Below are 72,089 nucleotides of genomic sequence, written 5' to 3'. Positions count from 1 at the left end.
AACAAAAAATGGTAGACTATGTTAAGAGCTAAATGTGCATCCTGTGGTAATATAAAACACAATTTTTTAAAACGTTTGGAGGTGCAATTGATATTCACAAAGCAATGTTACCTTTATTACCTAAAAAGGGTATAACACTTCCAGGTTTTCGCTATTGTGGGCCGGGAAACCCTCTAGATAATGGACCCCCCTGTCAATGAACTGGATGCAGTATGTATGGACCATGACTTTTGCTATGACAGCGGTGTAAAAAAGGGTACATGCGACAAAAAATGCTTTCCGACTTAAATAAAACTAAATCAAAAACATTTGGGGAAAAGATTGCAAAACATTTTAGTTGTAAAACCTATAATTAAAACGAAATACAAACTTGGGCTGGGACAGGAACAACATTTCCCCTATGGGTTTAAAAACCCAGACAAAAGTCAAAAAACGGGAAAAGGGGGTATAATCTGCCCCCGAAATAAATTGGAGTGATGAATTAGCAGAAGAATTACACAAACCAATTAAAAGAAAATTTAGGAAACGAAGAGTGATTGTCAATGATATTGGTCTGCCGATTTAGTTGACATGCAAGCTTTTTCAAAATACAATAAAGGAGTAAAGTACTTGTTAACCGTTATTGTTTATACTCAGTAAAAGCGGGGTTATTCCTTTAAAGGGAATAAAACTGGAGAATTTTGTTACTGAAGCTTTTGAAAAAATAATTTCGGGAGTGGACCTTGGTCCCCTGACGCCTGCGGCAGCTTCAGCTCCTGATAAACTTCACGCTCGGCCTGAAGATAGAATTCAGGGACAAAAGTCCCCGAAGACTGCAAGGATTCCACAAAATTTATGGGTAGATGAAGGAAAAGAATTTTAAAATAAAAAGTTTGAATCATTTTGAATAAATATAAAAATTAAACTGTACCATACATTTAATGAAGGAAATAGGCTGTGTAATCGAAAGATTTAATAGAAGTTTAAAAAGAATAATGTGGAAATATTTACAGCAAATAATACTTATACTTATTTGATAATTTGCAGGAAATTGTTGATAAATATAACAAAACAAAACATTCTAGTATAAAAATGACCCCAAACCCAAAGCCAGTAAAAACTTAAATAAAGGTACTGATTACTTTAACTTATATGGTAATTTAAAGAAAACCAGAGTAAAGCAAAATTTAAAATTGGTGATCGAGTTCGTTTAAGGGCAAACTTAAAAGACATTTTGAAAAAGGATATACACCAAACTGGACAGGGGAAAAATTTTTTATAATTTATAAAATTAATAATACAAATCCAAGAACATACTCTATTAAAGATTTAAATAATGAAATAGTTCAAGGTTCATTTTACGAACAAGAACTTTTACCTACTACACAAGAAGTTTTAGAATAGAAAAAGTTATCAGACGAGACTATAAGAAAAAACAAGCTTTAGTAAAAGGGAAAGGTTACAATGAAAAATTAATAGCTGGGTTCCATTTAGTGAATTGGAAAGAATTTAAATTGAAAAATATATTATATAAATGAGTAATAAAAATTTAATTCCTAAAAATGAGGGACTCGGTAGCCCCCGCGCTGCCGCTGGAATAGAAACAATAGATCAATTAATTATTCACCTAACTTAAAATAGCCGTTTGCTTACAGAAAAAGTTATAAATTTGTGGGAGAGAAAGTACTGGGTTATTATTACAACAAATATCTTTAGTTGTTCAGCTGCATTAGCGCTTGTTCCAGCTATTCCTATATTTGTAGCAGCTATTGGTGTTGTTTCCATCAGAAATTACCATATTTATTAATAGACTAAACTTAACGATAAGAAAGCATTTAAAATTACATCCCCACAAAATAAAACAACTAATAACAAAAGCACGGATTGCGGCTTTTAGCTGTTCATAATCCTAATGATCCTAGAAAAGAAGAAGAGAAAGAAGTTATTCAAGATATTTTTTAAATACTGTTAGAAATGCAGAAAGAAAAAAAATTATTTAATACCCTTTGAAAGATATGTGAAAGAATTTAACTTAACGGATATAAAAGTAAAAAAGAAGAGAGTAGTATTAATTTTACGTGTGTATTTTAAAAAATTTTTTTTCTATAAGTATATTATATATAGATGGTTAATAGAAAAGTAGACAGAATGATTATGCCAAAATTATCTAGCACTTTAGGAGAAATAATGAATCCAGATAAAAAATTCATATAAAAAAGTTCTTAAAAGAAGAAATGTTATTAAATCAAAATTTAAAATCAAATAGTTAGCGATGGATATAAAAATCATGTCATTGATAAATTAAAAAATGTTATAGATCCTTATCTTTTAAAAAATAAATTATTTAAATGGGAATGTGGTTGTCTATTAACTGAAGAAAAAAAAATACTGTACCCTCGGGTACTAAACCTCTAGTTTAAAAAGTTATGTGATTGTCCCATACCAAAAAATTTATCGAAACAATCCTAAAAAGTTATTGAAAACCGATTGTGATACTAATGAAGAAAAAACATTTTAAAAGCAATTATGCAGCGTCTAAAGACTTTGGTATTAATTCTGGGTTAATAACATGGGGTTTTGCAAAGGAAAAACGGAAAGGGTAAAATGTGGATATCAAAAAATAAGGGAAAAAAAGATATAAGTTTAAATATTTTATTTCTTATTAAATTTTATTTCTTATCAAATTTTATTTTTTTTTTTTTTTTATGTAGTTTTTTCTTAGAGAATTTTTTTCTAAATTTTAATATATAGATGGAAATGAGAGATCAAAAAACAATATTATAAAAATTTGAAATTGAAATTAAATATAAACAAGATCCAAAGAATCAATTATATTAACTATAAACGACCCCTTATGAAAAAATAAATCTGGAACTTAAAATTTTAAAAAGGTATAAAAAATAAACGTTGTTTTAAAAATAACTTTTGCCAAAAATGGATAAGGCTGATAAAATATATAAATCAGCCTTTTTCCAATCAAAGCTTCAGAAGTTATTAACAAAACGAAATAAAAAAAACTTTACGTCAAGCCTTTGACGAAATATAATAGAATTGGTAACTGGATTTCAGAAGGAAGCGGCTGGCGAATAGAGTCAGTTTATGCTCCACTATATAAATAGATCAAATATATCCTTTGCAGCTTCTAGTATTTAGAATTACCGAAACCACTACAACATCCAAGAAAGGATTTAATAAATATAAAGAAAAAAAGACAATGAATGTTTCAGGTGGTGCCCTTTAGCATATAAATTTCCTATTAAAAAAATCCTCAAGAAGTTTTCAAAATATGAATAAATATAGACGATGTTGATTACACCGGAATAAAGTTTCCAGTGACATTGAATCAAATACATAAAATAGAAAAATTTTAAAAAGCATTTCATTTAATGTATTGGTTATGAAGAACCTAATGGGGGTATATCCCTTATATATATCAAAGAGTGGTTTTGAAAGACCCCTGTGATTTTTATTTTTTAATAACGATGAGAAAAAATCGTTATGTCTGGATTAAAGATTTAACAGACTAATGTTTAAAAAAACAAAATGTAAAAAATAAAAAAAAATTTTTGCAAATCATGTTTACAGAATTTTACAAATGAAAGATATTAAAAGAACATAAGAAAATTTTGTCTATTAATGGTGTTCAAGGTATTAAAATGCCACCAGAAAGGTAGTAAAGTAGAATTTAAAAAATACCACAAACAATTAGAAGCACCCTTTTTTGATATATGTGATTTGAAGCATTAACTGAAAAGGTATCTAGCAGTAACCAAATCCAGATTCTTCCTTTACAGAAGAATACCCAAAAAAATACAGATTGTGGTTATGGGTATAAAGTCGTCTGTTTGCTATGGGCGATAAATATACCAAACCAACCAGGTTTATAGAGGACCTGATGCTGTATATAAATTTATAGAAAAAAATGCTTGAAGAAGAAAAGCGTTGTAAAAATATTAAAAAATAATTTTAATAAAGATTTAAGAATGTCTATAAAAGACGAAAAAGAATTTAAAAAACAAAAGTTTTGTCATATCTGTGAAAAAGAATATATAGAAGATTCAATCAAAATAAGGAGACCACTTCATATAACAGGAAAATTCAGAGGAAGCGCTCACTCAGAGTGTAATATTAATTTTAGATTAACACATAAAATTCCTGTTGTTTTTCATAATTTAAGAGGTTATGACAGCCATTTTATTATGCAGCAAATAGGGAAATTTAAAAAAGAAGTAAATGTTATTCCCAATAATATAGAAAATATATGGCGTTTTGATTAGCGACTTAGTATTTATTGATTCGTTTCAATTTATGTCGCAATCATTGGATAACTTAGGAAAAAACATTCCAGAATTTAAATATCTTCTGGAAGAATTTTCCAAAAGTAAAATTAATTTATTAAAAACAAAGGGTGTTTATCCCTATGATTATATGGATTCATTCGATAAATTTAATAAAACAAAATTACCTCTTCCAAAGAAAAATTTTATTCTACATTGAATGAAACACATATTTCCAACGAAGAATATGAACACGCTTTGGGGAAAATTTGGAAAAAAATTAAATTAAAAAACTTGGGGAATACCATGATTTATTTTAAAAACTGATTCTTACTTTTGACTGACGTTTTTGAAAATTTTAGGAAAATATGCCTAGAATATTACAAATTAGACCCCTGTCATTATTTTAGTAGTCCTGGATTAGCCCGGATGCTATGTTAAAAATAACAAAAAATTTAAATTAGATTTGATAACAGATATTGAAATGTATCTGTTCATTGAAAAAGGTCTTAGAGGTGGTATTAGTTATATAGCCAATCGCTATAGCAAAGCTAATAATAAATACATTAAAAATTATAATAGCAAAGATGAAAGTAAATATATAACGTACCTTGACGCTAATAATTTATACGGATGTTCTATGTCTCAGTCTTTACCCACAGGTAACTTTAAATGGACAACCGAAAAACAATTTACGAAATTAATAGCAAAGGGTAAAAGTAATTTTATAGTTGAGTGTGATTTGGAATATCCAGAGGAATTATGGGATTTTCATAATGAGACCCATTAGCTCCTGAAAAAATTAAAATACCAGATGAAGGTTGTCTGGTTAATTAAAAATATAAAGAAAAATTTAAAATTGGAAATAGTGGGTGTAAAAAAACTAGTTCCAACTTTAAGAAAAAAAAATAATTACGTGTTACATTACAGAAACCTAGAACTGTTTTACTCATTGGTTTTTAAAAATAAACAAAAATACATAAAATATTAACCTTTGATTCATCTCCTTGGTAAAAAATATTTCAATTTTAATCCCCAAAAAGATCTGAGTCAAAAATTCTTTTGAAAAGGATTTTTTTTAAGGGAAATGAACAACTCTGTATTCGGTAAGACGATGGAGAATTTACGCAAGAGGTTAATATTAAATTAACTCATGATGAAAATATTTTATTGAAGTATATAGCAAAACCTTCATTTTTTAGTTCAACGATGTTAACAAGAATTTATTTGGTATTCATAGAATAAAAGAAGTTTGTTATTAAACAAACCTTCTTATGTGGGAATGTGCATTTTAGACTTATCAAAAATATTTAATGTACGATTTCCACTATAATTATATAAAAGAAAATATAATGAATCAGCGAAGTTATTATTTACTGATACTGATTCATTGTGTTATGAAATAAAACTAAAGATGTCTACAAAGACTTTTATAAAGATAAAGAGCTGTTTGATAACAGTGATATCAAATTAATTCAAAATTTTTTTTTCAATGAAAATAAAAAGTCATTGGAAAATTTAAAGATGAGGTGCCGGGACTCCCATAACCGAATTTGTTGGATTTCGGAGTAAAATGTATTCTTATTTTTAAAGGACTCATGTGAGCATAAGCTCAGATTAATATAAAAAATGTTAAAGGGTATAAAAAAGAGTGTTGTGAAAAACACACTTACCCACAAAAATTATAAAGATACTTGTTTAACTCAACACAAAGTTTTACATAAATTTAAAATTATAAGATCAATAAAAATAATGTTTCTAGTTATGTTATAATAAAACGTCGTTATCATGTTATGACGATAAAAGATTTATTCTTAAGGATGGATTACTACCCAAGCCTACAAATAAAAAAGATTTATACTCATTACGGTGTAATTTTTTAAGCATCTTTATGATGTGATTTTTTATTTTTTAAGCATCTTTATGATTTAATTTTAATTTTAGAAAGAACATAGTTTCTTATTTTTTAAAACATCTTTATGATGTGATTTTAGAAAGAACATAGTTTCTTATTTTTTAAAAAATCTTTATGATATGATTTTTGATTTTTTAAATATCTTTATGATTTAATTTTAATTTTAGAAAGAACATAGTTTCTTATTTTTTAAAACATCTTTATGATATGATTTTTGATTTTTTAAACATCTTTATGATTTAATTTTGATTTTAGAAAGAACATAGTTTCTTATTTTTTAAAACATCTTTATAAATTGATTTTTATAATTGTTTTAGGGGAAACATAAGTTTCTACTTAAATAATAGAACCATAAATTGTTAATTGAATATTTTAACGTTCAAAGATTTTAAAAGAAATAATATCATTCATTTTAAATTTATTAGCTAATTTAATAGAAATAGATTATTTTTTTCTCTTTTTGTTTGCATTGTAACTTTGAAGAATTACATTTTCTTTATTTTTAGTTGTAATTAGCTTCTCCTTTTTCTAATTTAATTGCATCAACAAGAATAATTAAAAATTTAATTCTTACATTATTACCATTTTTAACTAAACCAGGACTAGCATTTACAGTTTTCCATTGAAACAATCCACTATCAGTATCTTCAGTATAACATGTTAAGAACAATGGAGGTTTTCTTATTATTTGTCTTTCTATTTACTTATTTTTATTTATATTATTGAATTATTCCCATTATATTAATTATTCCGGTTAAATAAAAAATACAGTAATTAATTAAAGTTTTTTAATTTAAAAGTTTACTTTCTATATAATCTACATATTCCTCCAATATGTAGAATTTAACAAAACTCTTCGACATAAGATTTTAAAAGATACTTCGTAGATGATGAATGTCATAAGGGTGAAAGTCAAAAAAATTGTCCTTTCTGTTAAATAAATTTTAATTTTTTTTTTTTATATCTACATAAAAATGTTTTGGAAGGCATCACTTACAACTATCTCGGGTGTTATATTTTCACTCCACCGGGAAAATTTTCCCGTAAAACCATCTTGCACACCCTAAAAAAAAAATGTGATATTTGACATTTTTCCACCTGATCAAACGACATTAAATAAAACCTAATATCTATTATATAAGTTCCAGCCTTTTTAACTGAAAACACATTTTTTAATAACACATTGGTACAGCTAGTTTATATTCTTGGTTGTGTTTATAAAATCTTTATAATCTACGACATTACCAGATTTCAAATTAAATGCACCAAATAGCCCGCATATTATTAATTACATTTTCATATAATGAATATATCCAGAACTGTGGCGATCAAAATACTTTTTCATATTTATATATGAATGTGGTGTCCAGGAATCTGGTAGTTCTGCATCATCATAACCGCTGTTATATTCAAAAAGAAACACTTCACGTTTTTTTACTTTTTCCAGTTCAGATTTATATTCTGTAAATTTTTTTCATGTTCGAGAATTACTTCAGCTAAATCATCAAGTCGATTTGTTGTAGCAACTTCAGAAACAGCAAATTGTCAACAACACCTTTTGTTCTAGCTAACTGTGTTTCTTGTTTAAAGAAAACATTTTTTACTTTTGTTTTTTCTGGGTATTAGTAGAAATATGGGTTTAGCAGTAATTGATTTCCTTGTTTAGCTGATTTTTTCAACTACAGAGTTAGATCATTTATTTTTTTTTAATTTTATCATTAAGTTCGTTGATATCTTTTTGGTATATTTCTGTAAGTGTACTTAATTCCGCGTACTTTAAATTATGACGTTGTCAACAGTACTAATCAAGATCCGGAGTTGTTTCTTTAAATTTTCTAGCTGACCATTAATTGTGTTAATTGCTCTCCTTGTTTAACTGATTTTTTAACTACAAGGTCCAGTTCATTTTTTGTTCTTCAACTTTAACATTAAACGCGTTATATCTTCTTGTATTTTTTTGTAATATTACTTAAGTCTGCTACTTTAAAATTATGACGGTTGTCAACAGTACTAATCCAAATTGAATTTGTTTTTTTAAAATCATCTATTTTAGAATTAAGCTCTTCTTTAAGGTTTTCTTTAATGCTGTGTCGTGATCATTTACCTCTTTGTGAAGCTGCCTTTTCCATTCAGATTATATTCTGCAAATTTATTTGAAATTAAATTTTAATAAATCTTTATGCTTATTTTCAGTTTCAGTATTTAGTTTATTTATTTATGTTCTGATTTCTAACTGATACATATTTCGTAACTTTTTTCGGCTTCAAAAATCTTGCTTTTAGTTCTTCATGTTTAATCATACTATCTTTTAAATTTTTGACTTTGAGTGAATAAAATGTTTAAATTTACTCGAAATACTTCTTTTATGTTTTCGTCTGTCAAATCAATTTCTCTTCAAAGTTCTTTAATAGAATCAACCATAGCTTTCATTTCTTCTTCAATTTTCCTTGTAATTCAAAATATTAATAATGAATTCTTTTTAAAATCTTTTGTTAAATCTTCAATATTCTTTACTTCTGCTTCTAGTGTCTGTTTTATACTTTTGATATCTTCAAGATTATAATCATCTATTACACCTTGACTTTTTCTAAACATAAATCGTCTCGAAACTGCATCATTGGGTTTATCTGGATTTCCTAGGTTAATAAGGTTATTACCTCCCATATCTAATGCCCTGTTCATTGTGTTATCAAGTTCCTTATTTCTGTGAAGATATGATTCTGATTCTTTTTTAAGTTTTTTGAATTGTTTTTTATTTAGCATAATCACTTAAATCAATATCAAATTTAACTTTACTTACGCTGTCAGGTTTACTTATTTGTTCTATATTATTAAAAATTTCCCATCTATATATTATTGCTAAATAAATAGAAATTAATTAATTTAATAAAATGTATTTAGCATAGACTCTATGAATATCAGCAGCGACTAATTCTTCTTGTTTCTGTAATTTTTCAGTTATAGAAACCACATCATTTTCTATTTCTTTTTTAAGCCTTTTGTATTGTTTTTTAGTAGCATAATCATTTAAACCAATATAAAATTTAACTTTACTTACATTATCAGATTCATTTACAGTTGAATACCGTTACCTCGATATCGGTTAGCTCGATACTCCGGTTAGCACGATGCGTTTTAGTCGGTCCCGATTTTTCCCTATATATTCTAATGTAATTATTTATCATTACCTCGATATGATTAGCTCGATATTTTGTTTAGCTCGATGAGATTTTTCAGTCCTGTCAACTTACCTGTAATGTTTTTACACCTGGTTTCGTCGATATCACAGCGTGTCAAAAATATTCCATGTTATTTGTAAGGTGTAAAAGCAATCTATTGTTGTCCGGCGATGTATTTATCATAATCAAGTTAGTGTGTTTGTTATTTAATCTTTAATTCAATTCAAATGTTAGGAAGTTTGCATTTAATTCCAAAAATTAGTCTTATAAAACAGCGTGCAAGCGGCAACTTCTTTTGCAATATAACAACAAATTGGATGAAATATTTTTCTGTATCTGCTATTAGAATTGGGTAACAATATGCGTATCGCACAGGCGAATTTTCGTTATCGAAGCGCAGTCAAAATGACTACTCAACTAGGAACATTACATTCAGACTTGTTTTGGAAGAAATAAAATGCTAATGTTTACGCTTATATTTTTAAAAATTTAAAATTTAAATGTATGTATGTACTATTTAATTAAGATGTTTATTTGTCAATAGAATTAAAATCGTATTTACGTTACATTATTTCTTTCCCCTTTCAAACCCACTGAAAAAAAAAATAACATTGGATATAGCGACAATATAGACGTCCGACACAAGTACAAAGTTTTCCCAGATGGTCGATATCGTTACGTCGAACTTCGGATACGTCGATGAAATTTTTATAGTCCCTTGGATATCGAGATAACGGTATTCGACTGTATATCATCTATATTACTAGTAAAGTTTTTTTTTTAAAATTTTCTCGGTTTGTCTATATACAAAAAAAAATCATATTTTTGATTTGTTGCATTGGCGAGTGATTTAGGGTTAATATTTTGTTCATTACAGATCATATTATTTTCTCTTTTACTCGGACTTTCAAATAAAATATAATGTGAACAATTAATTCTAATATCTTTTGGTGTTTTATAGTAAGACTGACTTAAATAAATAGCACAACAGTTTTTGTGACGTCCTTGAATGAAGTATTTTGTTATTTCATTCTGAACCTTTTTATCTTCACATACAAAATCATCAAATATTACTACTTTTTGTTTTTCTGATTCAAGATTCTCACAAGGTTCAATTTGGCTGGGATCAGCTGAATATTCAAGTATTTCATTTGGATCTGTTTTAAATTTTTTTCTGCAATTCCATTTAAAAGTTTAATTAAATCCTGATATTTAGATTGTTCTAGGTTTTTAGCATACAAGTATAATTTGTCATAATATATAAGAGGTTTTCGGAGTATATGCATTAGTGTATTTGTTTTTCCAGATCCAGAAGATCCACATATTAACATTCTAAAACATGAATCCGGCATAAAAGGATAATGTTGTTTAAAGTTATTGGATTTATTACTTTTTGTATCATAATTTGGAATTTCCATTTATATATAATAATACATTATCTTACATTATTTTACATTATCTTACATTATTTTACATTATCTTACATTACTATATAAATGCAATCAAAACTTAATGAAATAAGAATAAGAAAAAACTTAATCGGGCAAAAGATGAGGGCTCTTAGAGAAGAAATAATGAAAGAAAAAATTAGAAAAGCTAATAATCGTGATATGTACACTGAAATTTATAAACCAATTACTGAAAAAATAGAAAGTCAAAAAGAACAATTATCAAGTCAGTTAAAAGCATTACCTGGAATTAAGGAGCAATTAGCGTTACTAGGTGATGAAATGAAAGACATACAAACATATCAAGGTTTACCACAGCTATTCCAAGAACCACCACCATTACTACCATCAAAACCGGCTCCCTATACACCAATAATAGATTGGGGAGATGAATTTCGGGAATTAGAAGATTATGGAAGAAAAAAGATGGGAATAACTGAAACAACTAATGATACAACTGAAGAGTCAGAGAAGAATTGGAGCAAGACCAAAAGAATTTACAGTTGATTTTAATAAAGATATTGATTTAGATCTTTTAGATAAAAAACAATATTATACGCCACAAGAAGTGTTTGATTTTTTTCACACTGAATCTGAAAATCCTGATGAAAAAATGAATAGAAAAGAAGTAGAGGATATCATAAAAAAGGTATCAAAGAAAATAAAAAAATTGGGTAATGAATCTGGTGCAATAACTAGAATGAAAAACCCCACAAGTCTCGAGCTAGAGCAACAGGAAGCAATTATAGCTGAGTCGGAAAATTATAAAAAATATAGAGACGTAATCAATGATATTTTCAAACAAGGAAAATATACGGGAAAAGGAATAAAACATCATAATCCATATAAAGTTTCACCAAATGGACATTATGGTAATTTAATTATTAACTTAAATAAACTTTATGGCCAAAACAAATTAATTGCTAAAGATAGAATAACTGGAAAAGAAGTAATAAACACTAAAGTAGATAATGATTTGATTGATTTGATTAATAAAAGATATAACAATGATAAAAAACATTCAATTCATTCTAGAAAAATATTTAAAGAATTAACAGAAAAATCAGGATTGCCTATCAATAAAAGATCTATGAAATTTAAAAAAGTAATTAGGGGACAGGGTTATAACGTTTGTCCATGTAATCCAGATGAATTAGTTAATGATTTAGAGTTAATTTGTGGTTCAATTGATGCAGGAAATAATAACGAAGAATTAAAAAATAAAGGTATTATGGTAATAGATCAATTATTAAAAATGGATAAATTATTACCAAAACAACATGAAATGTTATATAAAAAATATTTTTCTTGAATTTACACTTTTATTAAAAATATGTTTAATAATTATATAAATGGAACAAAAAATTGTGTTAAGTTCTGAAACAGTTAAAAATTATGAAAATAATACCCCTAGTGATTTTACAATCAGATTTGGTCGTTCTTTAATTTTAGATGAAAATAAAACTTATGTTGTCGGTTTGGCTAGTATTAACACTATGACCTATTCTTGGCATAATATTAGTGATGAATATGACAATAAAAGAATTCGTTATAATAATGGTAAAGGATGGAAAGATATCATATTTACAAATGGTTCTTACAGTTACACTGATATTAATAATTACATAAGGGAAACATTTATAAGTAATGATGATTATGAATTTGATAAATCAGACATTGAACCAATAAGTTTGGAATTTGATTTAAGTAGTTTTAAGATTTTGATTTCAATTAAAGATAATTTTATGTTGGATTTAAGAATGTCAAATTTTCATACATTGCTTGGATTTGAGAAAAAAGCATTGAGAAATACTGAATGGGGAACTGAAGTACCAAATATAACTAACTCTGTGGATACAATTTATATTCATTGTGATCTTATTGATAATTCACTTGTTGATGGTAATTTCAGTGATATTATCAATGCTTTAAGTACTGCAGATTTAACAAGAGCTTATCCATTTACAAAAGAACCTCGGATAATTGGATATTCTGAAGTTGATAAAACTATGATAAATTCAATAAGAATATATATTACAGACATATTTGGTAAATAATTAATTAAAAAAAAAATTGAAACAAGTTTTTCATTAATTTAAAAGAAATATAAATTTTAGTTTTATATAAAGTACAATAAGGTTTATGATAAAAATAAAGGAATATTTATTTTATGTGAGCTCTTACAGGAGAAGAATTTATACGTGGTAGACCTGGGTCTCCGAGGACGCAGTCCTTGGTCACAGGTATCTTTGACACTTTAACGAAAATTGTTTTCAAAGTGATTGCACTGTCTGGAAAAAAAGCTACTGAAACAGCAGGAAAAGCAGCGTTAGAAAGTGAACAAAAAATTGGAAGGAAGTTGGGAAAATTAGCTGCTACTAAAGTTGTTGAAAATTTAAAAATGTAAAACCTTCTCAGGGCATTGGCAAATTTAATTCTAGGAATTACAAGAAAAGAATAACATTAAAATACTAAGGAGGATATAATATAAGAATGAAAAGATTATTGTCAGGACTGGAACACATAAACGTATTAATAGATTAAATTATAAAAAATAAAATAATATATAATAATACATGTTTAAGAACAAAACAATATTGTGAAAGATATGAATTAACTCCTATTTCCAATTAGGATAATGCTTTAATATCTGTCTGGGATAGTAATAAGCAACAAAAAAACGGATATCAATTTACAATTTAATGATAGAAGCTCATATTTTGATTGGTTTAATGTTAGTTTGAGTAAGATTTAAGTTAATAAACAGCTGATGGTGCTAATTATGGCTGGTGAGATTCAAATTGCTTTAATTAATAATGCAGCTTCATTAATTACAAATGAAGGTTTATCAAATGGAAAATTTGTATATGATTTGTGAAATTTAATATAAGTAGTAAATGTAAAGAATCTGGTTGAACTATCTAATGATTATGCAGAATCAACTGGAACTAACAAATATCTTAATAAAGATACTACTGCTACTGCAGAGGCAGGAATGATCAAGCTGGAAATAATAAAGTTTTGCTTTTAGAAAGGTATAAATCCAGGGGTAATGAGGAAAAATTAAGATTGCGCAAAATAATTATTCATTTTTCATGGTTTGAAACTACTATTAAGACCTCCAAGTCAAAATTCAAATAATATTGCAGCTACAAATGATGAAGATTAATTTTTTAGAGGCTGGTGGAGACCCAGGATAGGTTTTAAATGTAACAAAATTAATTCTATGGGTTCCACGTTAGATTTTCAATGAATTTGGACTTATCTAATTTCGAAAGATTTACAAAAGCAAGATGGTCATACCTTCCGGGAAATGATAACACAATCAGCTGATACACAACAGATCAATACAACTTTTTAGAAATAACGCGGTGTAATAAAACCACCAACAAGTATTTGTTTATTTTACAACGACCTGACAAAGTAAATTCACAAGTACAAAATCCACATTTTTTTATTTATTAAAAATAGATCCCTTTAAGTTAAATGTTTGATTAATAATGATTGCACTGAGTTCCTTGTCGTCTTGAAGTTGGTAATGGTGTTTTTATCCAGAAACAGAATACACAAGTAATATAAAGGACATATGAACGATGTAATTAATTATTATTATAAACAAAATAACAAAACTACTGAAGACTGCTAAATAGATATAAATTTCAAAGTTTGTTCGGATTTGTATCATTTTAAATCCTTGTGAATTAAAAAAGGAAGTAATAACAGAAATCCGTAAGCATATTACATTAACAGTTAAAATAAATACACATCCACTCAAGAAACGTATTTACACAATTGTATAAATGAGGAACCATTGAAATAAATACTATTGGAAATAGAACTTGATTCCTTTTAAATAAAATAAAATTAAAATAAACGTAAAGTATATAATGTCCATCAAAATTATATTGAATATAGGGTCAGTCTTACAGACGGATCAAAAGAAAAATTTAGCTAAAGCATATAAAATTAAAACTTCAATATAATTTTAGAATTAAAACATGAACAATTACGTGGAAACTTCCCCATTACTATAACAAAAACACAAATTAATCAAATTGAAAAGTCTATTAAAAAAAACAAGGAATAGAAATTACAATTACAAAAAACAAATTTTCCAGTCAAGGTCAAAATGGTGGATTTTTAGGAGCTTTGGCTGGTTTGATAGGAAAAACAATTCTTCCATGGGCAGCAAAATAGCTCCAAAAATATTATACTCTCTCTGGGTATGGAGCCCTTTCTGGGCTGGCAGTACTGTGTTAGTAAGTTACTTGGAAATGGTATGATTTCAGTAGCAAATGATAAACAAACCAATTCCTGACTGAAATAGAACAATGGGTAAGACAATTAAAACTTAAAACTTTAGGGGTGTATTTTACAGAAATAATTTACCAAAATAAGAAAACAAAATGAAGTGGAATTATATATCTAGAGACTCTGCTGGACCTGGAACACATGGGTTTGTTATTAAATAAAAATTAAATGTATTTCGATCCATTTGGCTCCTCCACCAAAGGAGGTAATTAAATAATTATTAAATATAAAATCACAACAATGTTCCAAATATCAAGACAAAGCAAGTACACGTCTTGGTTACTATGTATATTTTTCATAAAAATGTTACAAGATAAAGTTACCTTTTGTATGATTTATTGTAAAAAAATACTAAAAGTTTAACAATCAATAGCAAACGAAACAAACAATGTATAAATTCTTTTAAAAGGTATTAAATTGGTTGTTTAAAAAAATATACGTTTTAATTAAAAAGTTGTTTTTAAAAAAAATAAAATTTATAAAATTAGTTGATTTTAAAATTAAAAAGTTGTTTTAAAAAAAAAATAATAAAAATTGTTTCTTAGTGTTTTAAATGAAATATATTTTATATAAAATATATGTTTTTTCAATGGGTACCAAATACGCCGAGTTAGTATTTTAAGATAGAAACTCTGTTTCTCTTAAAGACTGGCTGGTTTTGGGTTTTTTAAATTTGAATTGGCCGGTGTTGAATTTTTAAAAAAATATATAATTTATAAAAATTGTTGATTTTAAATTAAAAAGTTGTTTTTTAAAAAAAATATACGTTTTAATTAAATAATTTATAAAATTTTTTATAAATTATTTTTTTAATTAAATTTTAAAATCAGGCCAAACACCTTATTTCTTATACATGTACTACTGCCCTTAAATGCATTGCATGAAGGAGAACGAAAAGTCAGAAGAAAAACCGCTTATATATAAAGTCTGCACCAACAAACTAATGGGTTTGAAAAAGATGAGTACAAAAAGTTCACAGCTTGAATCTTACAAAACAACTTATCAAAAGGCATGAAATTACAAAGTTCGAATTATTTTATAGCTCAATAAAGTGAAAAATGCATTATACAGTTCTGGATACAGTTCTGGATGAAAACGCACCGACACATGATAGGTCATATGGCGACTGAAATGTGGTAATACGATGACAGTGCGTAGCGTGCAAATAGCATTAACAGACAAGCGAAAAATCTCGAATTACTTTATAAGTACAGTATGTTTTGATGGTAATACCGAAAACGTCAAAATGATATAGTCGATATGAAATAAAATCTGTAAAAGGATCCTTTGGAAGCAAAGAATGCAACCAAGAAGAATCATGCAACCAAGAAGAATAAGAGCAGACGATATTTTTGGGCGGAAGTCTATTTTTAGATGATGCATATTCATTTAGTTAATCTCGATTCTTTAGGCGTAAAAAAATTCTTCGTTTCCGGTATCCCGACCTACCCTAATTTTTGGTCCGACCCTAAATGTTTTTATGGCCTTGGAGAATATGTTTTGGATCTTTCTAACAAAAAGTTGCAAAACTGCACTTTCTATGCTTTAAACATGGTCAGTGATGTTAGAAATCAACTTACTGATGCTCTAAAGGCATAACCCCCTTATTTGTATTCATTTTTGACACAAAAATAATTTCCGAAAAGTCTCACTTAATAAAAAAAAATTCCAAAAAGAAATTCCGACTTACCTACCCTATTTTTTTAGCATGTTACCGGAAACAAAGAATTTTATTTAGGCCGTATATCTGAAGAAGCTTTCGTGTGTACGGGCCCTCCGTAAGGATTTTAATTTACCCAACATACAAAACTTTTTTACCTATATAAGAATACAGTTCGGCAACAAATGGAGGTTTTAAATGAGATCGTAGAAATTTGGCGGTGTGCCGTAACCATGGAAACGGCTACTGAAGCTGATAATCGCGGAAACTAAAAATCTTTCTTTTGTCATATTTTAAAAAGTAATGGTATTAGAAACTTGATTTTTTCATATTTTTATAAACTTATGAATATCTATTATTTGCAGTGATTATATTCTAAATATCTTATTAAATTTCTTAATTGTCGTCAGCACGTGCAATTTTAGTTATTAGCACGTGCATTCAGTTGTAAACGAGCAAGGTGCCTCTTTTAATCAGAAAATGTTTTCTGGACTGAATTACAACTATGGCTGATTTTTGGCTTGAAAATGTTGTATAATACGCATGCAATTAAAATTCTAAAAATTTTGATACGTCAGTTTAACACCATTTCATATATTAATGCAGCGGATTGCATGCTATATACGTTATTTATTCGCTTCCTTTTTCAATACACATAGACAATGAAGTTAGGAAATAACTCGTTGAATCTCGGCTTGGTATATTTAACATATATAATATGAAAAGAAAATGATTATCAAATTAATCGTTGGAAAACATGTGAATAAATGATGGTTTTTTTTTTCTTCCTTTTTTTTGTGACATTATTACCTGTCAGTATTGTATAGATACCCTTAACATATAAATGCATGCATAAAATTGTTCTCATTTTCGTTGATATTTTTACCTTACTGTTACGAATTCAAGTATTTTAGATTTCATACTTCTATCACTTTAATAATTAATCATTTTGGACTTCTCTCCATAATTTAGCGGTACAATAATGGAAGTTAACTAGGCCTAGAGTAAAGACTTCCAGTGTGTGTAGAACGGTTCTACCAAGGTGATGCTAATGTACATGTTTATATGGAAACTTGGTGCGCCATGTTATTTGTCAATTGCTTAATATCAGATAACAATGCTAAATGCCAAACACCTTATGCAAAATGTTTTGAAAACGAAATGACATTTATTAAGTACTATTGAAGGCTATGCAAAGCCGGTGTGCCATGCTCATTGCCAGATGTTAAATGACAAACCTTTATTGCAAAATGCTATTTGCTATATGCTTAATATCAAATATTGCCTGTGAAATGGTACATTTGTAATTGTCAAACAATAAATGATAATTGTTAATTGCAAATACGAAACAATAAATGCCAAATGCGTATTGCTAAGTACTCATTCAGATAAGGAGCTGAATATATCAGTGTATCAATGCATTCTGTAAATAGTGATTGGCCTTTGTAACATAACTTTGTCTCTATTAAAAATATTTCTTAACAATTTAGAGTAAAAAGTTTCGATCATGTCATCTCATAACCCTCAGGACATGTTATTGCTTCAAATCGGGCTGATAGAACTTCATCTGTTTTCACGTGATTAAAAGTAACAGTCATTAGTGTAAGGGATACAAATTGTTAACTCACAAAGTTAAAGCATTTGACGAGTAGTATTTGTCATTTGGCAATAATTATAGGCATTTAGCACAAAGGATATGGCATATGGCATTTGATATGTATTGAAGGCCGGTGCGCCATGAATATAGCCAAATGTTAAATGACAATCATTTAATGCAAAATGCCAATAACTTAATGCTAAACACCAAATACTTAATGCTAAATGCCAATCACTTAATGCAAAATGCCAAATACGTTATATAAAATGCAACATACCAAATGCGATATGCCTATGGAAGGTCAATGCGCAATGGTAACTGCAAAAATGTTAATTCAAAATGAAAAATGCTATTTACGAACTGCTTAACTTCAAATATTGGCTTTCGAACGGTAATTGTCAATGATTAATGCTTTTTTGTTAAAACAATAAATGTCAAAATGCTCTTTGCTAAGTTTCCATTGAAATAAAGTGCTGAATATATCAGTTATATAATCATTGCCCTTCGTTACATAACTTTTTTCTCTGTTACATATCTTAGTCTATTATATAATAAACATTTTACAGCAAAATGTTTCGGTTCCATGTCCCTGTAACATCTGCAACGTTACTGCTTTAAATTAGACAGGCAGCACATTTATTTTTGTTCAAAATGATAAAAGTTACATTCAATAGTTGAAGAATAAAGATCACAAAGATGAAAATTTGGGAGAACTACCATTTATCATTTTAAAAAAAAAGAATTTATTTTTATCTTCTTCTTCTCGTTCGCAACTACATTCAGACCATAGCCTTGACGAAACTTGAGGTTTGCCGCAGATCCTCAATGCCTCCATACAGTTTCTGGTGCATTGGATTATCTATCGACTAAGTTGCAGCTCCCTCATGGTCATGCCTTTTTACATCTCCGAAGTATATGCTCCGCAGTCTGATCTTCCTCACCATATAAACAAGTTGGCGATAGTGCCAGTCTGTATTTCTTGTACATGTGAGCATTGAGCTTGTTGTGCCCCGAGCGAAGCCTGACCAACATCACTTGTTCAATGAGATGAAAAGCATCTTTCTCTATCCTTGGTCTCGTTAGTGCCCTGATGTTGGTGATTTTCTTCTTGTTACTCACAGGTTTTTAGCTCGACTATTCGAAGAATAAGTAGAGCTATCCTACTCACCACGGCGTCGGCGTCGGTGTCGGCGTCGGCGTCGGCGTCGGCGTCACACCCTGGTTAAGTTTTTCGTACCAGTCCACATTTTGACAAAGTCTTTTGAGATAAAGCTTTGAAACTTTCAACACTTGTTAACCATTACCATGTCCAGTTATAGGCAAGAGTACATAACTCTGTCAAGCATTTTGACTGAATTATGGCCCCTTTTGACTTAGAAATCTTGGTTAAGTTTTTCGTACCAGTTCATATTTTGACAAAGTCTTTTGAGATAAAGCTTTGAAACTTTCAACACTTGTTTACCATCACCATGTCCAGTTGTAGGCAAGAGTACATAACTCCATCAAGCATTTTGGTTGAATTATGGCCCCTTTTTGACTTAGAAATCTTGGTTAAGTTTTTCGTACCAGTCCACATTTTGACAAAGTCTTTTGAGATAAAGCTTTGAAACTTTCAACACTTGTTTACCATCACAATATCCAGTTGTAGGCAAGAGTACATAACTCCATCAAGCATTTTGACTGAATTATCGCCCCTTTTGACTTAGAAATCTGGTTAAGTTTTTCGTACCAGTTTATATTTTGTGTAGTGTTTGACATATGGCTTTGAAACTTTTATATCTTGTTCAGTATAATAGTCTCTATCAATAGGCAAGAGTACGTAACTTTCTCGTCTTTTTTGGCTGAATTATGGCCCTTTTTGAACTTGGAAATTGGTTCTGTTTTGTATATGTCCATGTTTTGACAAGACTATTTGACATATGGCTTTTAAACTTTAAACACTTGTTTATCATTATAATTTCCATCTCTAGGCAAGAGTACATAACTCTGACAACTATTTTGACTGAATTATGGCCCTTTTTGGACTTGGAAATTAGTTAAATTTTTCATATAAGTCCATGTTTTGCCTAACATATAACTTAACATATTTGCCATCATGGTCACACATTGCCATTTAGTGCAAGACTAATCGAAATCCACAAATATAGGAACATTTTTTGTTTAATCTATTTTTTTGTTTAGTCTGAAAATCTATGGAAATATTTTGACCCCATTCTTCAATCAATTCTTCGAATAGTCGAGCGCGCTGTCATCCGACAGCTCTTGTGTTGGTTGTTCTGACTGAGCTTCTACCTTAGCCAGTTTGTTTGCCTCTTCATTGCCTGCAAGTCCACAATGGATGTAATCCACTGAAGTGCTACTTTGCAGGTTATACTCAGGCTCTGCATTCTCCTGGCTAGTGCGGAGCTTTATTGTTGATCAGAATTTCATGCACTATATGTGAGAAAGACGACTGAGGAGCTTTCTTCTGCCGAGTCTTCGACCACTGAGACGGCCTTAATGAGTGCTTCAGTCTCTGCCTTGTAATTGCTGCAATGTTTTCATGTGGCTCCATGTAGAGTTTTTATGACATTAGCATTTTGTATACGGCATATAGTATTTTGTATGTAGCATTTAGCATTAAGTATGTGACATTAACATTAAGCTATTGACATTTAGCATTAACAACTTCTTATTTAGCATTTGGCAGTTAGCATAGCGCATTGGTCCCCACTAACTGCGCATGGACAATGAGCCCAAGTGTTACGAAAAGAGAAGTTTGCCAAGCATGTAAGATGATGTTAGATGATCTGTTTTTGCAATTCAAAATGTAGTTCCTTGTTGTTAATGAGATCTTGTATATGAGTTAGATAAGGATGTGACAGTTATAGCTTTGGCTTAGCTGTATTGCTTATTGTATTGAGAAAAGATCTAGATCACTTTCACTGTGAATTTCCATGTCTACATGTAAACGGATTATCGCTAAATGACAAATTTCATGGGAGTATTTTCAGATGGTGATGTTTTTCAGACAGATAATGTTTCTTTAATATATGTAACCTAACATCTCAATATATATATTTTTCATTTTTTGGTGAGAAGACATGTTACATTTAATGGCTATATATGTGTTTTTATATCATTGAAATGCTGTAAAGCACTGAAAATGAGGTCTCAAGATATAATTGTTTAATATATGAAACAAGTGAAGAATGTAACCTTGTACCATTTCGATATTTTCACTCAAAGCAAATTGATTCTAATATCGTGTGCATATTGATAAGTACCGGCACAGTCGTAAAGAGTTGCAATAAAGAATAAATCCTAGCACTAAATCTAGGATTTATTCAAGTTTCTCAATTTGAGTAAGTGGTAGTGTAGGGGGATGGGGGAGGAGGGGGGGGGGGGGGGGGGGGGAGGAGGGTTTTGGCCATCCGCAGTTATTCATTAACACTTGAAATTCGTCCTTACACATAGTCCTATACTTACGTTCTGTTTGCTTTTTATAACGAGATTATGGTATATGTATGTTTTTCAATGTTTAGAATGTAAGTAATCAAAGTAAAACGATCGTTTGGATTTCATTTTGTTGTTCAATTTGTCAATAAACTGTAAAGTGTTTTGTATATAAAATAACTAGATATATGCGACTTATTGAAGCAACGGAGCCGGAATGAAGATGTATAAAGATAACATTGCAAAATGTCACTTTAACATATGTATTTTTTCTTCGTAACCGCATGCAGAGGATGTATATTGCTACTACAAATGTGCATGAAAGAAATACAGACATACTCTTTCAAAAACATCGTATTTTCCTTTAATTTTTCCATCCGGTCTATATACAAAATATATAGTACTTGATAACATTACGATGGTGATGGTATCTCCGGAAAGTGTATTGCATAATACGAGATTTCAGCAGAGTAACAATAAGTGACCCACCCCGAAAATAAGAAATATGCAAAACATTATTATTATTTCGCAAATTTCATCGTACATGCTTTCTATATGTACATTAGCATCACTTTGGTAGAACCGCTCTACACACACTGGAAGCCTTTACTTTAGGCCTAGTTTACTCCCATAATGGTTCCGCTGAATTATGGAGAGAAGTCCGGTAATATGATCAAGGACTTCGGACACTTTCTATATGAATTTGCCTACTCCAAGAGTGAAAAATAAACCACTAAGAAATAAGTATTTAATTACATATACCATCAAAATACATATTTGAGATTATTTCTTAAAGTCAAATTTTTCAATATTTGTTTCATAAAATGGTAATTTCTGCTCTAAATAGAATTACGTACCCTGTTATATACATATAAAAGCTATTTTGCTTTAAAGAACATTGTTCCCCACCGTGCATCAAAACCATATTTGGCCAGCATATGTAGATATTAATTATACACATTTTCTGTGACTGTTGTGTTGATGCAAGGGGTGGAGCAGTACTTTTAAACAAAAAATATAACTACAGGGTGTTCCCAAATGTAAAGTAACCAATACTTTTTATATTCATTTTTAATAATTTGATGGTCACATATTTTTACATTTGTTTGTAACTAAAATACTATACAAATGTTTGAATGGGCACATATAGGCATTTTATACTTGTAGAGTAGTGAGAAAAGCAAATACTGTTAATTCATTATTATTTGTTGGGTTAACTTTTCATTGGCTTATCCTGGTTCTTTGTTGTAGTAAATTGGCAAATGTGTGCTGTAAAATACTAGCAACACACCAGGTAATCTTCTGCATGCCCTCCTCGCGACGCGCACGCCACTAGCGATGATGATGTAATTTGTTTTCCATTTTGTTTTTATTATTATTTTTTATATATATATATATATATTCATTTCTTTATTTCTTCATCTTTTTCTGTGCATTTATGTTTATTTCTTTTAGACATATACTACATGTGACACGCATTCATTACTTCATGTTCTTCCTTCAGTGAAAACTGAATTGAAGATTGTTCTTTGCGGCGGACTAGGCCTAAACACAACAAAAAAGGGGCAATATGTGTACAACAGTTAATCTGATCCTGACTATAGTAAATCCAACAGAAATAAAGCTTGGCATTGATATGCCTGTGGTGCATAGGTCAAGAACAGTAGCCTCTTGGCAGGTCATATCAGTGACGGTTTCACATTCAGTCTGATGCCACGAAAGTGATGTGTCAAGTCGCTTTCCATGCAGATGGCATAAAGAAATACGGCTAGACGCGGAAACGAACTAAACGGTCCAGCCGAGTTTCAGGTGGAATTTTTATGCAGCGACCTGCTTCTACTTTAGCCCTACAAATGACACATTTCGAATATGTTTTGCCCACAACTTCAGCCCTGAATAGACAACATTATCTATAGATGGGTTGTTGTCAGACTTATCCTGATTTAACTTTTTCCGATCTAGCTTCCTTAGGCAAGCCTCAGAAAGAACTGTCATTTCGGATACATTTTTATTACATGTTTAAAATGAGCCGTGCTATGAGAAAACTAACATAGTGGCTTTGCGACCAGCGTGGATCCAGACCAGCCTGAGCAACTGCGCAGTCCGGTCAGGATCCATGCTGTTCGCTTTCAAAGCCTATTGGAATAAGACAAACCGTTAGCGAACAGCATGGATCCTGACTAGACTATGCAGATGCGCAGGCTGGTCAGGATCCAAGCTGGTCGCAATTGCACTATGTTGATTTTCTCATGGCGCGGCTCAAATATTATGTGTGCCACTGGTACTTATCCCAAGCAAGAACCCACCCTACGGCCTTGATAAGATTACTGCCTTTTCTTAGTATTAATGTTAAACATCACACAAATATCTGCCATCACTTATAACAGAGCTATACAGACATATACATATACTTAAATAACTACCTGAACCACTGTAATAAAACTGACCGGTCACTTATACATGTATACCTTTTCTCACATGTAATGCGTCAATAACTTTACATTACGAACAGTGTATAGATAAATCAAGTACAGGTTATTTGCAAAAATATAGTTCTCTTTTTTATTTATTTATACGATTTTAATCTTAAAATGTTATTTTTTCCTTAAATAAACAGATTGTGTCACTTTTTTCGACTGGAATTCAAATATTTAAAACTTCGGTAAAGTGATGACATTATATTTTTACGGAAATTAAACATTTTATTTTTTCAAGAAAATATACCCTGGCCCAAATAAAGTAAGTAAAACATCTTGATAGGCACAGATACAAATCAGTTTCTGCTGTAATAAATTAACTAATACATTGGTTTATCATTGACTCGAAACGATTTGGGTATTGTTTAAATACTTAACGAGAAATTTGAATTTAAAATGTAGGCTAGAAGCATATGATAGTGTCCGAAGTCCTTATTAAAGAATTAGAAGTATCAAATCTAAAATACTTGATTTCGTAACAGTAATAGTGAAAATATCAACGAAAAGGGAACAGTTTTATGCTTGCATTATAATATGTTAAGCGTATCTATAAAATACTGACAGCTAACAAAAGACAATGTCACAAAAACAATTTATCCACATGTTTTCCAACCATTAATTAAATAAACTTTATTGATTTTCATATAATATCTATTAAATATTCCAAGCCGATATTTAACGCATTATTAATTAACTTCATTGTCCATATGTATTTAAAAAGGAAGCAACTTAATAGCCTATAATTATGGCATGCAATCCGCTGTATTAATATATAAAATGATGTTAAACTGACGTATCAAAATTTTTAGAATTTTAATTGCATGCGTTTTATACAATATTTTCAAGCCAAAAATCAGCCATAGTTGTAAGTAAGTGCAGAAAACATTTTCTGATTAAAAAAGGCTCCTTGCTGGTTTACAACTGAATGCACGTGCTTATTACTAAAATTGCACGTGCTGACGACAGTTAAGAAATTAAATAAGATATTTAGAATATAATCACTGCAAACAATAGGTATATATAACTTAATGAAAATTTGAAAAAATCAAGTTTCTAATACTACTACTTTTTGAAATATGACACAAGAAAGTTTTTTGAGTTTCCGCGATTACTAGCTTCAGTAGCCGTTACCATAGTTACGGCACACCGCTAGATTTCTACGACCGATCTTAAAAGTCAGTTCTTACTTTACTTAATTGTTTTATCATAGTAAAAAAGTTTTGTATGATGGGTAAATTAAGTATGGCATATATTTTGAAAGATTCCTCGTATAGTAGGAGTTATATAATTTGAACTAACTATTGTTTCTTGTAGGTCTGTTATTACGTAGTTTTATTTCACTAAAGATTGACTTAAAGATGCGTAAAAACACATTGGCAAAGAGGCTATTTGTAATGAATATGCATGAATCCAAAATGGCGGCACCCTACTGGAATTCGGATGCCTTTGATGATACCCTTGTATCCATTACCTGCTCAGTCAAGTGTGATATGTTTATTTCATATCATATTTGTTTACTTCCTGAAGAAGACTAATAAAAATAGTCGAAACGTTGAATGAAAATGGAGTTAGCTTTGTAATTCTCCTGTTCTCTGAATGTCCACCATAAGTGTTCCTTCCCTTGAGAAGGAACAATAACCTTTTTATTACATACACATATACACGTATAAATATAATGTAAATATCATAAATCTGTTCAATAGCCTGAATAGGATTGACACTACTGGTGATCATTTCGCAGTCTGGTCAGGATCCATGCTGTTCGCTTTCAAAGCCTATTGCAATTAGAAAAACTGTTCGCGAACAGCATGGATCCTGCAGACTGCGCGGATGCGCAGGCTGGTCTGGATCCATGCTGGTCGCAAACCCACTATGTTGATTTTCTCATGGCGCGGCTCATTTTATTTTTATTTTTATAATCTTTTTATATATGTATACATATAAGCATATACACATTGTATATGTGTGTGTGTGTTTGTGAAAATATTTGCCATTTACAACAAACCAAAAGAGTTATGAGAATAAATTTTATTCACAATTATTTTTTTTAAAAGAATTATTAATTATACTGTAACATGTGATGACATATTAATGTCCAGATCATAATTTGCATATTATGGAAAAAAAATTTTTTGGCCAAAACATCCTACCTGAAAAATTTTCTTGGCCAAAACATCCTAGGCCGAAAGCATCCATCCATCCATCTTCAGCTCAAATTTGCGGAAAAAGTAAACGGTTATGCGGCACTTTTCTTCCCACCATTATTTTCGTCTGGCCACATGCTTTAAAAATATGCATGTGTTTTAGGTCAGTCATTTGCAGATAATACGGTACATGTCGCGCAAGGTGTGCATTTTGAGCCCTTTGGGCATACAGACACTAAATAGAAAAATAGCGCGAAAAAAATGGTAGTCGCATAATGGCGGACACAAATAGTCCTCAGTTTTTTTTGCTCTGTAGAGCTATTTTCCTTATTTTCTTTGCAATTTTTTTGCTAAAATCACATGACAGATCTATGCTTGACATGTAGGTAGCATTTTTCATAATGAATTAACAACGTGACAAATTTTTTCATGGAAACTTAGATCATACACCACCAGTATAATTTTGGGTCTCATTTTTTAGCTGATTTTGCAATTTGTGTGTTTGACTGAAATTATTTTTCTTGCATCAAACATGACCCCCACTTTTCGTTTGATTTTTAGTTAGCACTGACAATATTCTTCAAGAAAATGTAAGTTACAGAAATTTAAAATGGGTCCTGATGTGTGCTGCGGTCATTGGAAATGGGTCAATTTCATATAAAATATAAAATACTTTGACCGCACGGAAAAAAAAGTTATAGGACAATATGCATAACTTTGCACGTGAAAATTTTACAACGATTTCGACGTCAGCCAATTTGTTTTAAGAAAAAATGACGGCCTTATAATGCATTAAATACATTTAAGATTTTGTCAAATACATTGGAACAGACAACTTAGTAGGAAATAAAAAAAAATTAAAAATCGCCAAAATATTAGTGAAAATATGACAGAAAAACAAGCAATTGACGTGAAAAATCGGGTGTCACCAGGTAGCGCTTTTAACGTAAACACTCGGGAAAAATCAAAACAGATACATACATTCTGAAAATATTGAGTTTGATTTATATTTAAGCCAAATTTCATACTTTTCCGTCCGGTCCTAAAGTGCGGATCGATCTTAAATAGATTTATCATTTACATTATAATAAGAAAATATGACATCCTGTCTGGTCTTATTGAGCGTGCCCATCACGTGACACCAATAAATGGTTTCTCCAGACACGCAATTTTTTCAATAAAGGATTTAAACAGGTCAAGTACATCTCCGTATCGGACTGTATTATCTCGAAAAATGAAATCTTCGACATTTAAATATTTTGTCAAGGTTGTAATCACGCCATGTACCCGATAATCTTAATTCTGTTCAGCAACCCTACCTCAGTGCCAACATGGCGGATGTAAGCCGATACAACTAATTTTCTGTGTAATTTTCTTAAAAGGAATGTTTTGTTACGGAAGTCACACTCAATTGTTAATCAACAACTTTCACCAGCTGGCCTTAAACACCTAACTTTATACAATTTTTAGACTCAGTAACGATAGTCATCTTAATTGAATTGGTGTGACACTTTTCTTCCTCTACTACCTTTCTGAAATTCACACAATTTGAGAAAACTACATCGTTTAAGTGTTTCACATGTACTCATACAGAAACTAATGCAATTAAGCTAACAGGGAGAGTGCAGATCTACGTTAAAGTTAAGTTACCTATCACGGATTGTGAGTTAAAGCCCTGGACCGGGCACATATTCTTCCAAACAGCTTTAATCGTTCATCCTTCACCACTGATCTATGTTGAGAAGCAGAGAAGGTTTTATTACTTGTGCAAAATCCGATCACCTACTCACATTAACGTAACTGAAATAATGTTGCAAAATATGATTTGTTCGGCCTTGATAACTAGCCTTTAAAAGTTTTCTAATGCCTCTGTAAACAAGCTACATTTAGCTCTTATAGTTCGGCATCTAAATACATTCATACAATTAACAGCACTTACTGAAACAATCCCATACGGAAGTTTCCCATCATAGGTTTCAAATACTTCGTAGTGCTTTTTACTTTATAGGCTCAAGTAAAATAAACATCTTAAAAGGAAATGAAATTTTGTATAGATATAAATTTTACAAATATAATCTGAAATAACTACCGTTACTTCAATTCTGAAATTCATTCATGTTATTTGAAATCTTCTTACTTTTAATATTTATCCTGTCACTTGCAATATTTTCGACCCGATATCAGGGTACCGTATATTTTTCTTGATATACCGTCAGTTTACACGTGACCAGTGATATACCGTCAATTGATCATGTGACCTTATGATCGATATTGTTGTCATAAGAAATTTTGCATTGAAACCATCACCATTGTGTTGGAAATGTCCGAAATAAGAAAATGAGTGGTCAAATAATGCGTTTTTATTCAAAAACGAAGAAGTTATTGCGATTTTGCCGGTGATCACGTCATTATATAAGTGACGTCATTACGAATATGATGTCATTAAAGCGGTTGTCACTTATTATTTTTGTAAAATAAATTGCCAAATATCGGAAAATGAAGTAATGACAAGATAAATAGATGGAGAAAGTATATCTGGCTCGGCTCCGGAAGTTATCAGGTTCGCCTTCGGCTCACCCAATAACCTCCTCCACCTCGCCAGATAAACTTTCTCATCTACGGCACTAACCTATTATTCTCTCTATATATATGTGCTGTCTTTGAAAAATGGAAATTTTCAGATAGAAGGTCATTAAACCTTAAAATGTCAGCTAAAACATGCAGAAATTTGCATATTTTGGCTGTCCCACGAAAGGGTGCATAAATATAACCAAGAGATAAAGAAGCACGACCAATGCTGAATAGAAAAGACTACCTCTAAATAATTTCAAACAAATCATAGTTTGGATGAATATCATTTATTTTGTAGCCACAGAAGATAAAAATTTTCATCAACTATTATACCATTGTCCCCAAAATAGCTTTAACCTCCGTTATCACACTTAAGACGATGAAAACTACCACATAAATATTTGTTATAACAGTAGAAAGATGCTTGTGTCATTCTTTTATGTCATTTGTTTCATTGAACTATTAAGTTTAAGTGATACATCCCACAATATTTTGATATGAATATCAAATGTATATTTAACTGGGATCGTTGAAAATGTCAGTTAACCTCCGTGACCAGGATTTTAAGAAAATATTGAGTTTATGAATTACTCTGAGGTTAGTGAGAGTGATGCGCCAATGTGTTTTGTCAGTTCTAATGTAACTCCAGTTGGTTTTTTGCTTTTTTCGTGATAAATCTGACAGAAAATGCACATTTTTTTAACTTCCGTTACTGTTAACTTCCGTTACAAATTTAGTGATGATCTATTAGTTTGTTTTTTTCCAACGTCACTCGTGGTTTTTCTTACTACTATATAGTTGCGTATTAGGTTAATCTACATCATAATCGTACATGGTAGCTGCAACTGACAACATTGGATATTTTTTTAAAGACACAGCATTTTAACGGGTAAGGTAAATATTTTAAGATAAATTTGATAGATTTTAGTACATTCTATTTTGTCACAGTTTCAGAGTGGTTGTAAATGTTTGATGTGTATTAACAGACCCAAGACAAAAGAGAAACACAGTTTTAATTCCACTGTACTTGAATATATGGTTCATCAATCAGCAGATCGGCAATGTAACGGAGGTTAAAATCTTTGAAAAAGAAAATATATTTAATTTGCCCTTGTTCCAGTTACTTGGAAATGTATTTCCTCCTTACTCTACCAGTTAAAGACATAAGTGGTAATGTCACTGTAGGTTAATATTTTACTGGAGAACAATTTTAGGTGCCATTTGGTGCCAGTAGTAACGGAGGTTAAATATATTACAATATTTTGAAACTTAAGTTAAGGATTACCAATACACTATTTGAGCTGCTGTTGAAACATAAGATTTATCTTAATTCCTTCAACTCAAAAATGTTTTTATAGCAGGAAAAAACCATAAACCGAACAGCGACAACCTGAATACGACATACAATGTAACGGAAGTTAAAATTTTATATATAGATGTTTGTTTCTTCCAATCGGATATTGAAAGAATGTTGTAATGTTTTAATACTACTGTGAAATGAAATATGATTTCACTGCATTTATTTTAGCTTCTACTATAAAAAGTAAGTTGAATAGATGTGATTACAATAACTCTTAGTGTCAAAGATCAAAGACTCGGCTATCTGTTTTGCTTTTTTTTTATTCGGGAATGCCACTCATGCACGCAGATATACAAAAAAAGCTCAGCTATATAGGCTCTATTTACCATATTGTAGGAGTGTATTTCGTCAATGCGGAACTCAACAGGCCTATAGATACCCGATATTTCTCGCTTTTCCACTTAAATTACCCATCTATTCAACATTGCCAAATAATTTTGAAATTATTTTTTGTTTATATTTGTGTTTTTATTGGTGTATGTATTTGCTCATTTTATGCAAACTTATTTTATGGTGGAATAAAAGATATATCTATCACTTTCTCAATTTCTCGTAGTTCTGTTGTTTCTTTCACCTGCTGAAGCTGAGAAAAGTAACATAGCATGCGAAACCAAGACCCGGCAGCATGAGATAACCAGCTGTGGAATTCATGTTTTTAAACATCACAGTGCAGTGGCTACTCTTGCTCCTAATACTGACAATATTGAGAATACTATCTTTGAAACAGGATATGTAGAAACAATGAGACCACTCCCTGAAACAGGATATATAAAACATTGAGATCTATCCCTTAAACAGAATATATCGAAACATGAGAGCACTCCCTGAAACAGGATTCATAGAAACATTGAAATCGCTCCCTGGAACAAGATATATAGAAACACTGGGACCACTCTCTGAAAAAAGATATATTGAAACGTTGAGACCTCTCTCTGAAACAGGATGTATCAAAACATTAAGAACATTCCCTGAAACAGAATATATGTAGGCCCTAAACACTGAGATCACCCAATGAAACAGGATATGTAGAAACATTGATATCACTTCCTGAAAAAGAATTTATCGAAACACTGAGATCACCGCCTTAAAGATGTTTTTCACAATTATTTCTAGGGGACAGAATTTTTTGTAACTCTGCATATTTATAGATTGATGTATGACAAGTTAAAAAAAAAAAATAATAGGTACCCGTGCTTCTTTTTTCAATACTCAAGGTATATTAAGAACACCAAATCGGTATTTTTGTCCGAAGAAACAGTACATACATGTCATAATAAAACTACTGCAAACAAATATTTATTCGAAGTTTCACTCTGATGTTACTGTTTATGCATCCGAATTTATAACACCACTATAACTATGCATAAAATGTCAACATATAGATATATTAACTCAGAAAAATTACTCTTGACAGATGTCGAAAGTATCTGAAACTGAGAAAAACACGAAGTATTTCTTAATGATATGAAAAATCTAGCGGACAGAATTTTTCCATATTTTATATTATGTAAGCTAGAACTAAGACAAAAAAATCTAATCCAAAAAAATAATATCGACCCGTGCTTGTTTTCAAGAAAAATTAAAAAATATTCACTCCACCCACAAAAGTATTTTTTCATTACCCCACCCACCTAAAAATTATGAACATTTTTTTTCTTACAAAACAAATTGCACAATGTTATTATCAGTTCCTTAACCAGTATTCTTACTCACATGCGGAATAATGCTCCTTTAAGGTTGCATGCCTCTAGGTCAAATACTTTTTGAGATACGTGCTACACAAGCTTTCTCATCCCATTTACGTATATATTTGACCACGTCAAGGGACATAAATCTGTTTTTATTGAGTGAAACCCCAAATAAAAGCACTGGTGCACAACTTCGCATGCTGAATTTAATTCTTGTGTGGTTTCATGACTCTTGGCACATAATTTTGAGGCACATGCGACACAAATGTTTAGACACTTTATGTACAATTTGACTATCAAGGGCCATAACTCTGGTCTTATTACGTGAAATGCGGGATGGGACACAAAAAGTATAACAACATTTTTAGGAAGTCACATTTGAACTTGAAGGAGATATATCTACGTTAAGATTTTCTGGAATTTTATTTGACTTGGAGTCGGCTGCATCATTACTGGACGAAATAGTTTACTTTCAAATTGGCTGTCCACAATGTATTCGATTCGAGCACTTCCTACAACTACTCCTCCAATAAAACACCATCACTTTTAAAGGTAAAATATGGATGCACGACCTATATTGTCAGTACATACGATATATTTTGCGCGAGTGCGCTGCATATCTGACAATAATGCACTTTCGGCGGCGAATTCTGAACTTTACAGCAGATATCGCTTGCTGCGCGATTGAGCTGCGCACAAAATATTGTGATGAACTCCTTTAAACAGGATATATAAAAGTTTCTTTAGATATATAAATGCGTCATTATACCTGGATAAGAATGAATATTTTTTCTTTGAACTAAGATATTAGTTCCCGACTTTAAAATTATATTTATACTGCCATCGACATAAAGCACTGTCCTCTGTTTAACATCCGTTACAATCTCTGTTAATTCATTTAAGTATATTTTTTTGGCTAATATCAGTTTGGGCACATACGTGATGTTAGCTCCCAATAATAAACAGTTTTTATTAAATGATAATACCATAAAGTAGTGGTATGTTATACGATCACACCAGTTCGTTTCAATTTATTCCCAGTTTTCTATATTTCTTCAAGAAATAGTAAACATAGTACATGTATCAAATTTCTCTTCTAAAATGCCGCAGCTGTTCCGTTACAGATTCGGCAGTATCATTACTGTTGCTAATGATAACGAAAAGATTGTGTAATCTATAATATATAAACATTACAAAATAAAACTACTTGATTCAAAAGTTTAACATCCGTTACTTATCACCTGGTTTGAAAATCACAAACGGTTACGTTATAATTGAATGAATTGTAAGAAAAAAATGACACCTTCTTTTTGATCACATTCTGACATTTTATTTTTGCATAACTAAAGATACCTTATATGAAATAATTTCATCTAGCTAACAAAATATTAACAGAAGAAAATAAAAATCGTTTGTTGGGAAACAATGCAATATTAAAATAGGCACATCTAGAGCAACTTTTTGTCTAAGTTGGACTGGTAGCACATTTATTATCTTATTCAGGGTTTGTAGAGTACAGAAGTGTTGAAAATGTGCATTAATTGTATCAAATGACATATACGTTGCCCAAGAAATTTTATGAAACCAGAAATTAACCTCCGTTACTCGTAAATTTAGGTCCTTATAAATAAATATTCATATCTTTGAAACGCAAATTAGTTGGTGGGTGGAATTTTCAGATTTTTAACTTGACACCTTGTACATTATGAAATTGTTGGTATTCTACGAAACCGCAAACCATAATTTTTTATTTTTTTTTCAATTCTGAAATGGGACATTTTTTTCGGAATGGCTGAACAGCGTCTTGTGTAATGCAATCATCTGGATAATTCGCATACTTGGGGTGTCAAAAAATATTCGGAAAAGCGCTCTTAAATTTTCATTAAAGTTCCGTTTTGTTTGAGATCACTGAATGAGATGTATTATTTCACAAACATAATAAATGTCATAAAATAAATGCCCCTCAAGGGCCTCCGTAATAATATTTGACTTCGAGGATATATAAATTCCTTTATCAGAAAATGTAAAGCACTGGTATAACATATCAGTTTCATACTTAAATATCGGAAATATGAGCACTTATCTAAACAGTTGTTTACGGAAATCCAACCACTTTCAGATCCTTAAATTAAATGTTGTCGTGACACAAGTAAGAGGTTTGTTGACTGTACATGTATGTGAAACCTTCCTTACAGAAACAAATTATACCGTTACTTCCTTTCCGGGAATAATATATTGAACTTCTGACACAATTGGAGGGAATTAAATCGTTTAAACTTGCACACATCTTGTATCACCATAAGATCTGGGTTCCTTTCTTGATCTGGCCAGATTCCCTCATGGGTTCCAGAGCTATGGCCCCTGAAAGGGCCAGAATTAGCTATTTTGACATTGTCTGCACAATAGCAGCTTCATTTATGATTTGAATTTGATCAAACTTGCAAAAAACTTGTGTCACCATAAGATCTTGGTTCCTTTCTTGCACTGGCCAGATCCCGTTATTGGTTCCAGATTATGGCCCCTGAAAGGGCCAAAATAAGCAATTTTTGACCTTGTCTGCACAATAGCAGCTTCATTTATGATTTTATTTTAACCAAACATGCACACAACTTGTATCACAATAAGATCTTGGTTCCTTTCGTGAACTGGCCAGATTCCATTATGGGTTCCAGAGTTATGGCCCCTGAAAGGGCCAGGATTAGCTATTTTGACCTTGTCTGCACAATAGCAGCTTCATTTATGATTTGAATTTATTAACCGAACTTGCACAAAACTTGTTTCACCATATAAGATCTTGATTCCTTTCTTGAACTGGCCAGATCCCATTATGGGTTCCAGAGTTATGACCCCTGAAAGGGCCAAAATTAGCTATTTTGACCTTCTTTGCATAATAGCAGCTTTATTTATGACTTGATTTTAACCAAACGTGCACACAACTTGTATCACCACAAGATCTTTATTTTTTTCTTTAACTGACCAGATTCCATTATGGATTCCAGAGTAATAGCCACTTAAATGTCCAGAATTGGCTATTTTTGGCTTTTGCAGCCATATAGAGACTTCATTTATGGTTTTGATACAAACTTCCAAAATATCTCCAACAACAATAAATCTTGGATTCCATGACGAACCTGTCAGATCCAATCGTAGGTTCCAGAGTTATTTTATATATTATTACTTCCCCTAATTGTAATCAAAATAGATTTATATCAGTAAGTACTTATAGGACTCATTTGAAATTTCATTATTGTCATTAGTTGGACTGAGACAATCAGGGTAGATAACTATGGACTGATTTTATGTCAAATTACCTCCCTTTATTTCAAATTAGAATGGGTATATCACCGTAACTAATGAAGATACTGATCTGAAATTTCATTTATGTCAACAGATGGACTTGTACAATCAGTGAAGATACATATTGACTGAATTTATGACAGATTACCTCCTTTATTATTTATCTAAATGAATACGCCTTAGCAGCTTCTAATGAGATTGGTTTATAATGATCATATCATTTTGAGCAATAGTACTCAGGTGAGCGACACAGGGCCATCATGACCCTCTTGTTTTTTGTAATACCTGAGGGTAGCGGAAACCCCTTATACACTTGAATTGTTGCTGCGCTATTATCTGAGGGCTTCAACATTTTTGTTGTAATACCTGAGGGAAGCGGAAACCCCTTATACACTTGAATTGTGGCTGCGTTATTATCTGAGGGCTTCATCATTTTTGTTGTAATACCTGAGGGAAGCGGAAACCCCTTATACACCTGAATATGTGTTGCATTATTACCGTTACCCTCAGGTATCACAAGTTATTTTCTGAGGGCATCGTAAATACTTAGTGTTGTAGTCATACCTGAGGGTAGCGGAAACTCCTTATTCACTTGAATACATGTAAATCCTTAACATTGACATGTTCAGTTTTACTCCAGTTAAAGAATATAATTATTTAATTTAAATATTATCAAGAATATATATCATTTACATATAATTATCATTGTATCCTGTATGGGTATGTAATAAAAGATTAAGTCGAGCAATATTTCCGCTACAGAACTTAGTCATATTTCTCGATACAAATCTAATGACCTATAACCCTGCCCGTCTTATAAGTTATTTTAGATTGTCTGATTACACATCGGAACAGTTTATATATTATAACATACTAAATTTACGACATAATATTTCTAGTATATATGTAACATTTTTGTTGATCTTTTTCAGTCTGCTGAACACAAAGAAGTATTGCATTTAAAAAGAGAAATGTATTTCTGGCTGTCGTACCTAAATATAATGACAGAGTAACATGACCCCTCGCGCAATTTAAACTTAAACTGTGCAACCTCACGTGGACTTAACGTTTTGGATTACGATGGTTGTATAATTTTCTGTAAAAATCATGGCCACTCCGTTGTATGATCCTAAACTATCAGGAGCCAAATTCAAGAATTGGATTAAGGCTGGATTAGGTGTGTTATTAACTAAAGAAGGTATTGAGCCTTTTGTTTATGATGAAATAGAACAGTTCCAGCAGAAATGTTTGAGTGACATTTGCAACAACAATGGACTACCTGCTGGTACCACCTGTTCTAGTTGTTGCACAGAAAATGTTGTTGTTTGCCCCACGAATAGGATTTGTAATGCAAGACGTGGGAAATGTAACTTCCATAGAAATTCTGCCACGCAATATCTTCCGTCTGGCTGCCCTAACAAGATATGTCATAATTTTAAAAACGCGATACAGCGGGCCCATCGATACTACGGTCCATCCTATAAAAACACTGATGCTGCCCAGTGGTGCAGCAATCCGTGGGAAGTTGCTAAATGTTTCATGCCATCTGACGGATACACAGATGCGATGAATGCAGCAGACACTGATTTCAATGGAATCACCAGTGTTGTCCTGAACTATGAAGCATTTCAAACGAAAATTCACGACGACCTTTCCAAACCGTACAACATCTTTGAACAGGTAACACTCCATGAGTTTGGTTAGATTAAATTGTCCGATATCTTTTCCCCTGTATTCAGAAGTCATTTGTGTGCGCATTATTCGTCCGTTTGTCAGTTACTCCTACGGTCCATCCTGTGCTTACCCTGTCTATAACACTGCCATCAATCGAGTCATATAAATTGGTACAAATACTCCTAAAAACAAAATGATGTGTTCCTAAATCCATGGCCTTGGCGCAAAGGTCAAATCACTCCTAGAGATAAAGTCAAGAATTTCCTCTGCTTTTTTAAAAAAAGTCTAGTCATTATTTTTCCATGCAGATATTGATAATCAAATTATATGCAAAGAAAAACGCCAAAAAGGACTATACATGTTTGTTCTTTATTATGACCAAGGCCACAAACTTAAAGCTCAAGGTCAGACTTACAGGTAAAAAAGATCAAGTTCGTTTGATTTTCATATAGCTCAACACAACTCTTACCTTTCGCACTCTGTTTCAAATTGGAAACTATGAAGATATTTTAAAGATTTACATCAATTTTCTTGAAGTGTGAATTGTAAAACCGAGCGTTAACGATTATTTACAACCGGCTTGTCACTTTACGAATGATCGAATTTAAAACAAAAGAAACAAAAGAAAAAACAGTAACATTTTGTTGCAGTCTTCATAAAACGACAAAAGCACAACAGAAACATATGAAAAATGCAACCTTTGAAATAATATTTTGCGAGTTGAATCATTTATATACATGTTGTATTTCGTTTTTGAAACAATTCTTTTGTGATATTTGTTTACAGGGTAGGGAGGTAGGCAGAGCAGTTCGACATTGCCCACAATTAGAGATGGAAGATACAGATCTACAACACTATTTTAGTGTCTTACAGAATCTGCTGTCAGATCCTGCATATCTGTCTGCTAATACTGCTGCGCAGAATGCTAAAACGAAATTATTACAGGTTGGTGTTATAGTAAATGTTTGGAGGGATCTTTCAAAGTTATAGGTCTCACTAGTAGTTGTATAGAAACACATTTATTAGAAAGGACACAATCATGCATCTCCGTATATGATGAGATATAATATAACTTGTATGCATGCTCTTTTCCGTCCGTCTTCAAAACAAAAGTCCAAATTACTCTTTAAGGTTGAGAAACAAAGATCAAACAACACCATTCATAGAAAGAAAGAGTTGTTTGACATGAAAATTGAACAACATGTAAAACATGTATATTACTTTACGAAACAAGTGTCAGTATAGGTCGGGATATTCGTTGTAGGTCTATTTTGATCGTCAATGCTCGGACTTTTAATCCGATATTTTTAGCTCACCATCATCAGATGGTGGGCTATTCAAATCACTCTGCGTCCATGGTCCGTCGTCCTTCCGTCCGTCCGTCCGTCATTCCGTCCGTCCTTCCGTTAACAATTTCTCGTTATCGCATCTCCTCAGAAACTACCAGGGGGATTTTGACCAAACTTTTCAAGAATGATGTATTGGTACCCTAGTTGTGTCCCACTGAAAATCAGACCAGTTCAACTAATTTTTAGTAACTTATGGCCCTTTGTTTACTTCTATAATTTACATAGATTTATATAGGGTAAAACCTTAAAAATCTTCTTGCCCCAAACCACAGAGCCTAGGGCTTTGATATATGGTATGAAGCACCATCTAGTGGTCCTCTACCAAGATAATTCAAATTATTTCCCTGGGGTCTAATATGGCCCCGCCCTGGGGGTCACATGGTTTATATAGACTTATATAGGGAAAAACTTTGAAAAACCTCTTGTCCAAACCACAGGGTCTAGGGCTTTGATATTTTGTATGTGACATCATCTAGTGGTCTTCTACTAAGAGTATTCAAATTATCCCCCTAGGGTCAAGTATGGCCCCGCCCCAGGGTCACATGGTTTACATAGACTTATAAAGGGAAAAACTTTGAAAATCTTCTTGTCCGAACCACAAAGCCTAGGGTTTTGATATTTGTAATGTAGCATCGTCTAGTGGTTCTCTACCAAGTTTGTTAAAATTATCCCCCTAGGTTCAAATATGGCCCCACCCTGGGGGTCACATGGTTCTTATAGACTTATATAGAAAAAAGCTTTTAAAAAACTTCTTGTCAATAACCTACAACATTCATATTTGGACCAAATGTATGGTTTTGAGTGGCAAGATGAACCTTGACATGAGTTGACCTTGACATTGACCTAGTGACCTACTTTCACATTTTTGAAGGTACAGGCTTCAAATTTGGACCATCAGGTATTATTAAAATACTGACCACAATCTAAGGTTGTGTGAGTTAATTAGTGTAATTCAGTTATTTTTGAGGACCTAAAAGTATATATGGTTCGTTTCTTGTCGTTATTTTAGGACAAAATGTCTTTAAACTGAAAAGGTTTGTTTAGCGACTGAATGAAGTGGTATTGGGGGACACACGCTTTTTTTAAAGGAGATCTCTTTGCTTTTTTTTGCATTATGTACGTTTTGTTTGTAATGTCATATATTAACATATATTGTTATAAATATTAATGTGCAAAAACAAGTAATAAACATGAATAAAAATTATCATCTTTCGATATCTGGCTATAATCATTTGGAATCTATTCTAGCTTCAAAATGATACCTTGGTCATTGGCAAAGACGATCTTCGGAAAGTGCTGGATGATGGTTGTAAAGCAGTTCAAGATGAAATAAGGACAGCAAAAGATGATTACAAAAAGGATGCTGAAAGGCAAAAGTTACAACTTATCAAAATCACAAATGAATATGTCAGTGATATTGGCAGACAAGGAAAAGCGTCAATGTCTCAGCTAGATCAAGCATGTAAATCTGCGATGGATGAAATAGAAAAACAAAGAAAGAAATCGGTTAAAGAAGTACAAGCTGAAGGAGGAAAACAAAAGGAGATTATAGTGGCAGAAGGACGTACTATTGCAAAAACGGTCATCGAAGAAGTTCAGATAGAAACAGTAAATGCTAAGAGAAAGATAGCAGAAGAGACTGATCAAGAAGTTAAAAGGTTGAAAACAGAGGCTACTGCTGGAATTAACACGTTGGAAGCGGAAGCCCATACTCAGGTGAAAACGATTTCAACAGAGGCTGGTGAAGCTGTAAAACAAATAGTGGGAGCCAGAGCCGAAGGGGTGAAAGGAATGAGAACAGAGGCACTTACTCGAATGGAACACCTAAAAGAATATGCTGAGGAAGGGGTTAACAAGTTAGAAGTTGAAGCCAAAGCTGGAGTAACTAAGATTAATTTAGAAACTGATGAAGCATTAAAGCAGATTGAGAAATCAAAAGCAGAAAGCAAAGAAGATACATACAACAAATTAAAAAAGGGTAAGTGTAATTTCTTTATAACCTCCAGTACTTAAACATGAAGCATGGGATATACCATTATAAACATAATCTGATATTTCAGTAAGCCGGTTCAATCTTACTTAACCAAATCAATTACTGGCTCATTTATTTATTTATTTTGTTGTGTTTAACGTCGCACCGACACAATTTTATGTCATATGGCGACTTTCCAGCTTTAATGGTGGAGGAAAACCCCAGGTGCCCCTCCGTGCACAATTTCATCACGAGCGGGCACCTGGGTAGAACCACCGACCTTCCGTAAGCCAGCTGGATGGCTTCCTCATGTGAAGAATTCTACACCCCAAATGAGGTTTCGAACCCACATCGATGAGGGGCAAATGTTTTGAAGTCAACGACTCTAACCGCTCGGCCACGGAAGCCCCTATTTCTGGCTCAAGACAATAGAATATTGATAAAGTGTATACATTTTTAGTTCTTATGACTGTCACAGCAACGTTGTTTGTGTCACGTGGCGGCCGTAAAATGTCTCCCCGTACCTTCGAACAGAGCTGTTGTATCCCGATCTCTTCAGATCGTTAAGCACGACATTTATGTTGTGTTAGCATGGTTAGTGTACTGTTTAGTTTTGAGCTCGATCATTTCGGCCTGGGTGGTTCCAATACCCCGGCTTTAAAAGCTTTGGGTATTGTTTCATCACCTCTTTGATATGGCGCCTGCTTTTCAATTTTGTCTTTTAGCAGCTTCGGTGATATGCAGGCTCAGTAACCATGGATACCCTATCTAAATTCCTGTTTGTTTAGTTCTGCCTATTGTTTTCTTGATTAGAGCAGTCATTATTTTATCTGGGGACCGTACGCCGCTTTTCATGGAATTGCATTCTGTGTATCGTTGAAGGTTCCACGTGCACCAGCACATAAACACATCTGAGGATGTCTCTAAATTACATTCTGGTACTTATAACAAGCGTAAATGTTGTGTTCTGCTAAGCCCGGGGTTAGAGGGCGAGGACGGTAGCTTGCACTTCTACTACCGCCAATAAACAGGTTCATTTAATATCTATAAATTTACAGAAATATCGGCCTTTATTCAATGCCGGGTACATCTACTTCTTAACATATCTAGTTCTGATATAGATATAGCATGTACATGAAATAAATATTTTATTAGTGAATTATTCTGGCCACGCAAAACCAATTTTGAATGTTTTGATTTAAGTAGACCATGATTAATTTTCCTATACACGCTACACATTACTTTTACATGCTACACATTATTTTTGTATGTAGAACAAGACAATAGAAAACAGTACCTGCATGAAAATAAATTAAATAGGCTTATTTGTAATAACAGAAAAAGCAATAGAAAACAGTGATCTATTTAAAACTTAAAACAATGCATTGACACCTTTAAATTATAAGACAATACCGTCTGAGCATTCTAAACTACAAATCCAATGTAAGGAAAATAAGTCTGTTTGGTTCAGAGTTATTTGAATGGTAGTTATAGCTTCCCCTTACGTATTATTTCACAATAAAAGAGGTAATATACCTCAACGTCCCCATTGGAAGCTAACGAGAGGATTATATTCTAAATTAATCTAAGTTACAAGGATGTCTGTGTAATAACGAAAAGTTAGTACATTGTAGTAGATTTCCATCAATTTTAACACTGCAGCCCAAAAATGCTCTGAAAAACAACAACAACAACAACGAAATAATATATTTACCGATTGCTTATAGAAATTAAAAACGTGAATTTAAAAACGTGTAGCTTTAGAAGGGTGTGATCAAAATGTTTGTTAAAACGTTTGTTGTATGCATCAAAGAATTGTCTACATCAGTTCATTTTTTTGCAAATATCTTTCATCAGATATAAACATTCGGATGTGTTTTAATTCTACGGAGGAAAGTGTACTTAAACAGTTTAAGACTGTTACACAGCTTTCCTGCGAAAGAGCTGATATATACAGTGAACTGTTTCAAGGAATCCTCTTGCTGTACAACAACAACAAAAAAAAACTTTTGACATTCGGGGAAAAAACGAGAGGGATTCATGACAAAAAGAAGCACAAGGAAAGGCATATTATGTTTGAGTACTGATTTTGTTTTGTATATAAATGAATTAGAATGAACTGAACAGTTTAAGACTGAATAAAGAAATGTGTTCTTTGAAGGAACTTTCAAGGTCACGTAATTATCCGCATTGTGTTTAATTGTTCCGGAAATCCAATTAACAATACAAACTTGCTGAACAGTATCCAATGTCAAGAGTAGGGCGTCTTCTTGTGCGTGACAAATGTAAAATTGCCGGCAAATTCAATTTCGGTATTAGATCCTTACAGACACTCGGTCATTTCCGTACAGTAACGTATTTTCCGAAAGAGATTTCAGCATTCTGCTGATGGCTGCTCGTATAAACTACGTAAGCAGCCGAATAATAACGAAATAGCATTCGGAGAATACGGAATCGAACGGCAATTGCCGAGTGTCATCACGTGTCTATTACCTTAGCTACTACTTGCTAGAGAAGTACTCTGCAACAAGATACACTCATTTTTGTCATTTTATTTTAGGGTGATGTTTCTTAAACTATCATGGTCCAATGAATGTTTGTCTTATTATAACTACTGTTATTTTTTATTTCATTTTTATGATATAGTGTATGTTCAGTTGTCAGTATTTGACAGCCGTTGAGTTTGACAGCAAAAATAACAACAAATGCTTTCATTTTGTCAATGAGGTTATAATATAGGGATTACGCATGTTTTTCCTGTTATAACATCTGCCGAGGGATTGTAATTGCCTAACCCGATAATTCTCTGAAAACTGACAAATCTCTTGTTACCAGCGTTTCCAGAAAATAACTTCTACAAGAGAAATATTTCAAATTCGTGAAATATGTTACATGAAATAATGTAAGAATAAAAGTAATGTCGATAAAATTACATTTTATAGAATTTTGAAAAAATAGTCTGAAGTGACTTCGAACCCGTGGTAACGTGTGTGAAAGTCAGAAAACTTTCTACTTCACCACCGTGTCATTGGCTTATTTCAAAGATTTTATTAGAAAAAAAATATATATATATTTGAGCCACGCCATGAGAAAACCAACATAGTGGCTTTGCATCCGCGCAGTCCAGTAATGATCTTATGCTGTTCGCTTACGGTTTTGCAAATTGCTTTGAAAGCAAACAGCATTGATCCTGACAGACTGCGCGGATGCGCAGGCTGTTTTGGATCCATGCTGGTCGCAAAGCCACTATGTTTGTTTTTCATTGCGCGGCTCATTTTTAGTATATGAATATTGCGTAGACAAACGAAAACATCCGAAAATATTGGAGAAAAATTTATTAAGTGCCAGTCAATATCAATTGTAATTACGAAGATACTGTAATCTTATTTATTTTCTTTGTTTGCTGCTGTGTATAAGATTAATATTTTATTTAAAACACTCAGTGTGTACACTGCAAATACATAAACAATATTATATACAAATAATTCATTCTAACATAGACATCGATGATACATGTCATGCAATAATCAGAGGGCAGCAAGATAGCCTTAGGATATCATACCCTCACAATTTTATGCAATCTCTCCAGGCATATATATGTTTTTGATATCACAGAAAATGACATCACTCGACCATCTTCTATTTCCGGAAGTAAAGAAAATGAAAGTAGACATGCCAAACTTCAAAACGAAAGTTGCCTATGGATTGGTCGATAGTTACAGGCCACGTGCAGTGGTCACCCCGTCTAAATATGTATGTATACGGACGCATTAAAGGGCCATAAGACTCTTATACAATTAATTACGTTACAGCTGCGGAAAGGTTATAAATTAAATTTACTAAAGAATTGGTGGCGTTTACGGATCTATATTTCACACCACCTCCTAATTAGGAGGACCGCGAACAATGCGAGAACGAGAAGGTACAACTTCAGTGTCAAAGAAACATCGTAGAGAAACAAAAATTTGATAGATTTATGAACAAATTGTACATAATTTAAATGAAGAAGATTTCCCCCTCCGATAATGCTTCAAGTTTCAAGTTTAAGTTTCAAGTTTATTTATTTAGCCATGGCATATTGCATGCATGAGACTATAACAGTATAAAATAACAAATAAAATGTCAGTTAGGAATGCATATGGAAACAAGCGCCATAAACAGGCTGAACACCACTAAATCCAGCTGGTCTTTATTTAAATATAAAATTCAGTTACTTCATAACGGTTTTTGACATTTTCTAGCATATCAGATTTTCAGAGACATATTCCCATAAAGAACTAGATCGCTACTTCACAAAAACAAAAAGAAAAGGGGGTGTTAACTTTTAATAGCGAGCGCGTAGCTCGCCTTACGGCAATGTGTAGGCGAATATAACAAAGGTGTGCCGAATGGGGCAAAGTGATGTAGCTGAAAAATTTTCCTCTCGTCTGGGCGCCGCCATTTTGTTCTACTTCCGTCAAAGTCGGGAAATTTGTTGTTTTATTTTTAATTTTATATTTGAGTTACAATCCCTATGTTCATTAGGTGTCTTTATTTTTTAAAAAAAGTTATGTTATGGAAATAATTTCAATTTTGCTTTTATTTTACAAAGTGCGTGTCCCTAGAGGACAGGTGCTCACAGGAAATGCTTTGTTGGAAGTGAATACAGAACTTCATTTGATTGCTGAATATTATCCATCACTCAAAAATAATGCAAGAAAGATTTCCAGTTGGTAGAAAAAAATATGATTTTCTTTTAAAGATCAAGCATGGCCAGAAAATGGGATAAAATGTCATAAATAAGCATAAAGTCATAATAACGCCGCAAACAGGTAATGACGTCACTGTGACACCGGCTTTTTGCAACGTATGATATTCGCTGTTACAGGTATAATGGCACTAAATTATTGTTTCTTTTCAAGTGAATAGGTTCTCGGAATTGTAAGCAGTGAATAGTTTCTTTGTCGTTTAAGCTACGCTTTGCCTTTTTCATATTAAGAAAACAACGGTTCGTTAAATACAACTCGCTGAATTTACTCCTTTTCGCTTCTTTCAATTTCTCTTTTCGAGACATTAAATTCTTACGCCGCCATTTTTACCAAGCATATGCGATAGGGACATTCCGATTTCAATAGAATGCCAAGTGATACATACTGAAACGTGATAGGTTAAAGTAAGCACGTTGCTGTCGAGAAAATGCACTGGGAAAGGAAAAAAGATAAACACTATTTATATGAAAATCCCCGAGACGGTAACGTCCGAATATAGTTATTCGTCTTTGTTGTTTGCATATACTGAGGCAATTTTTTTAATGTTTTCCGGTTCCGGTTTACGTACACGTCGCAGACTGGTTGTCTGCATGAACATCCGAGCACCCCGAATCAGTCACAGAAATTCGTAAACCGCGCCAACATGATTCTTTTACTTCTTTTTCGTAATGAAAACTGTACATGCAACTGAAAAAAACAAAACACTTTTAAACAGTAAGGAAGTGTAAAGGCCGTAAGGTCTCTGCTTGGAGTGCAAAAACAAACAAAAAATCCTAAAGCCAGTGCGGGAACGCGGTGAATGACGTCATCGTCACGGCTTCCCGTAAATTTTGCAAAGAATGATATTCGCTAAAAGAGGTATGATGACACTAAATGTTAACTGTTAGTTCATTCAGGTTCTTTTGATTGTTGAATATTTCTTTGTAAGTGGATATATAAAAGATAAATCCCCATGCTAGGCGGTGCCTTAATTCATATTATTTGGACTACTTGTGACTAGACCAGCGGAGGCTTACATTCTATTTGGTAGTGATCCGCCTAAACAAGACCGTAAAACCCCACTTCCGGTTCCGGTGTATTATATATAGAGCGTTCCGGCTATACTCAATTCAATCTAATACCCCAGTCACACTTACGGCGCGGATAGCTACGTTTAGCCACGGATAGAAACGTAGTAATCCGTATCGATCCGTACCTGAGCCCTACCTTAAAGTAGTAATCCGTATCAATCCGTACCAATCCGTACGACTCAGGTACGGATCGATACGGATTACTACGTTTCTATCCGTAGCTAGACGTAGCTATCCGCGCCGTATGTGTGACTGTGGTATAAGGAATGAACGCTCAAGGTCTCTCTTGAAAATGAAATCAAATAATTAACAATTTCACAAGATGATTGGCGCTTAAAACCATGATTTATTGATATGTAAATTAGACAGATTTGATTGACAGTGCCAGACCCAATTTTTGTGAGTTTACAGCATTTGATCTGTTCGTAGAGATCGCTGATTGGTTTTAAATGTTTCTGTCGCGTGCTCTCGAGTTTTTATTGTTAGAAAATTATCTTTGACTGTATAGAAACCAAATAAGCCAAAGTTGCGCATTATAGGGGATAATATGAAGTGTGCAGCATTCATTTAATGGATTTTATAATGAACCAGACTTTGGTCTTAGAGTTAACCGCACTTTTGTGAGTAGTTCTTATCTATCTTTATTTACGCATCGTTATAGCTGAATTTGCATAAAAGGTATCTTTTGACCCGGCTTTCAAATATTTCTGTAAATTTGAACGAAATATTACCAAAACAGAGATTTACATGTTTTTGTAAACTTTGAAGAAAAGATGCATCTATCATTTCTGTGAATTTAATCATCGTAGAATTATGATTATTGCCTGTTAGAATGAGTTAATAATAGAATTTTGATTATGGCCTGTTAGAATGCGATAATCATAGAATTATGACTATGGCCTGTTAGAATGTGTTACTTATAGAGATATTGACACGCGGATCGAGGAAAGATTGATTTTGTAAACAGTAGCGGAATATAAACATCTCATTTAATTAAGTACCAACATTGTCGGAGACGTAAATGAAATATTATTGTGTCATGTAGGCTAGAAGAATTGTTAAAGAAATATATTTTAGTGAGTGAGTGAGTGATTTGGGTTTTACGGCGAATCGACACAAAATGGTCATACGAGAAGAAGTCATATTGCAAACGCCAACTGTAAAGCATAAACATCGATGTAAAAATGTAAAGCATACCTAAAACATCCATGTAAAAATGTAAAGAACACTATGAATAATGTAAAACATATCTAAAAACATCCATGTAAAAATGTAAAGAACACTATGAATAATGTAAAACATATCTAAAACATCCATGTAAAAATGTAAAGCTTATCTAAAATCAGTTATGTATAAATGTATATACGTATGTGTTAAAATATATTTTAGATATGTACTCTTGATGCCAAAGTATAGTTGTTTGTAATAAATAGATCAGCCTCTTTCTGTATAGATCAACTTTATGCATCGAGGCGTGTCTGTACTTTAAGCTCATAACAATACTGCGGTAAACACCGAGGATAGCGAACAAGTCACTCCTCACTAGGGTAGCAGATGTCAGTTTTAGGACTTTTCGCAAGCCGGCCAGAGACCGTCTTCCTTCGATTCAGCAGAAATCAGCTAAACAATGTGATTTGAAAGAAAAAAAGCACATAGTTATCATGTATTTGTATGATTTCTTAAATTCCGATAGAAATATTTGCCATTTATAAGACTCTGTAGTCCATAGGTAGGTAATAGTGAAACATAGGTTCGCGAAAATATGAATACATTTTCCGAAATATTGTCATATTTGGCGTTGTGCTAAAAAGTTAGGGGAAAAGCAGGAGTCCAACAACGGAAAGTGCCTTGAACACAAGCCTCGCCTGTACCTATTCTGCATAACAACAATATCTGTCAACCGATTACTTTTTTTCAGTACTCCTTTTTGAATTAGACCTCTGTTGTTTTGACATTTGCACACAGAGCCAGCAATCAGCACTCACAGTTTCTCATCTGACCAACTTCAGGGCACTAATTCCGTTCAGGTCGGCTGAACAATTGTCAGAAGTTTTTTGAATGACCATTACACAGCACCAAAGAAACACATTCCGCATTGAATATCATTTTGAATTTAAAACAGGGCCTTCAGTTTTGACACTGACTTTTATTTTGAGATTTTAGCCAATTTGCATCTAAGGCCGGAAACTGCCAACTGCTACCTAATGAGAAACATAACCTTGTTACTTTCCTTGAAATGTTGTATGATAAGTGCAAGAATAACCAAATATAACATTGGTGCCTTTCAGTTGGATTTCTCTGACTTTTTCGTTATTACCCTTGCCCAAGATGTTGCGGTTTATAAAAATAAATATGGCATTTTTGTGTAGGTTCATTTAATCGATTTCCAATCCAATGAAATTTATTATTTAGATATTGCTATGAAAATAACAAGTAAATCAACGATAAAAACAGAGGAAGGACCAATCTAAACCGAACAGCAAAAGAAACTATCCAGATGTATAACTGTGATTCTATTTAATAAGAAAAAACTTAAAGTTATAAATTTGACCTGTTTAAGAAGTCTCAGAATAGACGTTTCGCACGAAATTCATGTGCGCGTGTAATTAACGATATTCTTTGTATTATTGTCATTGGAAACATCAATGATTGACTGACTAGAAAAACTGTATAAAGTTAAAATAAAAAAAGGTTGGTTGTATGGCACGACTGAATCAAATTCAGCGCGAGCGCGCAATTGGGACGTTTCATCAGCGGCAGCTAACGTGCAGAAGATATGGCCAGAGTTTCATGCAAACTCAATGTACTGACTTCACGGTTGATTTTTTTTTATTCTTCAAGTCTAATGTTGTATGAAGAAAACAAAAATTTCAAATTCATAAATAGTTTGCCTGATTGAAATTCATCAAGAAACCATTCCATCAAGATACCACTTTTTAGCAGTCTCTTAATACAGTTTCGAACAACGTATAATAATGAATTCTGACATGGATCTTATAAAATGCGGTTGTATTGAGATGCAGTGTTTGTACATTTCTATGGACAAGTTAAGCAAAAGGAGTAAACGGTTAAAAACTATCTTTGTATCATGCATATAGTGATGGGTGCTCTACACTTTTTCTAAATATTCTATACTTACATGAATAGGTTATATTTTTGTGTTTTCACTTGAATATTTAATTATCGCAGTGAGCAGCTTTCTGCACACCTGACACAAGTACTAAATTCATACTGCCTGAATCTGATCAGAGTTACTGGCATATGAAATTTCAAAAAAACATTTGAGATCTAGGATAATGTCTTTTCAAAAGGCATTCGGATTAACTTGTTTATACAAAACCATTGACATCACTTATAGAAAACGAGGAATGTACTTTGTTAAATCTTCAAACCATTCGCACAACTTCAAAGCCTACTGTCTTTAAAACATGTTAAACACTAGCTTTGGGCTAATCTTTTTTTCAGACAATTCGGAAAAGGTTATCAATCCGTAATACAAAAATTAGATACTTCTAAAATACAAGTTTGATGTTTATCATTCATGTGTATGATAGGGGATGAAAATGCCCGACTCGGTAACGTTCGTATATAGTTATTCGTCTTTGTTAGCTGCATAATGCGGGACAATATTTTATGTCTTCCGGTAGTGCACAGACTGGTTGTTTGCATGAGTAACAAAGCACCTCAAATCAGTGACAGAAATTTGTAAACCATGCCAATAGGTTTCTTTTATTTCTTTCACTCAAAAATAATGCGAGAAATGATTCTTGTTATTTGTGAAAAATAAATGAGTATTTAGTTTAGAAGACATTGGACAGACAACGGAACAAATTTTCATTTATTTAATAATCATAAATGTAGGCTGAAGATCAGTATTAAATTTAAATCCTTCTTTGTTTCATTTTAAAAAACCCGGCAACTTCATGTCGTCTTTACGTATCTTTATAGAACATCATCTTTTCCTACACCTATTTTTCATGAAAATTCTATCACAAATTAACGAAAAAAAAATGAACAGAAAATAGGGGGTTGAATGAATGAGGGGTGTATGAACATGAAAACCGTCTAGTAGTGAAAAAGTGTGATTAAAGTACTAATTCTGCGCAAAACATGGGAAAATTAGGATCTATTTATTATGGACTTCTTTCGACTAAGCTAAACCACGGAAGCACATTTTCGACCGAATAACTGACCTTATTTCTGTACGAGAACGCGGAGAATGTCACCATGTTACCGGCTTTCCTTGTCATGTTTCAAATTTGTAAAACCAAGGGCGGATCCAGGATTTTGTGTTGTGGGCGCAGCTAGTTGGTCTGGGGGAAAATGTTGGAAATAATGGATCCTTCTGAGGAACTTTTATTTGGTATTTTAAAATGACAGGTTTTGTGACAAAATTAACAAAAAGAAATACTCGGACGTCATTTTCAGCACTTTAGAGCATTTCAGTGATATGAAAACCGTATTAAGGTCATTTAGTATGACATGTCTTTTTTTCAAAAATAGAAAAAATGATGACATGTTATGTTACATATAAGAAAATATTCCGTTCTGAGAAACATCACCATCTACAACGTTTAGCAATTACGTGTATGTAGAAACTTTTCGCAAAGAGTAAATCTTTCTTCTTGAAATTCACAATGAAAATGGTCTACTTTTTTTTGAGTCGGCTAAAGGCTGAAAGCCTTTTGACGAGTCCTTGCTGTTCAGCGATTCTCTAAATGGACCGAATAACACGTGAAGGGATGTAGTTCCATTAGATTTCTCAAACTTCAAACAGTTCACTGCATGAATGAAGTTAAGTTGTGTCAATTCCCTTTGCTATGACCAATATACGATGTAATCTGTCATATTTATGACTTGTAATTGTGCAATACTCGAATATAACTCATTAAGCATAAATGTGCATTTTAAGAATTGCGCAGGTTTACAAAGCTTGGGTAACATCCAGCGAAAGACAAAAAATAGTTCCACAGGGCTCCAGATAAGATGCGTATTAGCGTAAATTACGTATAGAAATAATGCAAATACGCATGTCTAATAATTTCTAAGCGTATAAAAACGTATATATAAAATTACAGAAACGCACACAATGCTTTTTTAAAAACAAAATCTGAATCGTCTGGATGCGTTAGGTAACATAGCCGATCAGCCTTAATTCTCCCACATTGAACGTAAACACGCATCGTATGATTTCTATAAACTTTGCGTGGGTTGAATTTTGCAGTCAGTAAACGGATAAATTATCGGAAGAAGAAGCTCTTACTGGTTTGTTTAGTTACTACTGATATTAAAAATGATTTTAATTCTTATTTTTCGAGAAATAAACAAATCGGCGAAACATTAAATTGTATTTTCTTGTAGTTTTTGAAATCGAAAGTGGATCGTCTATGTTTGGCTGCTTTCACGAAACGAAACAACTTTTTTATGAAAAGATTTAAATAAGAGGTAATTTAACCGTAAACTTCAATGTCAGATACTGCCAATTGCTGCTAAATGTCTTCGTATCATCACAATTTGTAAAATATATTGTTGAAACTGGAGAAAAGTGTAATCGTATCCGGATATAATATTTTGGGTAAATATCGAGCTGTGTTATGAAATTTTAAGAAGAAAACTAAAAACAAACTGAAACTGGTAGACTATACTGTCAGTACATCAATCATTAGCCGACTCAGGCCCTTCAGGCCTTTGATTTCAATTCATGAAGCAATTAAACTAAGGAATAAATATAACTTGTCACCACCTTATATCACTCATTATACCAAATTTCATCCATAGCATGGAACTACATTTGTGACTACTTCACTGAGTAGTCACTTCCGGTTGGGTGTAATCCGTCTTAATGAAAATAAACATGTATCCTGGACTACACTGTTATTATCTGGTTGAGCTAAATGCTTTCTTCAAAAATTCTTGAGCACACTTTTAGCTTTCATAGTATGTTTGAAATCCAATGTATGTTTAGGGCTTCCGTAAATTCACACACATCGTAGAATCAACATATGCTACTCGGAATTCATTTAATGTCTATAGCTTTTAATTACAAAAATTTCTAACATTCAAGAAATTTACTGACACTTTTAACCAACATCAACGAGGACCCTTTTAAGCATATACCGATTTTCAAAACAAAATCTCCAAATACCCTCGCTCCGTTATGTATCTTAGTAGGATTTTCAAAAAAAAAAACAAAAAACAAAAAACAAAAAAACACATCTCCAAATACCAATTGCTCCGTTACGTATCCCAGTAGAATTTGTGTTAATTTCGAGTTTATATATTATTTAGTTAATGAAAAGCTGATACTTCGCGCTAAAAAAGGAAAGAAAATGAAGTCCACGCAAATACATTTAGTCGGAGTGACCCCTGTGCGTGACTTTTGACTATAGAGCGTTTAGCCTGTACGTTTACTTTAATTTTCTTTACTTCCGTCAAAAGTGTTCATTTTCAGTGTTGTCACCTGGCGAGATTGTACAAAATCCAAAAGATATTGGCACTTGTATGCGTTTTGTTTTAACATGAATTTAATGTAGAATGTTTCAGAAGAACAGTTACGTAAAGTAAAAAATAATGTGCACATTTAGCTAATTTGAATGATGATCTAACTTATTTAGATGGAAACGGGATATGTTCACAATAAGGACATAGATCCGTGTCTTTACCAGATACTAAGGATTTTACGGGATAATAAAAGAGGATATGCATTTTCGCGAATATAAATTCTATGAAACTGAAAACGTAAACAAAATACAAAATGTACTTTCTTTTAGCTCGCTCCTCTCGCAGATCATTATTACATTATATCCACCTTTTGTAATACTCTAGGAACCGGCAAAATCATTTTACAGGAGGATGAATATTCCTATGCACGTGCCATTTCCAGCTCGCTTCGCTCTAAGCATTCATTGAGTGTCACTTACAAAACAGGAAGGAATCGGCGTAAAATAGTTTAACATTTCATGTAAGACCCTCCACTCCCGCCCATCAAAAAATAGTTTGAAAGCTTCACAAACAAAATCCTGGATCAGCCCATGAGACGTTCCGCGAACATTGAAGACTTCTTGACTGCAAGTTAGACTTACATGTAACCTTGAAATTTGAGCTTTGCGTTTTGTTCTCTGAATGCTATATGTTAACAGATTGTGATCAAATTTTGCATAACTATATACATAAATCACAGAAAAGTGTCATAAGCATACATTCCTAGAAACACAGTGTTGTGTATTTACTGTGTCTAATCTAAACGTAAAGATTGAAAGCAACTTCTAAAGATCTTTTAGTAAATCTAGCTAGTCGAAACGTTGTTCAAACGTGTGACATACGCCAGTGATCTTACCGATTGACCTCGTTGTCCTCCATCTGAATGTTACAAACACTTCCAGGAACAGCTTTTTACGGAAGCATTTAATTGACTGATGACATTTTCAGAGTGCATGTGTTAACCCTTACCATGCTGGACACGATTGATCCTTCTTTTGTAACCAGTGTAGATCATGATCAGCCTGCACATCCATGCAGTCTGATAATGATCTGCACTGTTCGCTATTTAGTTATCATTTTGGTAATCACCGCTTTTAACGACTAATGGTTACTATCTAATTTGAAAGATAGACGAGTTCATTACGCAAATTTAGCATTGTAAGTTTTAAGACCTTAAGTGTGAGTGTAAAGGTAATATGCGCCACCTAACGAAAGTCAACGGACCGTTATGAAATTTTGCCGAATCAAAATTGACGATATTTCCGATTGACTGGGATTTTTTTTTCATTTTTCTGTTATTCTCCATTTTGCTGCTGTAAATCTTCAAACATGGCCACTAACGTCATTTTTTCAGCAGAGCGCAAAATGACGTACTTGACTGGTTTTTCGAGTATCGTTTTTATATACAACTAAAAAATGGCAAAACTTCTTTTTTTTCAAGTTTATATTAAAATTATCTCTCCAATGATATATAATATGTCATGTTTATTTCGACGTCACATAAGAGGCAAACGATTTATGAACGCAAAACACGCAAAACTGACGTCGAGCTTTACCCAAAAGTTTGCGTGAAGACGTCTATATTTCAGAAACTGTCAGATAGTTTTTTAAATAAATTTGAGCAAGCGTGCAATATTTCAATGGCTGTAGATTCCGTAAAAGAAAAATGGGGGTCACCGTTTTAGATTTCACTCTATTTACCGTGGCGCTACCCCTACCCCAAGTAAAAAGTAACAACGTTTTAATACTTATTTCGTAATTTTTCATAAATTTTAATTTCATTTCTGTTTCTGTTAGTGGATATAATGCTATTAAATTCCAGTAATGATAAAAATGAAATTATTGAAATAAATGAATAATTTCAGGAAGTTGCTCTCCTATACATGACACAGAAACACAAAGAGTCCTTTTTATTGAAACAGGATATACGTATCGTTAAAGTGCATTTTAGCCGACCTAGAATACGCTGATTTTTATTTGTAGTTGCAGCTTTAATTCTTAAGCAAACTTTGTTTAAATTTAATAAAATTAAAAACATTTGTCACAACGCTAAAACCTTAGCAGAAAAGTGAAGAACATAAAATGTTAAAGTTCTAAGCAAAATGTTTGTAGTCAATCTTAAAGAGATTCTATTACCGGATATTTTGGTGCTCATCTTAGACTTCGTTAACTTTTAAATTTTTGTTCACGCAGGTATGCATCATGCCAGTACTGGATATTTCCATGTCAGTGTATTTTTATTTTACTTTGGTATTCTGTCGAACGCACGAAAGGGACAAAAGGAACCGTTCTAGAAAATAATTCTGCACGTGACTTGTGTGCACAAACCGTTATCTGGAGAGGAAACAGGTAAAAATTCGAACTACCCGCCGGAAGTTCAGTTGGCCGGTTCGTGTGAGGTAAACAAGATAAAATGGTTTATAAGAAAACGCAGAAGACGGTGCGGTCTTAATAAAAATGCAGTTATTTCGATACATGAGTGCAGTTTTTACATAGGTTCTATTAAAACAATAGGTTATCGGGGCTAAAAGTGCAGTTTGGAAATATAAAGACTGATTCTTTGTTCTTACACATTCTTTTTTATATTTTAGTTGCTTTGTCATTCATACTACTACAGTGACTGTTCATTATCTGTCACTTAAACGTCAAAACATAAATGAGCCGCGCCATGAGAAAACCAACATAGTGGCCTTGTGACCAGCATGCGCATCCGCGCAGTCTTTCTGGTCAGGATCCATGTTGTTCGCTTTCAAAGCCTATTGCAATTAGAGAAACTGTTGGCGAACAGCATGAACAATGACCAGAATACGTGGATAAGCAGGCTGGTCTGGGTCTATGCTGGTCGCAAACGTACTTGGTTGGTTTTCTCATGGCTTGGCTCAAATGTTAAGATCGTCATCTAGATTGACTACACCGATGAAAGTTTGCGTCTGATATCAGGAGACGTAGGTTCAAACCATACAAATGACACAATTTTAAATGTCTCATTCTAAAGGCATTGAAAGCATGCGCATGGTAGATAATTTAATTAACCAACTGTGGCCAGAAAATAAAATGGAGACTTTGTAAAACATGACTGTAGTATAAAATTAAATTATAAAATAGGCTAATATATAAAGCCGTGCTCACGTTTTGTGAGCATTTTATTTAATTTACTGCTTAATTTCCAGCAGACGTTTATATTTTTGTCGGGATATATAGCACATGTATGAACCTGCGTCTTCTGATATCAGGCGCATACTATCCTCGGTGTTGTTTGTAACATTTGTTTACCGGGATATATAAACAAAACAAGTATTTTGTTAAAGTACTAACAATTAATCAAAAGTACCATGAGCGAAACTTTGCAGTGCGAACGACTTGGAGGTACATGTGATTCTTAACACCCTAAATAAACTTATGTGACAAATTCCTTTCTCTCCTCATTAGAGTACTGTATGCGTAATCTAAATTTCTGTAAACTGTTTCTATGTAAAGATGGAATCATTAACTACGCAGTCTTCGAAATACTATATACATGTAGAGTGCACAGGCACTTAGGCAAAATTGTCTGTAATAAAACATGTCTGTTTGTCATGTATAGAAAAGAATATTTCTAGAAAACATTCATCTGTTTGAAAAAAATAATAAACAAAAAGAATAAACGTCTTCATTTTATCATTATTGTGATATCATTTCATTATATCCAACAGCAGAAACTGATATTATTTCATTATATCCACCAACAGAAGAAGACACTGAATTTGAATTAATGGAAATTTACGAATTAAGTATGAAAACGTCGTTATTTTTACTGGGGGTAGGGGAAGCGCAACGGTAAATAGAGCGAAATCTAAATCGGTGACCCCCATCTTTTTTTTAAGGAATCAATAGCAATTGAAATTTTGTACTTCTGTTAAAATTTATTTAAAAAACTAGTTCACAGTTTTTAAGATATAGGCGTTTTACGCGAAATTTCGGGTGAAACTCAACGTCAGTTTTACGTACTTTGCGTTCAGAAATCGCTTGCCTCTGATGTGACGTTGAAATAAACATGACATATTATATAGCAGAGATGATTTAAATATAAACTTGAAAATAAAGAATTTTTGCCGTTTTTAGTTGTATTTAAAAACGTTACTCGAAAAAACAGTCAAGTACGTCTTTTTGCGCTCTGCTGAAAAAAAATGACGTTAGTGGCCATATTTGAAGATTTACAGCAGCAAAATGGAGAATAACAGAAAAATGAAAAAAATACCAGTCAATCGGAAATATCGTCAATTTTGATTCGGCAAAATTTCATAACGGTCCGTTGACTTTCGTTAGGTGGCGCATATTACCTTAATCGTATGTGCGTGTTTTAAGTCACATACATGTAAGTGATTAAAGGGAAAAAAAACAAAAAAAAAAACGTTCAAATGACTTTGTAAAATCCGATGTATGATTTAGTCACTTGAAAAACGTAGGAAAGACATTTAATTCATTTTTTCTATGTCTCTAGTACAATTCCATAGATTTTGACACTTTGCAGACAGCGCTATTTATAGAACTACTGTTTATTTCATTAGACGCTGGCTGCAGCGTAAGTCAGTGTGTTGGTATAGTCCTAGATGAGAGAAAATATCAATAAAATATTAATTAAAACGGCATAAAAGAAATCAAAGGTATGTAGATTCCTTTCAGATTATTCTAATTCTTCGTTTTATGTCAGTATTAGGAAAATGCAGGTTCTTGCTTTGGATAAATCCGTGTCGATAAAATGTCGGCTGCTTCAGACTAAATAGATAACAACTGAAACAACTGTTATTTTAATAACTTTTTGTATTTTCTTGATTATGGTTTTGGTTTACTCTGAATTACTTTAGCTCGATTGTGATGAAAAGCTTCGAGCTTATTTGAACCACACTCGAATCCCCAGTGCTGGTGTCATAAGAGAGCATATGGTCGTGGCCCCAGTGGGACTCGAGTCCACGACCCCTGGTACAATGTTCTGCATCCAACATGTGCCGAAGATACGAAAGGCATAATTTTGATAACTGTTCGTCCGTGTGTCCGCTCGTCATATTTCCTTTCGTACTTAACTCCAACAGCTATGATCTAGTTTAAGTGAAGCAACATGTATCTTGCAACACATCTTTTTTCTTTTTTCATTCATTTGAAATGAAGTTATTTTATTTTAAAGTTAAGCCTACTTTTATTATTTCGACAGTCATTTACAAGGACATGTGTCAAACACAAATGACATCATACTTGTTGCATCATTTATATACGTGGCTTTTTTGTTCTTTTGATTCGTGTGCAGGTTGAATGCTCTGTAACAATTTTATTTGATGTACTTCTCACATCCTTTCACTTCAGATGTATGAGCAGAATTTTCCAGCGTCAGTATAAATGAAAAACAAAGAAAAATATCAAACAGGGAATGCCATGCACCAAAAGCGCAGCCTCCTCAGAACGAAACCCCGAGCCATGCCATGAGAAAACCAACATAGTGGATTTGCGACCAGCATGGATCCAGACCAGTCTGGGCATCTGCGCTGTCTGGTCAGGATCCATGCTGTTCGCTTTCAAAGCCTATAATTAGAGAAACAGTTAGCGAGCAGCATGGATCCTGCGCAGGCTGGTCTGGATCCATGCTGGTCGCAAATCCACTATGATGGTTTTCTCATGGCATGGCTCAAATGCCTTGTCAGTCAATAATTAAAACTATTGTCCGAAGTACATTCAATATGTGTTTTATTAAATGATGTCAGAAGTTAATTTTCAGTTTTAATTGTATACTTCTGACTTTTACAGCAAGTTTTTTTTCAGGTGTGAGGGTCCAACTGTACCCTTACAGTGACAAATATTTGTCTTTATACACGATTTAATGTGTATTTTTGTAGATATTAGACGTTTACCAGTAGAAGTAGAAGTTTTTGTTTAACAGGCTGAAAAAAAAAACAGTACCGACCAGCTATGGGGAACGGTGTCATAAAACCCCCTCCTATATACACGCCCCGCCTTTTGAAAATTCTTAAAAACAGCGCTTCATTTCCTGCATTCTGGGCTATTTTAGGAGCATTTAAGAACACCTTTTCCCCTGCAGTTTTAATATAGTATACCCCTTACTTTCACATTTGTGTCGCTCACTGTTTAATTTTGGTAAAATGATAAAATTTAATTTTCTTAGAGGTAAAGTTCCTTGGAGATAATTAACATCGATATAAATAACATTGGGGTCTTATAAAGCAGAATCAAGATACACTTTGAATGCTGTCATAATGTTGCAGAGCCTGCCCGCTTAGCTCAGCAGGAAGAGCTTCGGATCGCAAGGTCGCGAGTTCGATCCCCGGGTGGGGTGTATGTTCTCCGTGTCAATTTGACATTGTGTCTGAAATCATTCGTCCTCCACCTTTGAGAATTCATGTGGGGAGGTTTGCAGTTACTTGCGGAGAACAGGTTTGTGCTGGTAGAGAATCCAGGATTAGGTTACATTGTAACTGCCCGCCATTACATGACTAAAATACTGAAAATAAAAACGGGGTAAATCCAAAACATAATGCTGACTTTTTGAAACATTTTCTTCTTCTCTTCTATCATTTTTAGAATATGAAAATAAATGGTTTACCGGTCAATAGAATACATCTATCTACCTTTTTATTGTCAGTAGTATGCACTTAGCTACCTTTGAAGCGGTCATTGGTACAACTATACTGGCAATGAAAATGATTTTTGACACTCTTGACCGAAACAAATTCAAACCAAATCAATTAAATGGCCATTAATTCATTTATAAATTAGGGGTCAATAGTCATTTACGAACATAATAAGAAGTCAATCGGTAATTTTGTTAGGTCGCTTTCTTTCAGTATTAATCAAAACAGATTACAGCATTCATAATGATTATGTTGTGACGGGCTATGTTGGCTTGAATTTTTGTACTGAAATGTTTGACGTCTGTTTCCCTATATTTCAGAGCTGAAAGACGATTTGGCAACCTTCTACAAAACAAGATACGGTACAATACCACTGTCACCGCTAGTCGAGGGACACGACACTCCCCTTGTAGATTTTTACATTTTGCCTGAAATGAATTTCATTGAAAAGCAGGACAAAAAGCCAGCTGGGAAAGAGACTAAAACGCCTGTCAAATCGTTGTCGGACGTATTCCAGTCTGAAAACAGTTGTGAAATATATTTAACCGCTGATGCTGGATTTGGAAAAACTGCATTTTCAAAATATCTGGCTGTCACATGGTGCCAGACTCATCGTCCCGAAATGAAATACAAAAAAGTACTTCTCAGAAGATTCGATAACTGCCATGCGTGATTTTGAGTTTTTGTTTCTTGTGTTATTACGGATTCTTCTGATGATTGCAGTATTGATGATTTGATAATGAATCAGATTATACAAAATTTGTCACAGTCTTCAAAAATGACATTAGATTCTATACAGCGTATTTTGCACCGGGAAAGATCTTTAATTATTTTGGATGCTTTAGATGAATGGGTCCATCCTGAAAAGAAATGTACAAAAGTGCCAAAAGTAATCCCTCATCGTAATGCTCGTGAAAAGTGTGTAATCCTTACAACAACAAGACCTTGGAAATTAGGTGTGTTAAATCTTAAAAATAGTGAAATAGATAAGAAAGTAGAACTAGTAAAACTAACCTCCAAGTCAGCACAGACATTAGAGGAAAGAGCGATTTCAAAAATAAAGAATCTCGATGTTGCTGAAGCTAAAATCCTGGCCAAACAATTAAATAAAAAATCAAAGAAAATAAACTCGAGGAAATGGAATCCGTCCCCCTTCTTTCGATGTATCTCATTAGTTTATGGTGTGAAGACATTCCACTAGGACAGTCAAAGTGTGGACTATATGCAAGCATTATTGAACTCCTGCTGTCAAGAACTTTAAGCAAACATCCGGAAATGAAACCAACGGGCGAACCCTCCCAGAGTGATATCCCACAATGCTTCAGTGAACATGAACATTGTAATCAATACTGCACGTATCTGAAAGCTTTAGGTAAATTGGCATATGAAACTTTATTCAGTGAAACAAAGGAGAACACTCTTGTTTTTTACAAGGCAGTGGCAGAGAAGTATCTCACACCAAATGATTTGGAATTAAGTCTAAACTCGGGAATATTAACACAAAGTACAGAAAAGACACTACTCAAACAAATTACTAAAGTTTCGTTTTCGCACAAAACAATACAAGAATTTTTGTGTGCATTGTACATTAGCTGTCAAAATGAAAATGATGTCAAAAACATTGTTCTAAACAAATGCAAAAGTTTGCAAAGTATTCTTGACATGTCGACAGTGCTTGTTTTCATCAGCGGAATGAATACAGAAATCATTTCTTCAATATCACAGGAATTTCTTTCTGTTATCAGCGAAGATAAGATAACGAGCGAATTCAGATCCACGACTGATTGGAACTGTAAGCCTCTGGAAGACATACAAGACTTGTACATTTCTTGTATGAAAGAAAACACGAGCGATAAGGAACTCAAACTTTTCTGCCAATATTTTTTCTTTAGTGAAGATTGTAAAGAAGAAAAATACTTTACATATTTAGCACGGCTCGCGGTACAAAATAAAAATAACATGGCGTCAATAAATATCGACACAGGCGACAGTGGTCGTAGTTTACGTGAAATTATTGATTGTTGTGAATTGCACGAACTGTTCCAGATCAATAAAATATTCTACTTGGGTACAGAAGAAAACGCACAGCTTCCTGTACTGTTGGACAAGTCGTCGAAATGTGTCACTGTTAGATCGCCTGGTCTAGGTCTACGTGATTCTTGGAGCCGTGAAATGTTGGAAACATTACAGAATAATTCTCTGTTACAAGCAATTCAGATCACAGATTTCTATATGAGCCACGATGTACTGAATGACTTTCTGAATTATATTATAAACAGAAAAACAATGACGGAGATTAGATTGTGGTGGTTATACTGTACCGAGCACGAGCGTTCGTGTACTTTCAGTTTAGATTTTAGTCAGCATTCAGATCTAAGGAAGTTAGAATTGTGCAATATATCTGGAGTGTCACAATTGAAAGTCAATAGTCAAGTGAAACACGTGGAGTTGTGGAATATCAATCTAGGTGAAATGTCGCTGCCTCCTGAAATGGCGAATATTGAAAGTGTTTATTTGTGTGAAGTAAACATATCTGCTTCAACATTTCGTGATCTCGTTAAGGTAGTGGAGAAACTTTCACACAAAGTCACAGTAACAATATGGAGGTGTGAGATAGAACCGGAAACAGAGTTTGTACACGTTAAACAATATATACACTCATCTCAGAATTTCCGAGTTACGCAGGATGAGTGGGGGAAGTTTGTGTTTGAAACAAATGTTGAAAGTTAAATTACTATATAAACTCAGACATATAGTGTCAATGTATATAAACATTATTCATAAAACACATATTACACCTTTACACACAGACATATAACATTTTTGTGACATACATATGTGTAGATAATTAAAAATAGTGACAGTCGCGTGTGGAAAATTAATTGTTGGAGCCAATTCGGAGGAAAGGATGGACGTTCTTATACATGGATTAATATACAAGTAAGTTCTTTTATTTGCTTTTATTTATTATATTCTAAACTTAAATATATATTTTAACAGTTTTATAGAATTGAGCCACGTCATGTAAAAAGGGGCCATCTTTGTAAAAAATGTTTCCTTGAGAACAGAAATCGTTCATTGATCTCTGTTCCCAAATTGACCATAGTTATTATTTTTCATCTTGAGAAATTGGAGTATATTTAAAGTTTTATAAGCCCCAAACCCACTCCACTCCCGCACCATATCGGGCCTGCATCTACTAGTCGGGCCATCCGTCCGTCTGTCCGTCCGTCTGTCTGTCCATCCCTTTCCGATTAAGAACAAAAGAAAACTTTTTACCATGGATAACTGAAATATTGGTCAACATACGTCAAACGTCATAGGATGATTGTCTATGGTCAGTTAATGACCCATATCATTTCAAGGGTCAAGAGGTCAAAGGTCAAGGTCACAATGACCTGGAGACTGAAGACGGTCCGTCCGTCCGTCTGTCTGTCCGAGCTCACATTTGCATACTTGGGTGGCTATAGGAACAATAGGTAACTGTACATTTTCTTTGATGTCATTCATTCCGTAAGGCTTTTATGTGGCTATTTTTCTCTTACATGGCTAAAAGAACAATAGAGAGAACAAAAGTATTCATATGTAGGAACGTCCGTCCGTCTGTCTGTACGTCTCTTTCCGATCAAGAACAAAATAAAACTACACGCTCTTTACCATGGATAACTAAAAACACTTTGGTCAACAGATGTCAGACTTCATAGGATGATTGTCTATGGTCAGTTAATGACCCCTGTCATTTCAAGGGTCAAAAGGTCAAAGGTCAAGGTCACAATGACCTTGAGACTGAAGACGGTTTTAGATCGATAACTGAAAAATACTTTGGCCTACAGAAGTCAGACTTAATAGGATGCTTGCTTGTGGTCAGTAAATAACCCCTATTGTACTAAAGGTCAATAGGTCAAAGGTCAAGGTCACAGTGACCTTGAGAATGAACATGGTTTCCCATTGATAACTGACCCGATGCTTACAAAACATTCTTAGTCTCAGTTGAGTCTGAAAAAGATTTAAACCTAAAAGGCGTCAAACTTCTAACGATAATTGCTTGAGTTCAGAAGATGACCCCTGTTGTTTTACCGGTCAACAGGTCAAAGGTCAAGGTCACAGTGACCTATAGACTGAAAAAGTATCATGATTAACAGCCGAAAAAGATTTTAACCTACATGCACCAAACATTATAGGATGATTGCATGTGGTCAGAAGATGACCCCTGTAGTTTTAAGGATCAGTAGGTCAAAGGTCAAGGTCACAGTCATCTTGAGACTGAGAACGTATCCTGACTAATAACTGAAAAAATAATTCAACCTTTAATAGATAATTGTGCCAAACTTTATAGAATGATTGCCTAAGGTCAAAAGATGACTCATGTAGATTTAAGGGTTGATAGGTCAAAGGTCAATGTCGCAGTCATCTTTAGAATAAAAACGTATCCTGATTAATAACTGAAAAAGATGTTTACCTACATTCGACAAAGGATAAGTGACTGTGGTCAGATGATGACCCCTGTAGTTTTATAGGTCAATAGGTCAAAGGTCAAAGTCGCAGTGACCTTAATACTTAAAACGTATCCTGGCACCTGTTGAGTCAAGGGTCAAAAGGTCTAAGGTCAATGTCACAGAGACTGAAAACAGTTTCACATCTTCGGCCTACAGAATTCAGACTTCATAGGATGATTGCCTGTGGTCAGAAGATGACCCCTGTTGTATAACGGGTTAATAGGCCAAAGGTCATAATTGCAAGGACATTGAAACTGAAAACGGTTTCACATTGATCACTTTAAAACAATTTGACTTACCGGCGTCAAACTTAACAGAGTGAGCGCATGTGGATAGCAAAAGACCCTTGTTGTCTAAAGATCCAATAGGTCAAAGGTTAAGGTCGCAGTCAGTGGCCTACACTGGTAGGATGATTGCATGTATACATTAAATTGCCCCTGTTGTTTAAAGGATCAGTAGGTTAAAGGTCAAGGTCACAGTGAACTTGAGCCGAAAAGCGGTTTCACATTGATAACTGGCACAATTTTGCCAACAGAGGCCAGACTTCATATGATGATTGTCTATGGTCAGTAAATGACATTGTTGTTTTAAGGGTCACTAGGTCAAAGGTCAAGGTCGCATTGATGCTGAAACTGAAAACGATATGACATTGATTTATAAATAAACAAGTCTTTAACCTTCGTGCGTCAAACTAAGAAGAATGGTTGCTTGTGATCAGTAAATGAGCCCTGATGTTCTAAGGGTCAGAGGTCAAAGGTCAAGACCGAAGTGACATTGAGACTGAACGCGGCTTCACATTGATAACTGTAAAAGGCATCTTTTTTTAAATTATTGCACGTTGAAGTAAATGAACTCTGTTGTTTTGAAAGTAAATATGTCAAAGGCCTAGGTTGCAGTGACCTTAGGATTGGAAATGTTTTCACATCGATAATAGAGAAGGGCTTTGGACCACTGGTGTCAAATTTCATTGCACAACTGTCTGTTGTCAATAAACAACATATTTATATTTTCAAATGGTCCAGGTCATAGTCGCAGGGACATAGTGATGTTCTTATAATTGTAGAACGCGTTTGACTGCAGGAAGGGCGGGTGTTTTTAGTGAGTAGATGAAAGATTTTTCTTTTGTTCAGTAGGTCAGTGGTCAAGGTTACAGTTACTTTCGGACTTTTTGTGTCAAAAGGTCAAATGTCAAAGTCACAGTGATCTTAAAACTAATATCGATGGTTAACACTTTGGACTACAGGCTTCAGATATCATAGGATAATTGCCTGTGGTCAATAGATGACCCCTTAACACCTGTTTAATTAGTATGTCAAAAGACAAAGGTCAGGCAGTCATGGGATATTTCTTTCGTGCGTATTTGATAAATATCTTGACATTTTAGCATAACTATTTTAATTAAAGAAATGATGAAAGATGGCCATTTGTTTCATGTTAAGAATTGAGGCTCGTCACATTACAGGGAACACTTCCCGAACATATAGTTTAGTTATCTAAGCTTGACTTCCGTCGGCGTCTGTCTCAACACCGCGCACCCCATAAGTTTTGCATATATGCAGGTTTCTCTTAATAAACTGCGCACACACATTTTGCATCAACATCTGACCTCACAGGACAGTTGCATGTTAAGTCCAGCTTTTATTTTGTCAAAAGTATGTCTCTTTATCTTAGTGTTGCCTGTAGGCATGACGTTCTGAAATGAATTTGTCCAAATGCTTTAAAATATCGCACACATCTTCTGTTTTATTAGTTGACCGCACTGGGTTAGTAACATCACTGTAGCTTCATATAATTGAGCCATGCCATGGGAAAACCAACATAGTGGTTTTGCGACCAGCATGGATCCAGAACAGCCTGTGCATCCACGCAGCCTGGTCAGGATCTATGCTGTTCACTTTTAAAGCCTGTTGGAATTGGAGAAACTGTTAGCAAACAGCATGGATCCTGACCAGACTGCACATATTTGCAGGCTGGTCTGGATCCATGCTGGTCACAAACCCACTATGTTGGTTTTCTCATGGCACGGCTCATATATATATATATTACAGACACATCAGATCTATTTCATATGCTTTCTTGTTTTCGCTCAGTCATCGGCACATGTTCAAAATAGCATCCATACATTTGCTTAAAACGGCAGCCCTCATATTGCAATATTTCCAGTTTTGTTCACAGAATAGACCTTCTAAATTCAGTACGTTTTTTTTTTTATTTTATTTTATTTTTTTTTTTGGTTATAAGAAATTTGCATTTAGATGGTTATTTAAGATTCTAACACGATCCGATTCATTTTCCTATTAAACAAAGAAGGCTGGAGACAGTGATTTATTAAACAACAATTCACTGTTCTGACGTCACAACTATTACGTCATAGCGTCAAGCGGCGTAACGGCGCGCTGGAAAAGAACCCGATTGAAATCGGGCAAATATTTAATGCATGCCGACAAGGTGTACTTTAAAGTCCTTGATAACGTGTTAGAATCGAAATAATATATCTCATTTAGTGATTTGCTCTTGAATAAATCACTGTTCGTCGTTCAGAAAACGCGATAAAAAACGCTAGTATTGCGTGGACAGATACCAGGAAGTATTCACTTTGACTTCCGGTTTACCAAGCAGCTATTTGCAAAGCATATAATCAAAGCTTAAAATCATCCGCAGACATTTTTCTTTGCAATAAATCATAAATAAAGCCTATATCTGCCATAAAAAGATCTTCACAGTACATATCCGCCGAATGACTGGACCACGGAGGCATTTCCGGCGAATAACATTGGCATATCCGGCATATTACATCCATAAAACGCACACTTAAACCAGAACTACTACATTCATTAAGAATATGTCTACGTACGCGTGAGATTTTATGGGGGCAACGTCAGGTCGGTGGTTCTGACCAGGACCCACTCGTGCCTGAACTATACATGAAGTGTCGGTTTGATGTTAAACTGGGTTACCCTCCAAAAACCTCTAGACGTCAGAACGTTATTGCCTTTAGGCAACGCGTGAAATATTTGGTGTGCAAATTTCTTTTAAACAGGCTTGTTAAAACCATTGTTACATGTTTTGGCTTCTGAAGTTACTGGTAATAAATGTATGATAAAACAGTAAGCCGAGAGTTTATGTGAACAGAGTGAGAAAAGACTGAAGTTTTCACAAGTATTCTGTCAGGAATAATGATACAAAACAATTCAAAAACAGGATGTGACGTAAACATCACCTCCTTTATATCGCGCGTTATGCTGTTATACCCGGGTAGATAATACAATTTTCTATTTCATTACGAGATAATTTGCGCATGAATTTAGTGGTATAATTTTTCATTATTAAATGTGTCATTTGCACTCTTTTAAAAATTAGATGTACAGCTATATCATGATTTAAACCTGTCTGCACACGTTTTCTACACTAGTTTACCGTCTGTCTGTTTTTTACATGATCAGAGTTTTTGTATCAAACTTAACCATCGTGCACATCGGGCATTTCCGTATTCTCCGGTAAATACGCGTAGCATAAAGGCCGAGGTGATCAGATTGTCAGCTTATATAGGTGATGATGCAGTAATTCGGTCCAAAATGTACATGTGCTTCCGTGGTGTAGTCGAAAGAAGTCCCTAATAAATAAATCCTATTTTTTTCATTTTTCGCGCATTTGCGTGTAAATCGGGGGCCAAATGGGCATTATTTCACTCGTGGAATGAATTCTACATAAAATAGGACACTTTTCATGCTCATATTCGCATGTTTTCGAGTTGTTTACTTGAAAACGAATGTAGGGTGTTTATTCTGCGGACCGCTTTCTGAAATGCGGCAATATGAGGGTACCTGACTTCAGTTGACTTGCATTTCACTGCATACTATTCAACACCCCTTTTTCTTTTCGTTTTCTTGAAGCAAATGTATGGATATTTTGTGGAAAATAGGTTTACGACGGAGTGAAAATCTAGAAACTGTAACAAAATTGTTCTGAACTAGCTGAATTTTATATGAAACAAAGAACAATTTCTTGTATTGGTATATAACCTATAGTGCTGCTCTCGGTAAATCTCGTCTAGGTCGACATCCGGTGTTTGTCGTTTCCATGGATACATTCAGTCATGTAGCTGCTTCCTCTGATTCATCTGAGCGTCGCCGAGTGCCATTCAACCTTTGACCTCTGCGTAGTAGGGGATTAAAATCCCTGAGACTAACGTTTTAATTACTCGTCTTTGTTTTCTTCATATACCGAGGCATATTTTCGATGTTTTCCGGTTCCGCTTTATATATACATCGCAGACTGTTGTCTCCACGAACATCCGAGCACCCGAATCAGTCATAGAAATTCGCTTTCCACGCCAACATGATTCTTTTACTTTTTTCGTAATGAAAACTGCATACGCTACTGAAAAAAAAAACGGTCAGGAAGTGTAAAGCCCATCGCAAGTCGCTCAATAGCTATAATAATAATAATAATAACTTTATTTAAAGAAGGTAACACATAAAGATATATAACAGTGTTAGAACATATTAAATATCTTAAGTTTCAATGTGACCTTCTGTAATATTACACACAAAAATAGATTAAAACAGATTATCTAAATATAATATAAGACAGAATTAGAATGATGAACATTTAAATAAAGCATTCACTCTTGACAAACACTCCATTTAATTAGAAAAATAAAGTATGTATACAATCATAAAAAGAAAAACCACTCAGATACGCATTCATCCATTAAAAGAAAATAAATAAATAGCAACTGCAGGAAAAAAGTTGTAGATTATTCAGACCATTATAAGTATTTTTTGTATTTGCTTTTAAAAGAAGAAAGTGAATGCACACAACGAATATTTTGTGGAATGATATTCCATACTTTAGCGCTATTATAGCTAAATGATCGTTTCATATAATTTGTGCGACATTTGGGTATTATTATATCATTATGTATAACTGATCTAAGGCCATAAATTTCATTGCTGGAAAATGTTAAAATATCAGATAATTATGTAAGATGCTACCAGATTTTTTGTAGATTTAAATATCATTACTCCAGTATGGTATTTACATCGATCAGAAAATTTCATCCATCCAAGTTCTTTTAACATTTCAAATGTATGTGTCTGCAATTCTTTATTTAAAACAAGTCTAGCAACTCTTCCTTGAAGTGCAAAAATCTTATTCATAGCTAATTTTGATTTGTTTTGTGCCATACCGACAATAAATAAAATTTGTATTGTATTGTATTGTCAAATTTCTGCGTGGAGTGCAAACAACAAACAAATAAAATCTTAAAGCCAGTGCGAGAACGCGATGAATGATGTCACCGTCACACCGGTTTCCCATAAATTTTACGAAGTATGATATTCGCTGTAATAGGTATGATAACACTAAATGTAAACTGTTTAGAGCGAATTTTTACTTTCTTTCGAGGGTTAAATATTTCTTCGTAAGTGGATAATAATATGTATAAAAGATAAATACCTATGCTAGACAGTGCCTTGATTCATATTATTTTCTCCCTCCAGATTTCGTCTGTTCGTGCATTTGTTCCTATTGTTGTATTTATTTCTAGTGTTCTCATTTCCTATTTCTGTTGGTAGCATTCATTACTGAACATAACATTTTTCTCCATCTTATCCGCAAAGCGTCACTGTTATAGTTTCTGAACCTTTATTAGTATTTTATTTTTTACTAAGGATTTCCCTTCCGATTTCTCATTTCCCCTTACATCTATGATTACTTTAGTTTCGCAGAACACGTCTTTTTTTTCTCTGGCGTCCATATTGATCCCTATAAGCTACTGTATGAAAAAGAATGTTTCAAGAACCTTGTTTTATTCTCAAGTCATTGATCACTCACTTCAGGAGATCCGTCTGTTTCAAATTGCAGCAATTCAAATACAATTATCGCTCTCTTACCAAGACGTTAAAAAGGTAATTCATTCTGCCTGGTTTTCAAATACATGCCTTCTTTCTCACCATTGTAAAAAAAATGACTTTATACATGGCATTCAGTTAACTAATTTTGTAGTCTACCGAGACTTTCAGAAAGTACAATAAATTTAGTGACTTGTATCTAAGAAACATAAAAAAATATAATATCGAACGTCGAATGTCTGGGCAGCTCGACATTCAATAAAGTTTCAATGTCGAGCTGGCTCGAAGTTCAAAAATATGCCAGCAAATTTGTGTATCGTATATGTCAACATTCTTAAACCTGTATCGTATATGTCAACATTCTTAAACATGTCCATGGATTTGAATGTCGTATGTGAGCTATGCTAAAACTTGTCTCATGCCTTTGTGAAGCAATGCAAGCTTAAATTTTGAAATTGGTTACAACTTTTTCATGGTTACATATGCGCAGTAAGGCGAGTATTCAAATGATAGTAAAAACGTTAATTATGTTATTTTCAATGTCTTTTTCAGGTCAGTTTCCTTGATACTTCAGATAAAAGATCGACGCCAACTGACAACACCTCAAAACTATAGACGTATTTCCGGCGGCCATGCTACGTATATATCGCAATAAAATACGTGGATTTACAATTGGCCGCAAATACTTCTGGACCAAAGATCTATACTTCCGGCGGCTAGGCTACACACACCATGATATACTTGGCATCACCTCTTGTTTCCGGCCATTGGACAAAAACATTGCAGGACTTTAATCGTATTATACCCAAGAGTCTGTGAGAAAAACTGCTTTCAGATATAAATTTTCGTTTTTAGAGACAAATCATACTGAATTTCTTATTAGTTAGTAATGAAATGTCTGACTTTCACTTTTGTAAACACATCGCTTTTGAACTTTTTTCTTATAAGAAACGTTAATAAGTAAAGTTTTGTATGTACGTTAGTATTATGTGGAAGGCTTTCAAAAAGTCCCACGCGCTGTCATACGTCTTTTTTTTTTTCAGAAAGGTTTGATTTGGCTTCATTCTGATGCTAATTGCTAACAATGGTTAATTGTTATTTTAGGATAATAAAATTAAAATATTTGGAAATTGCCGTTTTATGGCAAATACATGTACAACGAAATTTGCTGTGTTTGACATACCGCGGCAAAGATGGAATTGTTTAAATATTAAATGCATTTTGTTCTAAGAAACAAATACTTTGTGAGGCATATTATCATGTCGTTTTCAAAATCACTATTTGTTTGCATAGTCCGTAGCCATATACTACAACATCTATTATTTTCATGGGGAAGTCTTCTAATTAAAGGACTATTTCTCTAATATGACATGTACTCTCTGTAGAAAATTATTTGTTTCAAGCAGACGACTATTATATGACTTAGACTCTCTGTAGAACATTATTTGTTCCTAGCAGACGACATTCATATTTACATTAGGAAGAACATATTTTTACGAAAATATTGTAGAGTCCGTAGCGGACTTTTCATAATTTTGATAAAAAAGTAAAGCTGGGAATCATTTTTAGCTCGAATAGTCATAGAATAGTAGAGCTATTGGACTCGTCCATGCGTCGGCGTTCGTGTCCGCGTCCCGATTTGGTTGAGATTTGTATGCAGTGGTATCTCAGCACACTTGTGGGATGGATTTAACTTCCACTTTCACTGTGATAAACTGACCACATTGCACAGTTCATACTCTATTTGCTTTTTACAAACTATGGCCCTTTTTTATTTAGAATTTGGTTAAGTTTTGTAGTAAGCTGGTATCTCAGAACACTTGTGGGAATGGATTGAAACTTCACACTTATTCACTGTGATAAACTGACCTACATTGCACAGGTTCCATAACTCTATTTTGCTATTTTTACAAAACTATGGCCCTTTTTTTTATTTAGAAATTTTTGGTTAAGGTTTTGTATGTAAGCTGGTATCTCAGTAACCACTTGTGGGAATGGATTGAAACTTCACACACCTATTTACTGTGATAAACTGACTTACATTGCACAGGTTCCATAACTCTATTTTTTTTACAAAATTTTGCCCCTGTTTTCTACTTGGAATTTTTGGTAAAGGTTTTGTATGTAAGCTGGTATCTCAGTATTCACTAATTAGAATGGATTGTAACTTCACACACTTGTTCACTGTCATGATTTGACATGCACAAAACAGGTGCCATAACTTTATTTTGCTTTTTTTACAAAATTATGCCCCTTTTTCAACATAGAAATTTTTGGTTAAGTTTTTGTATGTAAGCTGGTATCTCAGTATCAACTAATGGGAAAGGATTGAAATTTCACACACTAGTTCACTGTCATGATGTGACATGCAGTGCAAAGGGTCAATAACTCTACTTCGCATATTACAAAATTATACTCCTTTTTCAACTTAGGAGTTTTGGTTTAAATTCTTATATGTAAGCTGGTATCTCAGTACCCACTAATGGGCAT

General features: G+C 33.1%; 1 protein-coding gene across 1 annotated transcript; it reads left to right on the top strand.

Moving 5' to 3' along the window:
- The first annotated feature begins 36,344 nt into the window (after positions 1-36,344).
- On the top strand, positions 36,345-71,245 carry LOC123541230 (uncharacterized). The gene is made up of 5 exons (XM_053526084.1): positions 36,345-37,018; positions 37,799-37,957; positions 39,610-40,339; positions 59,569-62,188; positions 70,152-71,245. The coding sequence occupies exons 1-4, from the start codon at positions 36,446-36,448 to the stop codon at positions 59,919-59,921; spliced, it is 1,815 nt and encodes a 604-aa protein (XP_053382059.1). The 5' UTR covers positions 36,345-36,445; the 3' UTR covers positions 59,922-62,188; positions 70,152-71,245.
- The last annotated feature ends 844 nt before the right edge of the window (positions 71,246-72,089 follow it).

This window comes from Mercenaria mercenaria, chromosome 16 (assembly GCF_021730395.1).
Source record: "Mercenaria mercenaria strain notata chromosome 16, MADL_Memer_1, whole genome shotgun sequence".
NCBI classification, from domain to species: domain Eukaryota; kingdom Metazoa; phylum Mollusca; class Bivalvia; order Venerida; family Veneridae; genus Mercenaria; species Mercenaria mercenaria.
Note: the sequence above shows the minus strand (reverse complement) of the source record. Positions and strands in the feature narration are given on the sequence as shown.

Coding starts and splice junctions, on each gene's coding strand:
- LOC123541230 (XM_053526084.1), top strand. CDS start 36,446: ATGGCCACTCCGTTGTATGATCCTAAACTATCAGGAGCCAAATTCAAG. Junction 37,958..39,609: donor CTAAAACGAAATTATTACAG/GTTGGTGTTATA, acceptor AATCTATTCTAG/CTTCAAAATGATACCTTGGT. Junction 40,340..59,568: donor ATACAACAAATTAAAAAAGG/GTAAGTGTAATT, acceptor CCTATATTTCAG/AGCTGAAAGACGATTTGGCA.